This window comes from Haemaphysalis longicornis, unplaced genomic scaffold (genome assembly GCF_048455015.1).
Source record: "Haemaphysalis longicornis isolate Haplotype H1 unplaced genomic scaffold, Haemaphysalis longicornis Haplotype H1 scaffold_71, whole genome shotgun sequence".
Classification (NCBI taxonomy): Eukaryota; Metazoa; Arthropoda; class Arachnida; order Ixodida; family Ixodidae; genus Haemaphysalis; species Haemaphysalis longicornis.
The window spans coordinates 197,578-269,666 of record NW_027526425.1 but is presented as its reverse complement, the minus strand read 5'-3'; the positions used below and the strand labels follow the sequence as shown (position 1 = coordinate 269,666).

The following is a 72,089-nucleotide window of genomic DNA, read 5'->3' as shown; positions in this document are numbered from 1 at the left end:
CCCAGAGACCTATTGTGTTATGCTACGTGAGATACTTCTCCGGGCACTCCCCCGAGACATGGTCCTGAGGTACCACCGGCATTCTAAGACGTCGTCTACTGCTTTATCGTCAACCGGAGTGGAGCGTCAGCACCTACTAACAGACCACAAGAAACAGTTCGACGATTTGATTAACTTCTTTGGAGTCGAACTTGAGTGTCTGGAAGCAGTTACACTGAGCGTGCCTCTGAGAACGAAGTTTAAGGCGAATGTCGAACCAAGGGAACAGCGTCAAACAGCAACGTTCAAACATCGACATTCTGCGGCAGCCCTGTATGCCGCAGCTAACGAGACGCGACAGTGTCTCTTCTGTTCCGGCCTGCATGATACGGGATCTTGCTCGGATAAGAAAACCACAATGGAGCAAAGAAAGTCTCTCCTCGCAAAACACGGACGTTGTTTCCGCTGCCTGACCCATGGACACATCGCTCGACAGTGTAAAAGGAAGATTGTCTGCCCATATTGCAAACGACGGCACGTTCCCTCAATGTGCAACGAAGACCCAGAAGAACCAAAGAAAAACATGTATTTTGCCGGCGCAAGTTACGAACTTGCTGTTCCCTCCAACCAGGCAGGTGACAATTCCGAAGGTGACCTAAGTGACAATTCCGAAGGAGCAGAGCGAAGAACCGGTCACTTGGCCAAGAACGACGACCAGAACTTTTCCCTAGGATGCGGTACCTCAGACGAGAACTTATCAAAGAAAACGGAAAGCCAGCCACTGATGCATTCGGCGTCGTGGGAAGGACCCTCAAGGATCTCTTCTAGGAGCAACTCACCGCACGAACCGAAGAATTTTCCTATGCAGCCACAGCAAATAACCAAGGAAACAAGTCCACAGACCTCTAAAATTAAGATATGTACCTCGAATTCGGCGGAGAATAACCCATTGGGCTGTCTACTACAAACGCACTCCATAGTTACGCGATCGTGTCGATTTGTCTGCAGCCTTCGGAACCGGAGACAAATCCACGGGCTTCCCACGACTGCGCTTCCGACCACTGATACATTTTGGATAACACAGGACTACGGAATCCACGGCTTGAAAGGACCACGTTCCCCAAGACTGCTTTTTCAGGGAGCCGCGCCCACATCGACATTTTCTACGGTGCCAATACAAGGGCCATTCGTCTCGTACTGGACCCCGACAAGAGTGTGCGAAAACGACACTGCTTTGTATCGTGCCGTCGGGTACGCCAGACTATACGCACAGACTGCGCAGGGACTTGCATCATGGCTGCCCTTTCAACGTCTCTGCCCTTTACAAGCATGCTCGCTCCACGCCGTTGGGGGCCGGGAAGATGTAGAATCTCTTTGAATGGGTCACAGCCGCATCGCCATCGACCGCCATAGGCCGGGTGCGGCCAGCCATTATCTGTAGTGAACTTAGGTCAATCTCCCTTGGATGGCATGGTCATGTCTCACACTTCCCGAGCGCACGCATTCTTTCTTCGTCTTCTGTTCCCTTCGACGTTCCATTAAACATAGACCTCGATGGTCGCTCCTCTCCCCCTCGACGCTTGAGTCTTGTCCTTGGGGGTCGACGGATCCCACAATATATATATATATATATATATATATATATATATATATATATATATGTAGCGAATCAGAATAGGAAAGGAGGGGCTCGTAGAATTAACACAGAAATAAGGATTGGCAGTCAAGAAAACCTCGGAAAGCAATGGGGAGGATGTGGTAGGTCATCGATAAAGAATTTGGAAAGAAAGAAAGAACGCGGAGAAAAATCCCACCTGGTGGGCATTTTTTCTCCGCTTTCTTTCTTTCCTTCCAAATTCTTTATCTGGTTCAATGACCTACCACATCCTCCCCTTTGCTTTCCGAGGTTTTCTTGACTGCCAACCCTTATTTCTATATATATATGTATGTATATACATATACATCATGCATTTATAATTTCGCGCACTATGTATTCCTCAGGTATTTCTCGGGCCCTGCAGTAAACTGAATTTAAAAACCTTATTTAGAAAACTTTAATAAATTACTAGCAAATGTTAAGCCTGCATTGCCAATTATTTATCGGCTTATAGCTGTAACTGCGTCCTTGTGAATATATCTCTCCTGTACTTAAAGCTGAAATTCGAAGCAAGGAACCGAAGCGTAAATTATAAACTATAAGTGGCGGAATTATAGTTATGATTGTATTATAAACATATACAGTAATTGCTTAGTTTGCATATTTATTGCTACAAGTTCATTCCGCTATGTTCCGTTGATTCACGTGAAGTGAAAATGCAGAACACACAATTTAAACGCAATAAAATATTTTATGTAGGTATTACTTGGTTAACATAGAGCTAAAAACACGATATGAACCTATAAACCCACCCTTTGAGCTACAAGTGTATGGTAGATGCCTTCCTCCAGCTGTGAACAAAGATAGGCTGATAATAATAAGGATACCAATAATAGTGATAATAAATATTATAATCACAATATTAATAACAATAATAATAACAGTAATAACAGTAACAACCACGACGCATGCTACGAAAACAAACTAAACGCAGGCAGTCAAAAGATAATAAAAAGAATGCAGATAAGCTGAAACTGTTCCATTGGTTATTGTATATGTCGCGTCATATACATTTTGCTGCATACTGTGCATTCACTTGCGCTAAAATGCAAAATACACGATCGAAGCGCATTAAATGAATAAAACACGCATAAACAATGGTGTGTAGCTAATGTAGACATTGCATTATTACCATATGCTCGACCGCGCATTTCTTGCATAATTCAAGAGTTAAAGAAGACAATCACAACGTAATAAGTAAATAGTGCACGTGTATGCTCACTTAAATTATAAAGCTACTGCTGAAACCGCACCCTGCTATCTCGTGCAAGCGTAGAAAAGCAAAACTAGCAGCATGCAGATTGTACCTTTCATCCGCCGGGACCCAAAAGAATTTTATGCGGCCTGCCGGGGAGAATTTTGACACCACTCAGTACAGCACGATCTGTGATGACGGCGCGAATCCATTAATGCGGCTGTTTCGATGAAACGAACTTTACGGTGGTAAAAACGGCCCTCGGAACACCGTGGACAGTATTATACCGGTGGGCGCGACAAGAAACGCCCCTTTTCCGCGGTGGGAAATAGAAAGGCGCGGTTTTCGTTTTCCACTCCGGGTGGCGCTCGTATTTTTGCAATCTCTAACTCCAACTTTTATGTTCCCTTCCATATAAAAACTCGGTACATAATAAATTACCTGGTAATAAATATAAAATACAAGAACAACGTTCATTTATGCCCGTATGTAGTACAGCCCCCAAACGTTAGGATCGCTGCAGTCACAGGACAGAAAAACGGCGGAGTTTCATCCCCCTGACTGAGCGTTGCGACGATCCGGGCGGCCTTTTTGTCCAGGTTGAACGCATGCGCTGTGCAGGACGTCGCGGATTCCAGATAAGTGCGGCATCGCCGAGATGCCACCAGATATGGCCAGTAAAGGTGAGACGGCTGCGTAGATCTGGATGCGCGTGGCCTTTGGGTGTCGGTAGCTGCCGCTTCGTCCACCTTTCATGTCGAAAGACGGCCCTTGAACGGCACACCCACAGTGTCGACCGCGGCAAGGGAAGCGACGCGCACTCCGGGTGGTTCCGAGAGCTGTAGGCAACAAAATCCGTGAACCTGCACCAAAAAGAAGCGGGGAAGATTATCTCGGTTCATTGCGCTGCTGCCGAGCCCACCTCGGCAGCACCGAGTTGGGCTCAGTAGTAATTGAGCACTGCAATCGTCTCCTTCAAACTACCGTTCAGCCCTGTGACATTGAAAGGGCCCATCGCATACGTACATTCTACGGACGCAGGAAAGTTCAGACGAATAATAGTTAAATTCACGCATTTTAAAGGGAAGTACTATATACTGTCACTTAGCAGTAAGCTTAAAGACACCGTTTTCAGCATTTCTCAGGATCTCTCCCCTAGTCCTCGCCTTGCCCGTAAGCGCCTGATTGAATTTGGGGGAACTCAAAACTCGAGTTAGAAGCTACGCCATGAAACACTGACCGTAAACAATGAAACCCACGTATTTGATCATGCTTCAAATACGGTTGTCGAGAAGAGCTCATAGCAGCCAACAAACAAACAACGCGTCTCGTCCTTTCCATCAGTCTTTATCATTTTTGTCAACCAACATACGAAGTGTTATTCTGAAGCGGGATAAGCTATGCGACTTGATAAATTCGTCAATGTCAAATATCGCGCTACAAAGAGAAACGTGGCTTAACTGGTTAATCGATGATACAGAAATATTGCCATGTATCCCTGTCTTTGACATATTTCGCAAGGACAGCGATAACAACTTGCGCGGTGGTGGTGTCCTTGTAGCCACGAAACGGGGCATACGTGGCGTACGCATCAATATTACATCACATTACATCACCCCGTATTTTGATCGGAGTTTGCTATTGCGGTCCAAGTAGTGACAGGTCTTTTGCACGTGTTTCATAAAAATTTGAACCAACTAATAACGGACCACCCAAACAGCCATATATTGTTATTTGGAGAATTAAATGTCCCTAGTATAAATTGGCCTGATACTGCTTCTATGTCATCAACCCCCCTCCGGCGAGTTTATAAACACGTGCGTCACCTTCGGATTGACCCAACTAGTCACTCAGCCTACACGTGTTACCGACCACTCGTCTAACATATTAGATCTTGTCTCAACTTCAGACCCTGAAAACGCCGCCCATATCACCTACCTGCATGGCCTGAGTGATCATTTGGTTGTGCATGCCTCTTTCTCATGCAGTTTACACACAAGTAAAAGTACGAGAAAAACACTTACGTTGAACCAAAAACGGGATTACGACCGTATGAACCGGGACGTATCAACGTACTTCGGAAACTTTGCAGCCAGCTTTTCGCAGCGCTCACTTGAATCTAATTGGCTTATTTTTAAATCAGAAATGCAACGCCTAATCCGCCTTTATATTGCTTCTTAAACGATATAAGAACGCCGCAGTTCTCCGTGGTTTATTACATCCCTTAGACGCTTCAAGAACAAAAAAAGCGATTGTTCCGGGCAGTAAAGAATTCTAACACGAGTCAAGCCTGTCAGAAATAATACGCCGCTGCAAGCGATTACAAAACCTCAACCGCCCACGCTAAACAAAGTTTCTTCTCTCTTACCTTACCCTCTATGCTACGCACTGAACCGAAGCGCTTCTGGAAAACGATTAATCCCAGTGCATCTATCTCTGTTTCCCTGTGTGATAGGTGTGGACTCCCTACTCCGGAACATGAAGTACAAGATGCATTAAACGCCGCATTTAGCACCGTTTTTACGCGTGCACCATTGAATGACCTTCCCGCTGTCCCTCCTTATGATAACCCCCCCATGCCGAGTATTATGTTGGAACCACAAGGCATAGTCAAAGTAATTGAATCAGTGAAAAATTCATCGTCTGTGGGTATTGATGGAATAAATTCTAAAGCGCTAAAAACACCAAACACGTGAGCAGCTTGTTTCTGTCACTCATTTTTCAAGTCTATCAACACAGGATCAGTTCCCTATCACTGGCGCAACGGTAAGGTCATCTCAGTCTTTAAAAAAGGTAAATCGCTTGAACCCTAATAATTACCGTCCCATTTAAATTACTAGTGTTTGTTCTAAAATCATGGAGCATATATTGTATTCGCACATTGCCAAATGTTTGGATTCCGTTGATTTCTTCCATCCTAATCAGCATGGTTTCCGTAAAGATCATTCCTGTGACACTCCGCTTACCATGTTCCTTCATAACGCACATTCATGCATAGAGCGCAACATTCCAACTGCAGCAATCTGTATTGATTTTAAAAAAGCATTTCATAAAGTCCAACATAATTGCCTGCTGCTAAAATTGTCTCGCCTTACCTTGGACTCATTAGTTTTGAATTGAATAAGCGCATTTCAAAGTGACCACCAGGAATTTTTCTTCGCCAATTCGCATACATCATCACTCACGCACGTTCTTTTCGGTGTTCCCCAAGAAACCATCGTCGGTCCACTTATTTTTCTCATATGAATGATCTCCCCATAAATCTTACTTCGAGCGTCCGTCTTTTTGCTCACGACAGTGTCATTTACCGCCCTATAAGTAGTAGCTGTGACATATCCGCACTACAAGAAGACTTATTTCGCGTACAGGATTGGTGAAATAACTGGCTGATGTCTTCAAATGTCGAAAAAATTGTGCACGCTTCTTTCCACCGCTGCCGCAATTTTTTGCAGCTCAAGTATACAAATTATAACACTATTGACTCTGCTGACTCGGTTAAATACTTAGGTGTCCCTATATCCCATGACTTAAACTGGTGCTCTCACATTAACAACATAACGAACTCGGCTAGCCGTGCTTTTGGCTACGTACGCCGTAATCTTGGCCTAACCCATCCATCAATAAAATTACTTGCATACGTAACTTTCGTGCGGCCTAAATTAGACTATGCGAACGCTTCCTTCGGTCCTGACCAAACTTATTTGATCAACCCCCTCGAATCTGTCCAAAATCGCGCCGCTGGATTTATTTTGTCTGATTACACCCACTATTCAAGCGTGTCAGCGCTAAAAGCGGAATTTAACCTTCCTACACTTCAATCTCGTCGCAGAATAGCTCAACTGTGTCTTAACCACAAATTCTTCCACTCGCAACAAATTAGAAATCAGTACATCCGACTAGCCCACCATATTTCTCGTGCTAGTCACATCAACGCAGTCTACCCGGAACGTTCCCATACTAATACATTCCAACAGTCATTTTTCATACGCACTTCCCGAGGCTGGAATGATCAACCTACTGCAGTTGCTACTGTCACTGACCAATCCCGATTCAAGCACGCCACTGAAGAAGTGCCCCCATAATAAGTGTACCCATTCTGTTGCTGTCACTACGTTGTTGCAACCCTCCTTTCTAGTACTGTATCAAACCCAACCCTTATATAAAAGTGGCGCCATAATTACTGTGCATCGTCTGTTGCCGTTACCATGTTGTTACCCTTCTTTCAAGTGCCATGTCATGCCCACCCCTCATGTAATGTCCGAATGCGACCTTTGAGGAATCAATCAATCAATAAAAAATAAGTATGATCTGAGCAGTCAGAAACACGGAAAAAACCATTTGTACTTGGAAGTGGAAATGCAGAAGCTACAATAGAAAAAAAATGGGCACAGCTTGCACTAGTGGGGGAAGGCTGGAGAAACAGCAGAGCAGATCATCGAACTAGCTTCTCCCGACAATGGCAACGATTCCTAGGAAAGAGAGGGTGGACGAACCCCAGCAGTGCATAGACGTCTTGGACGACACTCTATAGGAAAACACCTAAAGTATGTACAGTGTTTCATTCAGTAGCAATCGTTGCCATCCCTTTTGGTGTCATCTTGGTGATGATTGTTGGATGTAATGGCGCAAGGCCAACTTCGGCAAAGAGCGCCAAAAGAGTGGTTAAATATGAGAGGTGAGAATGTAAACACTAAAATCAGTAAGCAAGAACAAAAGTAAAATAAAAAAAGACAGTGAGGATGGCTAGTGTAAAAGGCCAGGTTGTGATCATACGTGGTATGAAATTAAGTATAAAAATTTAACTTCTGCTAAATGTTTAAAAACGCGCTTGGCAGAAAATTTAGGATTATTAGAGAGGAAAAACGCTGGATGTAACGGGATGTGTTGTCTGTAAAGTTGGGTGAAGTGTTTGTGTCGTTTGTGTCGAGTGCTTTGCATTGGAGTAGTACGTGGATTACAGAAAGGGCCTCTCCACACCCGCTACACAGGTGTCTTGGAGATCCTGTGAGCAGGTGGGAGTGTGTTATATGAGTGTGGCCTATCCGTAACCTAGCAAGGGCAACTTCAGTGTGTTTGCTGTGTGTGTCGGTCATGTATGGTCCAAGGAGTGGCTTTAGGATGTGTAGTTTGTTGTCTGCCTGTTGATTCCAAAGTGCTTGCCATGTTTCTCGAAGGTGTTGTCTGATGTGTGGCTTGAGGTCAGTGTAGGGTACTGTTGCTATGTCAGGTGTATTTGTATGTGCAGCAGCAGCGGCCATCTGATCCGCGGTCTCATTTTCCGCAATCCCAGAGTGGCCTGGAACCCAACACATTATCACCTCGAGATTTAATGCATACGCTGACATAATGGTTTTATACACTACATTAGGAACATGGTTTTTAGAAAATTTGTTGGATGACAATGCCTGTACAACACTCAGTGAATCGGTGAAAATGATAGACTTGGGTATTTCATGTTGCACTATGTGATTTAAAACAAGCAAAACTCCATGGGCTTCCGCTGTAAAAATGATGGTTTTCGAGTTCAGGGTCTTAGAGACTCTAAAATCGGGTCCGTGCGCCGCACACGACACAGTAAGGGCAGTTTTTGATGCGTCGCTATAAAACTCTCCACATTCATACTTAAACTGCAGGGACAAGAAGTGCTGCCAAATAGCAGTTTGTGGTACCCTGGTTTTATCAATTTTCACGAAGGACAAATCACAACACACCGGTTGAAACTGCCAGCGTGGTAAGACGTCAGTAAAAGATGTGTAAATGTCTGAAAAGGAGATGTCAAATTTGAAGCTTCCTGTCTCACTCTAAGGGAGACAGGAAGCTTCATGAAATACCAAGTCTATCATTTTCACCGATTCACTGAGTGTTGTACAGGCATTGTCATCCAACAAAGGAACGGGCGGGCGATTTGCAAAGAGCGGTGATGTATATGTAAACATTAAAAACAGGTTTAAAAGGATGGTTATTCAATGACGAAATTTTAGAAGCGTAGTCCATGTACGTTCGTTGGTCCTCAAGGCACCACTTATTACACTCAACATATAGACTCTGGGCCGGGCTAGTGCGGAACACACCCGGCGCAGGGCGGAGGCCCAAGTGGAGTACTGGATCAAGAATCTTTAGTGTCGTTTTTGCTGCCAACCCATACACTACACTGCCGTAGTCTAACTGAGACCCGACTAACGCAGTAAAGACCCGGAGCAGCAGTTCTTTGTCTGCCCCATAGCATTGGTGGGAGAGGACCTTGAGAATGTTTAGTGTTTTGAGGCATTTATGTTTAAATGCTTTGATGTGTGGGATGAACGTGAGCTTATCATTAAATATGACACCTAAAAACTTCCGCTCCCGTTTAACAGGAATAGATGAACGGTTAAGAGTAATCTCAGGGTCCGCATTAAGCACGCGCTTACGGGAGAACAGAACACACGTAGTTTTGCCCGGGTTTAGTTTAAAACCGTTAAGGTCCACCCAGCCAGCAAGTTTCTTCAACACCGAGCTGAACTTTACATTCGCAAATTGCAGGTTACCGGATTTAAAAGATATTTGCACATCGTCTACATAGATGGAACAGGAAATGGTTGGTGGCAATGCCTTTCGGAGGGAGTTCATCTTAACTATAAACAATGTGCAGCTTAGAACTCCACCTTGTGGCACACCATTTTCCTGCACAAGTATAGCGGACACGGATGAACCAACCTTAACACGAAATGTTCTCGTAGACATGTAACTAGAAATGGTGTTTACCATGTTACCTGACACACCAAAGGGCTTGAGGTCGCCAAGCATGCCGTATCGCCAGGCTGTGTCGTAAGCCTTTTCAAGATCAAAAAATACCGTAAGGCAGAACTGCTTAGGAACAAATGCATCTTTGATGAAGGATTCCAACGCAACAAGTGGATCGTTGGTAGACCGCCACACCCTGAAGCCTGCCTGGCAGCTCTCGAGAAGACCATTGTACTCAAGGAAGAACACGAGCCTGCGATTTATCATCTTCTCGAGCAGCTTACACAGGCAGCTTGTCAGGGCGATGGGACGATAACTGACGGGAGTGGAAGGGTCCTTCCCTTCCTTCAGGAACGCCACTACTATGGCCTCCCTCCAAGAGTGTGCAATGTGCCCCGAAAGCCATATTTTATTGTATAGGTTTAGGAGTGTTTCAAGAGTGTCTGGGTGTAGGTGTTGTATCATGGTGTATGTTATCTTATCTGACCCTGGAGCTGAAGGTTTACATGTGCTAAGCGCAACCCTAAACTCATAGAGTGTAAATTCAGAATTGTAACCAGATGTTGACCTGTTATTGTCATGTAGGGACTTCTTTTCACAAGCGATTTTATGTTATAGGAAAGCGTTTGTGTAGTGTGCAGAGCTGGACACGTGTTGGAAGTGTTGTGCGAGTGTGTTCGCCTGGTCTTTCAGTGTGTCCCCTGTTGTACTAACCAGGGGCAGGCTGTGTGTCTGTTGTCCGTTTAGTTTTCGTATTCGTGTGCGGACTTTGTGTGTATCTGTGTATGAATTGATGGAAGTGAGGAAGGTGCGCCAACTCTCCCTTTTCGCCTCACGACGCACTCGCTTCCAATAGCATTTGCCCGTTTAAAAGAAATGAGGTTATCTGACGTGGGGTACCGGCGAAGGACACCCCACGCCTTGTTCTGGGCCTCTCGCGCCCGCTTACAGTCCTCATTCCACCACGGCCTCATTTGGTTGCGCGGAGCACCGGGGGCGTGGGGAACGGACTTTTCGGCGGTGTCGAGGATGTGCGCCGTGATGAGTTGGGCTGCTTCTTCCACGTGTAGGTGTTTTATGGATGTGTGGTGTAGTTGAGGTGTTTGTGTGAATGTGCTCCAGTTTGCTTTTGATTCATTAAACCTTTTATGGGAAGATGGGTAGACTGCTCGGGCCTGTACCTATATACGTTATTGAAGTGGGGAAATGGTCACTACCATATGGGTCCGTGCCCACACCCCACTCAAGACATGGAAAGAGAGCTGCGGACCCAATAGCCAAGTGAAGATGCGAGTATGTATTGTGTCCTAAGTTATGGTATGTAGGCTGTTTTTTGTTGAGAAGGCATGCTCCGGAGGATGTAAGAAACTTCTCTATCAGACGACCTCGGGCATCCGTTCTGGAGGAGCCCCAAAGTGAGTTGTGCGCATTAAAGTCGCCTGTTAGTATGTACGGTTCGGGCAGCTGGTCAACCACTGCCTCGAAATCAGAGCTCAGAAGTGCAAAATCAGGAGAGATGTAAATGGAGCATACCGTTATCAACCTATTAAATGTTATTGTGCGGATCGCTACAGCCTCGAGGACAGTGTTTAAAGAGAGAGTGTGGCATGCTAATGATTTCCGGGCGATAATGGCCACACCTCCTAAAGAGTGGGTGCAGCCAACCCTGTCCTTTCTGAATACCATGTACCGATTTAAGAAATTTGTTTGTTTAGAATTGAGGTGGGTTTCGTGGAGACACATGATACTTGGCTGACTGGCATGCAGAATCTCATACTCATCGTCAAGATTTTTAAAGTGGCCTCTGCAGTTCCATTAGATGATGTTTTCTGTTCCCATTATTCCCAATGACTGGAGTGTGTGTGTTCGTGTGTTTTCATGTGTCGTCGTTCGGTGCTGTTACTCTTGGATTGGGCTTTTTAGGCCTTTCTGCTGGCTTGGGCGTCGGAGGCCGCTTCTTGCGGTGCATTGCAGGCAAGAACAGCGTGACGTCCATCTCCTCCTCAGATGTGCGGTGGATGCCCGTCGAACCGGGCCCCCCGGACTTGGCCCCTTTTCGGGAGCCCTTCGTTTGAGCCGCCACCGTCGGGGGCGCCAGAGGTGGCACGGGCGGTGCGGTGGTGGTGGGAGCCGACGCGAGCCCCGTGGTGTCCATTCCCTCGGCACCCTCCAACGCACTGGAGGACGCGGAGGTAAAGGCGGGAGCGGCACAGGTCCCAACAGAGGTGGTTTGCACCACAACCGCTGCTGCCTCAGCAAGCGGCGTGGTGACAGGTTGGGCTGCGTGAGGCAACCCAGCGGGGGGCGGGGGCGGGACCAGGTCAGACTCGCTGAACTGGGTCCCTGCAGACACCAGACGCCGCTCCGCCCCCCGACGAGCCGCGTCAGCGTACCTCCCCAGGGGGAAAGAGGCGAACCTCTTTCGCGCCTCCGGGAAGGTGATCTCACTTACGTTCATGTTGATTATCTTTTTTTCCAGTTGGAATTTTTCACACTTGCGGGAGTACGCTGCATGCGGCCCGCCGCAGTTCACACAAGACAGGGTATCGGATGGACAATGGTCGCTCAGGTGATCATGCGCCGCGCATTTCGCACACGTCGTTCGGCCACGGCAAGAGTTTGTACCATGGCCGAACCGGTGGCACTTAAAACAGCGCCGCGGGTTCGGGATGTACGGACGGATGGAGCAACGGATAAAACTTGCATGTATGTGTTGTGGAAGAACTGCGCGGTCAAAAGTCAAGATAATGTGCTTGGTGGGAATCTCCTTGTCGTCTCTGCGGATAGTGATGCGTCTCACGGCAGTGACGCCCTGATCCTTCAAGCCGGCAAGGAGATCCGCATCCGTTTCCTTCAGGATATCTGTCTCGCATATCACACCCTGCGAGCTGTTGAGGCTCCGATGGGGTGTGACCCTGATGTCGAGATTAGCCAATCTAGTCTGAGCTAGAAGCTTTTCAGGCTGCTGCTTGTCATTTATTTCGATTAGGAGTTCACCAGACCTTTGTTTTTTGGACTTATACGATTTTCCTATTATGGCTTCAAGATACTTGGCGATCAAGAAGACTGACTGAGATGCTAGAGGGTGGGTTGGATTGAGGGACTCCATGACAAGAAATCGAGAGTAATGATCTGGTTCAGGAAATGTCAAAGATGGCAATGAGGGAAACGATACTTCGGTGCGGCCCCTTTTTGGGGGCCGATCACGGTTGGGAAGGGTGGGGGGGCGGTTTGAAAATACCATACGGCATAGTATAAAAGCAGGGAGACGGGGGTACTTTATCCTTTGACCTTACCCTGGTAGTAAAAGAGTTCCCGGAGCTCCCTGCCTGGTAGACAGGCAGGCAGCCCATCGGTCGGAGCTTGAACAAGGCTCCGAGGGCTACCATTTACGGCTTCTACCCTTCACCTTTAAACACCTCGGCACGGTTAGACACGGCTTATGTATGAAAGCTCGGGGTACGCGGTGTCGCTGCTCACCGTCACCATCAATACTCAAGGTGCCCCGTGCGGGGTTGGTGTCGTCTTCCGTCGGCCCAGTCAGGTAGGGCAAATCCTCTTGTAGCGCATCTTGGGCTCCGTATACCACCACTTCTTCATTGGATGGTCTGGTTCGGAAGCTTACTAGAAAACGCAGCGTAAAACGCAAAAAAAACGTACTTCTACACTTCGTTGTGACCTGACAGCCTTAACCAGTCTCATAGAAGACCACCCGGCCCGCTTCCCACATGTTAACTGGCGCCCGGCCTGCGAACAAACCAAATACAATCTGATAATTAAATAATTCGGCCACCTTCGCAATTGAGACGCGAAGGTTGAGGAAACAGTGTATCTGGTAGTCTTCAGCTTTAACTTGGCTTTTGCTAGGGGCGCCCCACTTTAAAGAAGACGGTTAAAAAGCGAAGCTGTTTTCATTCAAACTAACGTAAATCATACTCCACAATCCACCCTTCTAAATCGCAAAATACAATCTTCCCCAGTCCAAAGCAAAACTCAGGCAAAGTTCCAAGCCAACGTCCACCGCACGAACACAAAGAAAATTTGTAGCGCCCCGCATGCGACGACAGCGCAATCAGATAGATCACGATTGTATAAGGCGAGGCACCCGGTTGCGATTACAACCCCTGGATCCGTTTTTTTTACGTGCGCACTCCTAACAGCTGTTCTTCTGCTCCTTGCCCTCTTGCCACTGTCCCTCACACGCGATGGCCTAGCATTTTCACACTCTCCACTTCGCTGCGCGGAAATTTCTGTTAATCTGTTAACGATCAGCATGGACCGAAAAGGCAACAGCGCTGCTATTAACAGCGTGCTCTCTTCTAAAACTCGTCTTGATGCTTGTCGCTGTAAACCGACACAAATCCTTACGTAACCTTCACCATGTGCAGTGTCACTAGTACGAAAAATTAATTTGCTACACAATGTAAGCTATCCCGACCTAGCCGCTGGTGAAGTTACTCTCTCCCATTACGTGGAGTTTGGTTCCATAACCGCACCTCACCACTCCTAAACCAAGGGGTTGAGGTCCGCGATGTGCTTTACCAATGAACTGCGACGATACCTTCATCTCGGTTACAACGCCGAACTTCCTTCACTTATAAAAATAACGGCACCTACATGCGCCCTCGAAGCTTGGTAACATCACTGTCATTCTAAGCCTAAAAAAAAACTATTTTTGTTGAACATCTTAAGCCAATTTTTCTTACCTCTTGCATGAAGAAAGTTTTTGAACACGTTCGTCCTGCCGTATGAAGTCGCACCACAACTCATCCGGCTCACGAACCCATGCCATGAACACATTCGGGCCTGCCTTATACGTACAAGGCCTAGTTCTCGAATTGTACCGAGAACTCATCCGTCACCCAACCACGTTAGACACGGCCACGACAGTGGCCCTACTTTTTACCAAGGCATTTGACTCCATCACAAAGCGCACTTTCTGACGCTTTGGCGTACACCAATCAGGCCGTGGACGTACCAAATATCCGGCAGTTCTTGAAGGTCCATCCAGCACTCACCCCAGTTTGCAATATCACATCAAATGACATAGACCTACAATTCATTGTCACACCAAAATATTACCACCTATTGCCACTCCTCTACAACTCGGCAATCACGAACATTCTCAAACGGTCGATATTCCTGTCCCTTCATCTCCGATTCAACCTATACGGAAATGTTCACCTTCTAGTTCACGGGAGGCACTCACGACTTCCCAGCAGAAACACACCGAAGTAGCGCTGAAATATTTCCGAAGGACACCTAGACTCACTGGCCTTACCTGCTCGGCCAACAAACCGAAAAAGCTTCTCCTCCCACCAAAACGTCAGCAGAATATTCACGCAGCATTAAATCTTTCCCTGCTCACCTGATACCATTGGAGTGTGCCCTCAGTGGACTTCCTCTCCTCCTAGAGCACAATAGGCTAAGTATCCAATCAATCTCTAAGTTGAAAAGCCCCCAGTAAAAAAATCGGGCTTATCAAAGTACCCACGAACCACACCTACGACCTATGAGTTCAGGGAAGGCGACACTTGCTTCAAGGCTTTGCCAGTGGCCTTATCACGCATTCGATCCCTTGCCGCAACGCTAGCAGGTAATATTGTTCAAATGGGATTTGCTGTACCTAGAAAGCCGTCAGAGTGGCACTGCAAGTTACCTTGCATACCTCCACTGCCAGATTCGAGGATGGTGATTTGGAATGCCACAAGGAGTAAGTACAAGTACGAGCAATCAAACAATCAATAAGTACAAGCAATCAAACGGCCCGTCAAGCTGCTATCCCCAATCAATTGGGCATCGTAGAGATAGTGGCTCTATGAAATCTTGACTGAAAATCCCCGCTCCTCAAACCATCACGCTCACCGTATTGCTGGTCGAATGCCCCAGTATGAACTGTACGCTTGACGCGGGCCGATCACAGAATGAATAGCACTAGAAAAGTATAGCTTGGTCCGCCAAGACACAAAAAACAGACGCAATCAAAGGGCGTCTTTATGATGCATATGCCGTGGCTCTGATTAATAAGCCGACCGGCTTCCCCAACCAGTCAGCTCTGGCTCTGGAAAGGGGAGAAAGGTATCAAACGTGGTTGGCAATCAAAGCCGCAGCATACAGCAGATGGTATAACGTCACTTAGAAAAAACACTGCGAAAAAGCGATACGGCAGGGAGTAAAGACAAACACTGCGCTGAACTGCCAACTGAGGTTTATTTAGAAGAACAGTGAATATATGCTAGAATCAAAAACAAGTAGGAGAGGAGGAAATTCATAGCACCAACACACAAAAAAATGGAAATGGATTGTGGAAAAGACCACGTGTAATGTGCTGATCATGATCCTAGGTATCTTATCTCACTGTCGTACAACTCGATAGAGGGTGTGCTCACGCACCTATCCCCGATGTGTGGATGACGAAAGCGTCGTGAATCTCCCTCGTGCGCTGCTCGCGATACCGCTTCAGGATGACGGTTCGGCCAAATGCTGGTGGGGATAACTTCCATTGCTGGCAATTTCCACAGTGTGCAGCTAGAGTGCTGCCAGTGCCTGTCCGTATCGTGTTTGCGTGCTCCCTGAGCCGGTCATTAATGCATCGGCCAGTATGCCCGACATAGAATTGGCCACGCGAGAGCTTAATCTTGTACACCACACCTTCTATACACTCCCTGAATCGATTGGCGTGTTTCTTGCTGCATTTTTTGCTGTTTAACGGCCCCGCATTCACCCGGCCGCACATACCGCTAAGTTTTGTAGGCGCCGAAGAAACAACACGCACGCCCGCACGACCATCCGCCTTCTTATTCCGATGGGACACGCTATGGACATACGGTATCACCGCAATTCTTGGGGCCCCTTCTTCCCTTGTACATGGTGTGCGTTGCTCGTGGGTCTGCGAAATCAGTCTCCGCTAGCGCGCTGAGCAGCTCGCGCGGAAAACCTGCATCGTCAGCCTTGCTATCTGGTCCCCAAAGCTGTCCTGCACACTATGAGGGCACGACCTCTCTAAAGCATTCCGCATTGCCGAGAGAGTAATGCCACGCTTCACCGACTTGGAATGGGCTGATGTGCGTGGCAGCAGGCTCTTCTTTGAACGAGGCGCGTATTTCCAGCAAACATGATCATGGCTAAAGTGCAGCACTAGATTAAGAAACCTAAGGCTGTTTTCTGATGGGAACTCATACGTTAAGGTGAAGTCGCGAAGGGTGCTCTCGAAGGTCGGGACTATGTCGCATGACAGCACTCGTGACTCGCCTAGTTTGGGACGAAATAAGATTAGCAAGTCGTCCACGTATCGAAATACACGTACAATGTTAGTTTCATCCAGGCTGTTCAAGAGGGCTCGGTCATACCGTGCCAGCAGGAGATCACTTAACACGGGTGCCAGGCACGACCCGATACACACACCTGACTTCTGAACGTAACGTTCACCAGAATGCTCCACCAAAGAGGACGCAGGTAAAAGTGAAGCAGCTCCATAAAGCCACTGGCGCTGGTCCCGCAAGCGTTCTGGAAGCGGACGGCGGAATGCTTTAGAGACGTCGTGCCCTCATAGTGTGCAGGACAGCTTTGGGAACCAGATAGCAAGGCTGACCAATGCAGGTGTTCCGCGCGAGCTGCTCAGCCCGCTAGCGGAGATTTTGATTTCGCAGACCCACGAGCAACGCACACCATGCACAAGGGAAGAAGGAGCCCCAAGAATTGCGGTGATTCCGTATGTCCATAGCGTGTCCCATCGGATTAAGAAGGCGGGTGGTCGCGCGGGCGTGCCTGTTGTTTTTTCGTGCCTACAAAACTTAGCGGTATGTGCGGCTAAGTGAATGCGGGGCGGGTAAACAGCAAAAAATGCAGCAAGAAACAAGCCAATCGATTCAGGGAGTATATAGAAAGTGTAGTGTACAAGATTTAGCTCTCGTGTGGCAAAAGCTATGTCGGGCAAACTGGCCGCTGCATTAATGACCGGCTCAGGATGCACGCAAACACGATACGGACAGGCACTGGCAGCAATCTAGCTGCACACTGTGCAAAGTGCCAGCAATGCAATATATCCCCACCAGCATTTGACCGCAGCGTCATCCCGAGCAACGCACGAGGGAGATTCACGAGGCTTTTTTCATCCACACATTGGGAGATAGGTGCGTGAGCACACCCTCTATCGAGTTGTACGACAGATAGATAAGATACCTAGGACCATGATCAACGCATTACACGTGGCTGCTTTCATTTCCACAATCAACTTCCATTTTTTGTGTGTTTGTGTTATAGATTTCCTTCTCTCATCCTTTTTTTGATTCTAGTATATATTCAATGTTCTTCTAAATAAACCTCATTTGGCAGTTCAGCGCAGTGTTTGTCTTTACTCCCTGTCGTATCGTTTTTTGGCGTTGTTTTTTCTAAGTGGCATCATTCACCAACTAGCCCGTCTCAGTTCACTTGTGCAGTTCGGTATAACGTAATCAAGAGGGAAATAAAGAGTTGAGTAATTCAACGACTGACGATGATGTTGACTCAGGACAAGGGTTATTAGATTACCTAAACAAAACAAACGCAAAAGGACAGTATGCCAGACGTATGGGGCTGTTAGTGGGTGTAAAGGTGTCACTCTGTGCTCATACCCAGCCCCAGCGGGGAGATTTTTTATTTTAACAAAACTTCAACTTTCTGAGCTTTGTTAGTTTATTTATGGGGCGTGTCGGCATGAACTTTGCCGTCTATAGTTGGACAGGTCGACAGAAAAGCAGGGGCCAAGAGGCTGCATGGCTGAAATTGGTGATGCCTTCCCAAGCCTGTCTGCTTTTTTCATAGAGATACCCTGTCGAGGTGTGGTTCCCCATCTGCCTTTACGGACACCCTTTTCGGGTGCTGTCTCCAGGGGTCCTAAGACTACCATCAGTGCTTTTACGCTTTGTCAAATCTAGTACGCCGAACGTCCATGCTGGCAGAAAAGCCATTTTGTTCAGATAAAGATGGTTAAGACGTGAAGTCAAAATTTGTCAAAAATGTTAAAAAACCGGCGCTCGAAAATTGCGACGCAAAATTGCCCTCCAGTCAACGTGCAAGGCAAACGCAAGTGCCACCAATCCAAATGAAATCCTGAAATGTCATGATAGCGCCGTCAGACAAATGTTGGCTTTATATTACGAGGAAACCAGGTCGTAATCTGTCCACAGGAAACCTTTTTCTTCTTGTCATAATTGTAAGTCCTATGTGGAGTTCTTGTTTATTGGGATTGGGCCACTCAGCCCTAGGACGGCGCGCACCAACTTGTGAAAGCTCAAAATATTTGAGCGGCACCGGTATCGTATTGTCTTCATCGGCTCGGACTGAACACGCATAAGCGGGACTGTTCCGTTACGGGTTGGATTGTTTTTTTTTCGGCCTTGTGTGTGGTATGTTTGCTGGCGGGTCAATCAGAACTTCAGGAACTGATGACATCTCTTAACGAAATATGGATAGCCACCTCACATCACCTGAACGGTGACGCCGGTACGCTCGCTGCCCAAACCCGTATTATTCGAGGAGCCTGGGTTTCCCACCTGCGTCTCCCAGGCTACCTTTTTGAACATCCAACACTCGGGTCAGTCTGCTTAGCAGATGCTCTGTATGTTCGGGTGCGTTGAGAGTTTGTGGCGAGTTACCGCATTTTGTTTATACATTGTAACTTCTTTTTGTAAATACCTTATCCCTATAGCGAGTTATACCGTATCTAATCATTCGTGTCTTGCTGCCGTGCATCATCACCGATAAAAACCCTTCCGGCTCCCGGCACCCACCTCTGGTGGGACAACAGATCCTCCGCCGAACTTGCAGGGCTCTCAGATGAACCTCCTTGGCTGACGGCGGTCCCAGCACGTACACCTTGTTGGAGGAGGTTGAAGCAAACTTTACTGTAATTATCATCATCACCGTCATCCTCATTAGCCTATTTGTTCCACTGCAGAACGAAATCATTTCCAAATGACCTTCACCCCCTCCTCTCCGGCGCTTTCCAAGTAGATTCCTTCCCTCCAAATTTTCGTTTTCCGTCCCGTCATCCAGTAAACGCCTTCCCCTTCTTATGGACAAATCTCTCCTCACCACTCAGGCACCCTGGTAATCCGCGGGGCTGTCCCTTCTTGTAACTACATGGCGAGCTGAAACCCGTTTGTTTTTCTTGATTTCAACAGCGATACCTCAAACTCGAGTTGGTTCTGTGATCAGGAGGCTCGTGCATTTTCCTTGAGGGTTACCCCTATCATCCCTTTTTTCTATAGCTTGTTCGGCCGACCTATAGCTTGCGTTTAATTGTTTAAGCAATGCGCCCACTTTCTGCTCCTAACCTCATCACCTGCAGCACGCATTGGTGGTACACTATTATTTGAATTACAAAGGTAGCTTACGTTTTATTATTCGGGAGTGCTTGCCCAGTGCACTCTAGCCCACAGTAGGTCTGAACCGGATTTCTTTCTCATGGTTTCAATCAGCACTGACAACTCGTCCAATGCAAACTGTTCTACTTGCTCTGGCATACCGTTTCGTTTTCTGAACAATGCCATTTTACCAAGCTTATTTATCATAAATTTCGAAATATTTATGCTTATTTGTATCCCCATGGCGAAGCCTTCTGAAGATATTTCCGCACGAACGTTTTCCTGGTGGACTGCCGGCTAAAAAACTAAGTCAATGCCGTCTGCAAACCTCAAATTCCCCACGTATTCTCCATCTAGCCATATTCCCGCGCTGTCTAGTCAAGCTTCCTGAATACCCTCTACAAACCGGCTCTGAACATTTTCGGAAAAATGATATTCCCGTGTCGCACCACTTTTCTGAAATTTAATTTGCGCTTGCTTTTGTTGTGAAACACTCCCCAACCCCGTACAGCTATAATATGCGTCGTGTAGGGGTATTCTGTAGGTCTCCACCATTCCCATGTCTGTTCAATGCTTCAAGCACTGCTGCAGTGTTTATTGAATGAAACGGTTTTATAGGCTATCAGTGCCCTGAAAATGGAATATTATATTCCACGGATTTTTGTATTACATGGTTTATGACGGTGATGGGGCGTATTGTAAAAGATTTCTTTTAAAAGCCATCCTGTTTCTGAGGTGGTTGTAAACTTAAGCTGAAGGTTAGGTGGTTGATATGATGTTGCTGAACAATTTGTATACAAGTTCGACAGGGCTGATTGGACAGCAATTATTTTGCTACAGTTAAACCTCGCTCATACGTCCCCCGGATTTACGACGACCCGCTTCTTATGGCAGATCACCGTGCTATCGCAAAACTTCCCAAATAGAAACAATGCATTACAAACCCCGATCGTATGTCACGCGGATACACGCGGGCCGCTTCTTACGAGGGACCCTGGATTGGCTAAGCCAGCATTTTTCCCATATTTTAAGCCGCTTCTCAGCCTCGTCCCGACCTTTATTATCCCCCGTTTTACGCTGCTTGATCTGCAAAGGTCTGCAGGGGGGCCAGAAAACTTGCTGAATAGACGCAAGCAAGGAGGCGGGTACTCGTGAGCGGAAGTTAAAGGAGCCATGAAGAGAAAATGCAAGTTGGTTTTATTCGAAAGATTTCGTGTTTTATAGTGCCCCCAGCGCTTGTCCGGATACAAACGGGGCTTTATTCACTGAGAAATTAAACAATTTAGGGTAAAATTTTGATTTTCCCGCTCAATCGTGCGTTTTCGTGGTCCCAAGTGACATCACGGGAACCGACCGCTCTGCGGCCTAGAATACCTTCATTCACGCATCCGCCGTACAGGGTAGAGACACGTAACGCTGGCGCCGCCATGTTCGGTTGCTCGCTCGCCACCGAAGCAAGTCATTGTGTCAAAACCGCGCTAAAATTATCGCCGCAACGCGGTTTACTGAAGAAGTTTGAATCATATTGTCTGTTTCGCGTTGCTAGGTCTCGTGGGAAACGAAAAGAATAACGCGTTGAGCCCGTTGGCCCAATTGCGGCGGCACGGGACCGTTCAAAGGTTGTCTCCACCCTGTAGCGGTGTTGGTTTGTTCCCGCGTTTCTTTACGTTCCGTAACCTAGATGGCGCCACCATACCGTGGCAAGCGTTTGGTTTGTTTTTGCCCGCATTTAAACCTGGCTTGTTTTTGTTCTGGGAGAAAATATTCGTTCCCTGAAACAGTGCTCGCTCGACAAATGGGGTCACGTAAGACACCGTTGCTTGCGTCAATCGGCCAGTGTCGTCTGAGACAACCCCAAGCCCCATAGTGCTGTGCAGCTAAACCAAAGCATGCTGTGCGCAGTACGAACAGCAGAACGCATCAGTACTTCTATGTTTACATGTGCTTTCGTAACTTCCACTGTTTGTCCCATCATTCCTATTGCTTTGTAAAAAATGTGCCCTAAATTTAAGCGCAAATCGCTCGTTCGTCTAGTTTGTAAGCTCTACCTAATTTGCGTCTGCTTCTGCCAGCCTCCGCCAATCGCAGAGCTTAGCCCATGTGACATTACAGGTTCTGTGGCGGGAAATGAGCTAGTGGGTCGCATGACCATTCCCGTTTTTCCTAATTATGTAGCTTATTTGAGCGAAGTTTACGTTAAAAGTGGTGTCAGTATGATTCTAACGAGACAATCTTTTGAATGAACCAAACTTGTGTTTTCTCTTCATGGCTCCTTTAAACTGGACGTCCCCACGTGGCAGCAGTATGACAATGCGCCAACCGCGAGAAGTCAAAGTTCAGATGAAAGCGGACCCTGAATTTGAAGCTCCCGTCCAGCCGACGATGAATGCGAGAACACATACGACTCAACCTGATGGCGATGACCGAAGAGCCGCTTTCCCCGCCCACTTTATCCAAGTTTCGTCCTTTCACGATGCTCTCTCTCCCTATATCTCTGCTCCCCGCTTATCACCATCTTTCAGAGCCGCGTTGTTAGTCACTTATTTCTTTGCTATAGTACCTCAATTCACGGGCTTCCGCCGCAATGGTGAAAATACGTATACGGCGGCACCGCCATTTTGGGTCACTCGCTGGCAGCCGCAGCAAGTCACTGTAGCAATACGGCGCTATAATTTTTGCTGTTACATGGTTTACTCGCGCAGTTTGAATAATCCTATCTATTTCGCATTTCTGGATATTGTGGGAAACTAAAATAGCTATGTGTTGAGCACTCTCACCCAATAGCGACGGCATGGGACAGTTCAAAGGGTTTCTCCATCATGTACCGCAATGCCGTTTTTTCCTTCTCCGCTTTGTTCTATCGTTCGTTTCGCTTTGCCTTGGCAGTTTTACATTCGCTTTTTCGTCTCTTTATTTGCTAAACCACGTCGATCTTATCTCGCGCGTGCAAGGCGTGGAGCTGGCGGAATATAAATAGTGCCGGACGGCATGGGGGTCGCGGAGAATACGGCGCTTGGCTGGCTATGGCTGGCGGGCTATCGGACGCCATGGACTGAAGGGGAACGTAACATGAAGTTGCTTTTTTTCAAACTTGGGATTTCCACTAAAGGTTCGCAACTCACGAGAACGCGCTAAACAGGGTAGTTTAAATAAGTTCTTACGCCACTTGTCGCGGGAGACCGTCTACTACGCCGGCACGTACCCACACCCCCGGTCGTATGACACCCCGTTCATACGACGCTTTCTCGCGGTCCCTTGGAAGTCGTACGTACTATTATCGGAGTTTCACTGTATTTGGTATCTCCCGCTTTCTGAATCAATAGTATGTCGGCGTATTTCCAAGCGGGGCAAGGTTACAGTTCGTATGCATTTGAAGATAGGTCCACAAGATTTTGCATTTCACTGTTTCCTGCTTACTTTTTAAGATCTATTCTTATGCCTCCGTCTCTTGCATCTTTTCCTGTTTTCATGCCCTTCAGAACCTTTTCTTGTTTATCGTAGGTTACTAGCGGGACCTCGCTAGCTAAGCTTCTAGGCTCAGTAGTTTCTTTGCTCTAACATCGCTGTCGTAAAGTCGGCGGGATACTGTTCCGCTACTTTAATTACCTCGTCCACGTTTTACGTAATGTTACCCTGAACGTCTCTGAGTGCGCACAATCTGTCTTTGCAGGTAACTAAGTTCTTCATCACTTTCAGGCATGGTCCGCTCTCCAGAGTTCCCTCGATTCTTGCGGATTAAGGATCCCACACTTTGATCCCTGTATTCTTTTGTGAGGTCATTGGGAGCACAGAATATGTCTGCTAGTCAGCACCATGACGCCTTTTTCCGTGTTTATAACTTGGCGAAATCCTATATTATCCCAGCAAATGCCTGAGAGATCCTTAAGAGTACAGCTATTATTCCACGCCGGACAGATATGGCGCGTTAAACGTTGCCAGGCTGAGGGTGCAAAGGGGGTTCGGCCGAACCCCGGAATTCTTAGCACCCTCTGCTGTATAGCTGGCCTAAACGCCGCCATGGTCATGTGCTCTACATCTACTGGGGACTGAGGGCCGAGGATTGGGTTGGTCAATCATGGGAGGTCGGGCGCAACTACCAAACCAAGGTTATCAGATCCTCCTCTCGGGAGGGAGTGCTGTTTGTGTCCCTAAGAGCCTTCCTAATCGGTTCATGAATAGACAAAAAGATGCACTAGATTCTCTGAAAATCTGGGTTCTCTGAAAATCTGGAAAACCTCTCTATAGCAGACCATCTCCCATGAGCGTTTCTTATGAACACATCAATTCATAGCTTCTCACGCGTAGCTACAACACATAAGAAGGACTAAAGAAGAGACAACAGCAGTCGGCGCCTGCTTACTGTGTTTAGTGCATAATGTTAATATTCCCAGGTGTATGCACCTTACTGCGGCGAAAAATGTCTGGGACTAGAACTTGTGCGCACAAGTGATCAAATGCGAATTTTCGATTCGTTTAATAGAAGCGCATTTCAGAATTTCAAAGATATAAACCAGGAACAGCTGGTTCAATTGCATGCATTTATTCAAGCTTTGGCATATTTATTGAAAATAAAATTATCTAATTTATTCAACCTAATGACTTTTCTAGAATCTAATTAGTTCTTTACAGTTTACCGGCAAGGTGTACGTAACAAATATTCTTTTGAATCCGAATCACTAACCTTTTGAAAAGATCTTTGTTCCTTGGATCTTTCAAGAGTAATTGATTATATTCATTGATTTCTCGATGGCATTCCACTGCGTTACTTAAAATCTTTGACTCTGTAACCTTAGCGAACCTAGCAATGACCCTAATATTCTAGGGCGGATGAGTTTTTTTTTTGCAGAATAGCTACGAATAGGTAACTGTAAACGACAAGAAATACAATCACAGTCCTCTATCTTTGGTGTTCCTCAGACATCAGTCTTGGAGCCCCTTCCCGTCCTAATCCATATTAATTATCTTTATGATAGCACAACCCCGTTTATACCAATTGTCGCTGAAGGTTGTATCCTATACACAAAAAATATCTCAACCATCCGATCATTGTACGCTTTAAACTAATCTTATTTCCGCTTGGCGGCACACCTGCACTACCGAAACTAAACTTCGGCAAGTGCACCTGCATGAAGGTAACACCAACATCCAAGACCACCACCAGAAAAAGTTACTCCCTTAATGAATCTCATTTTTACTTCGTAACCACCTGTAAATACTTAGGAGTTCACGTTTCTGTTAGCCTTTCATGATATGCTCACGCGAATATACTACTAGAACTGCGAACCTCGTGATGGCCTTTCAGTGAAGTAACTTTTCCGCATCTCCCACTTCATTAAAGCAGCAACTCTACAAAACCTTTGTTCTTTAAGGAATTCAATACGCCTCATCTGCATGAGATCTGAATTCCGCTAACAATGTCTCCTCCCTTAAATTCAAAGAAACCTGGTCCCCTTGTTTTATTGTTTATAATTAAAACCGTATATAGAAACGAAAACAAAAACACAAGTCCCGAATGTTTTATGCCGTCGCAAGATACCGCGCTGAAGCGTTTTTCAGCAAATATTTTAGATCAAGGAAACCATTGAACGCTCCACTTTTTAGTTCCCACGTACGCGTCATCACGCACTGACCATCCCAAAAGTGTTTGGGAGAAAAACTGCTGAACGAACAGCTATGTTAACTTGTTTATCTTAACTTCTTCATTATCTTAACTCTTAACTTGCCTGTTTCAAGAACCGCTGTTTGCAGTCATTTTCTGTCGCCCTCCTGCTATTTAAACTTAGTTGTTTTAGTTTTTCTGTGTAAATCTCGTCTATAACTGCTCACGGCCCTGAAAGCAAATAAATGAAATGAAATAAAAATGAAAAGCAAAGCCGCTCAAGCATCACCAAGTGCAGGTTGCAGTCAGTGGTAATTGGTGTATGAGCAATTATCAGCACAAGTGACTGCAGATGCCTTGCAGCAAGTGCTGTAACGGGTAACGTTTATTACACGCAAATTAGATATGAATGATTATGAATGCAGATAAATATAAATACTAGTTACTTTTCAATTAGTAGGCAAAAAATATTTACGCATTGTGTACGTGTCCGCATTTGTGCCTAACTATAACTCTTACTTGTGACCTTTATGAGGTTGCGCTGGCACAAGAAACACTTTCTTTCAGATAAACAAGAACAACTCAAACGTATAAACTGAAAGTATGCTGGGCGCGGCAATTATAGCCACCATACTGTTCACGCTGCTTCTTACTCCAAACTGCATTTTGGAGAGCAGTGTTGCTTCTAGTGACTATTCAGGTAAGTATCACCACTATACCATTTTGGCAAAACAGAACCGTGGCAGCTACCTGCCCTATAGGCGTGCCGAGAGGGATGCTACGAGGGACATTTAAGCCGACGGTATTTCAGCAGAACCATTATCGGTACTGCTACACGTCTAGTCTTATGTTTAGAACATGTTCGGCGTTTGTGAATTGTAAGGTTTAATTACATTTTGCAAATAAGATCAACTCATCTCATGATGAGTTCCCACGTTGCAGTTTCGAAAACCAATCAGTTGCTCAAGATATCCGCATAGTAAAAATTAAGCTAAGGCATGTTGCAAGTTAATTTACTGTAAAACAAAACAAGACAATTTTGTTATATTCATCGCAACTTGATGGTACAGGCACAACACAGAGATTTATTTTTGAGTTAAGCTAGAAGCAGGTGGACTCCTGTTCCCCAAAAGATGTTTGTTTAGCACTATGAAGTAACACAGCCCAAAATAAAACAAATTTACGTGTGCTGCATGTTTTGAAATACGCAGCTCTATCAATTTCTTATGCCTTGCCCAAGGCCAACTGCTAAGTCATCCTCTGAGTATTGAAGTGTTCCCATGTTCGATCCGCTGGACTTGAGAGCAGTTAACATGTTTGGAGGACACTTAAAGATACCATATAAGCAAAGTATTCCTTACCAAAATAATAAAACTTTGTGTTTTGGTTTGAACATCATCATACGCGAACTTCTAATTTGACTTATAAATTGGAATAAAGCGGCTCTGAAATAGCAAGCCTATAACCTCGACAAAATTATGTAACAAGTTTATGGGGCACAGGTGGTTACCATCTAACAAGCGGCCAGTTCGAGAAAACTATAATCCTAATTTTCTAACTGATCGGAGACTTACTGGTAATCACTGTTACTTCGCCCAGCTTGGGTAGATTTATCGTAACATATTACCTAATGCATACACAGCCTGCGTAGAGAAAACATTTAGTGATTCATACACTTTCCCCCCTTAAGAGACTCCGTGCGAGTGCACGCACTCAGCCATTCGGTTTGTCAACCGGTCGGTTCGCAAGCACGAAAAGCTCTCTGTCAATATTGGTAATGTAAGGTGTTCTGTTTCAGGCCCCCAAAACTTCTTTTGCACCCAAAAAAACACCTTGCTATGACGTGATATTTAGAAAATATTGAAGTAGCTTTTAAATTTTAAGTTTTCCACAAAAGAATGCCTGAATTACGCAGAGATGAACTCCTCAATCCGTCAAGCGAATGCAATAGACAATGCGTTAGGGCGTTGATTGGAACTCCGAAAGAATGACGTTACAAGATTTCAGCAATGCTTGAATTCCGTGGAAACCAGTATCCAGTTCACTGTTGAACAAGGAGAAAATGGATGCCTGCCCTTTCTTGACGTTCTCGTGAGGCGCACAGATAATGGACTCGCCTTTTCTGTGCACAGGAAGGCGACCTACACAGGCCAGTACCTTAACTTAGGCTCCCGCCACCCCGTTGGCCACAAGACATCTGTTGTTTCCTGCTTGGCAACCCGCGCCAAGAGCATTTGCACCGGGGAGAAGCAACTAGATAGAGAACTAAAGAAGATTCAACAAGAACTATCTCAGAACGGGTACCCGCGGAAATTCATCAAGCTAATCGAAAAGCGAATTTTGCATACTGCCAAAGATGCACCGAGGCGAACATTCCACTCCAGTGCGGCAATCCCTTACGTCGCCGGCGTCAGCGAAGCCCTTTCCAGGGTATTTTCCAATTATGACTTGCGGGTTGCCCACGTGCCCTCCGCAAAACTTCGTGGCAAGCTAGTGAACATGAAGGACAAGCTCCCGAAAGAAAAGTACCTGGTGTCATTTACAAGATCCCGTGTGGCGACTGCGACTGCGAATACGTTGGTGAAACTGAAAAGTTCCCGAGACGCCTCAAGGAACACCAGCGTGACGTAAACAAAAAGAACGTCACTCCGAATGCTCTCGCAGAACATGCGGAAGCCCTTAATCACCAAATTGACTGTGACAGTGCCACAATCATCGCCAAAGAAAGAAACGCAACAACGAGGCTCCTCGTTGAATCACTTTTTATTCAAACGACATGAGATACCATCAACCGGACAGAGGTCAATATGCTCGGTATCTACGCACGATCATTACGACGTATCTTGACAGCATAAAAACCGTGACATCTTGCCTCGCCTCATTGTGAACAAGAATTCCGTAGGGGATCCGAAACGTCAATTTTATTCTTTTGACTTGGTCAGTGACCGCAATTTTATTATGAACTTACCACCTGACCAGACAGACTTCCGTCGAACCCTGGACTACGTTATTAGTCTGTGTATTGTTTCGAGCTCCTCACGTGGCCGAAGCCCACGCGAAAGCATGGACGACACCGGGCGCTCCTATCCAGACGCACACATATGTGCTCTCGCACTGAGTTTTCTTGTAGCGTTTTTTTCTCACTTTTCTTCTTTTTATGCCACACGGACTACTTCATTTTAGAGGCACAGTATTTCGCCCTCTCGGAACTAGACTCGAATTATCTTTTTTGATATCGAGTAAACTGGATTTAAATCGAAGTTTCAAGAAACAATCTCACCGAAAGATAAATGCCAGCAGGGCAGATGCCTCAGATGAAATTCGCCCAGATTCGCCTGTGTATGTCCATTTGTCGACTGCCTCGTTGCTACTTCGTAAGCTTTCTGTTCTTAGCGGAGTACAAAAAAAAAAACATTTTTCCGTGCGTTGTCCTCGGCTAGGTGACAATATGCCTGCCACCGCATTTGCAGGAAGGTGATTACTTCTACCCGCTTGGCTGCCAGGGTTGCCGGGGTAGGTTAAGAATGCCTTGTGGTCAGTTACCAGCTGAGGCGAAGTAGCCGCTGCTTCATCTTCCGCTGGGGCTGGGCTACCGTCGCTTGGCTGATGGTGCCGCTTTCCAACAAACGTTTCAATGGGAAGGAAGCTCACCAGCTCAAGGGAGTTGGAGGTGATGGTCGGGCCAGGCAAGGCATATCGACTTGCCTGGCCCGAACCACAGTGACACCATTCCTGCTTGGCGTTGGCAGGTGATTCAGTTTAAACAGGTGACTCAGTTTAATCTACCCACCATTTTTTGGCTTTGAAGCTTCCGGCGTTGCGAAGCTGTAATACATAAACAGCGGTACAAATTCAAAGCGTGGACGCCGGTATGTGGAACAGCACTCACTTGTTGTCTTGCGTGCATAGGCGTGCTGGGAAGTGTAGCTATCAGCTCGAGGGAAGATTTATGGTTTATGGGTAAGATTTGCCGTGGCGTGGACCACGCCGATTTTTTCATGTTTGAAGCATTTGCCGACCCTGAAACGGTCGTGGTGTCGAATCTTCTTTCGGAACAGGAGTGGGCAAGCATTTGCTCACAGGACAAGGTGGTTCTCACAGCAGTTCTACAATTCATTAAGTTTTAAGATAATTTGTCCGTTGGCAGTGTGCTGCACCGGAACACTGTGCCGGCACCTTACACGTCTAAGCTATTCAGTACTTATGATGAGTACACAGTTACGTTCACACGAATTTCTGAGGACGTTTTCCAGCATCCAAGTTGTGAAGGAGTAAACGTTCCTACCGGCACCTAGAACCTAGGATAGCAAAGGCCAAGCCAGAGAACCACTGCGCCTACCCCATCTGATGACCGGCGGTGAATACCTCACGCTTCTGTTGAACGTTTTACCGCCGAGTCTATTTGAAATGTTTGTCCTTGGATGTCGACACGTGCGTAGCACGGGTTAATTCTCGTGATTGCGAACCGAACCGGGGCGTGGGGATGTTGGTCACGGTCCCAATAAATACTGCACCTAAAGTGCTTTCCTCCGCAGGGGGGGACGGGAGATGGCGGAGTTGAAAATGACCGACGAACTTCTGAGCGGAAAGAGCAATACCTATTTCCCTGTCCAGGGCGGTAACGCCGTTAGCAAGCCACGTCACTCTTCAATATCTTTGCAGCTGCCAAGCAGTGCGACCGGCTTCATTCAGGCGCCAGAAACAGCTATTGAAGAGAAAGTACAGTTTAAAACCGTGGAATTACTGCCCACGCTCGCAAATAGCATGTTCTTCCGCACTCAAATGATGGCGTCGCGAAAACTGATTTAATAGGCTGCATAGCTATAATTAACTGTAGAACACCGTGATTCCTCTTGAGCGAATCATTTACCCAGCATGTGTACCACGCTTTGTAACACATGTGTACGCCCTTGAGTATTACTAAAGCGAACGCTTCGCGTTATATGGTGTAACGGTCTTGTTTGAGCACTAAAACGAATTTAACTTATGAATGCTGTGCTCTTTAATAGAAAATGAACTCGTCGTGCAAGTTGTATTTCATTATTGAAGGAGATCATGTAATACCCGATGTGTCTGGCAACAGAACGTATTCTCAGTAATATAGCCAACACCTTGTAGCGCCACCATCATCATCTTCTAAGCGCCATTATCATCATCAACAGATTGGCCAGCTGGCACAGAACACACTCGGCACTCGGCACACCTCGGGAACGGCACCTGCGTTCTACGCGCCTCGTCGTGTTCATGGCACAGCCAACGCAACCACAATAAACGTGCGCTCGGCCGCACCGCCTCATCGGCCGCCTACAATTTGGTGACCCGACAAGCGGCTTCGCCATGGCTTCGAGACGCTGCTTCCCCAGACACAACGCGGACGACGGCAAGCGAAGAACGTTCCCCGCCCTACCCGACCTTCCCTTACTGATTCCGTTCGACGCCACCTCAAACCACGCTGCATGGTTCGTCATCTTGGAAAGCCATTTTTACGTAAATGACATCTGCTCCCCGGAAATCAGGTACCTCTTGACACTACAGAAGCTACCTGCTGACCTCATTGAGCAGATCCAGCTGCCGACCCCAGGCCCCAGTGCGTATGACAACTTAAAAAACACTGTCCTCAACCACTACGGCATGAACACCCGGCAGACGACAATCCCGACAGAACGTGGTGCCGTTACCACCATCAGTCCTTCTCCGACACCGCCCACGGCCTATGTACCCGAACCCTCACAAGGTGACGGGTCTGCGATCATGGGCGCGTATCTCGAGCTCCCAGCCGCACCTTCCACGAGAGGACTGGAGGCCAACGACATCACGGGCGCCCACCAACTACCGCCTGCTTTGTCCACTACTATCACACCACAAGAAGGGGACGGTGATCCGCAGAGCACCGAGGCGGCGACCTCCCTCCCTCCACGGTTGACGCCACCCCCATCTAAGCCCACTGTGAGCCCTTCCCTGACACTACTCCACAACGTGTGCTCCGCAACGCAGCCACCTGAAGGGCATATACGACAGGTACAGTGCGCCACCGACGAGACTCCCATCGACGCACCAACCATCTGCCGTAGTGACATTACGTGTTCCATCTTGGTGGATGCGCAGGAGCAGCGTGACTCCTCCAAGGAAGCACCTGGGCTAGTAGGCTCTCAACGAGCAAAGATGGACACCCTCCAACAACCTGTGACCAAAACGTTGACAGGGCAGGCAGACCAGAACAAAGAAGACGCAGTCAGCCTCCGAACCACCCACCGCGTACACTCTTGCCTGTTGTTTCGCTTGCGGTAGCCGCGTCTTCTGCTTCTAGCCGTCAACGCCGCATTAGACCACACAAACGTCATGCACCTTGCGACCTTCTTGTCGCTCCCCGTCAACTCGCTCCTTTCATGACAGTGCGGGAGTCAGAAGATCAGCGGAGACAACTTTTTGCCCGCCCCCTGCCACAGCAACGCGTTCGAGTTCCAAATGCATTCACCACCCTTCTGGGTGCCTCATGGGCCTTCGCACATAAGTAACGTCGCTTCGAGCTATCACGACGGTCAATGGCCCATGGTTCGCTCATTCGTAGACGATCGCGGCGGCGACTGCGTCACTCCATCCGCACATGCTGCCGTGGTCTGTGGAACAACAGAGGTGGCAGCAGAACGGAGCCGCCCTATTGCCGCAAGCTATCTGCAACCGTTTGTCTGGACCACCTTGTAGCCCGGAGAGTGCGCTCGAGCTTTGTGGCACAGCACTCTCTCCTCTGAGCGCTGCTAGCAGTTTCCGCCCCGCAGGACGCTCGTTTCCGCCTAAGGCCTCTGCGCCACTCCCAGGCAAGGCCCCCCGAGGAAAATTCACACACCGGACGCTACCTCACCGACGACCAGGACCGTGCCGTTAGTCGACCCCAGCCACTCGACCATGGACTGCCCACGGACTCTCCCTGACAACGGAAAAATTGTACATACCTGTACATAGTGCATAGGGCATTTTCGTGCATTGTCATTTAAATTTGTCACTTTATCGCGCTTCACGCTAGGGGGGAGCCCTGTAGTGCCACCATCATCATCTTCTAAAGCGCCATTATCATCATCAACAGATTGGCCAGCTGGCACAGAACACACTCGGCACACCTCGGGAACGGCACCCGCGTTCTACGCGCCTTGTCGTGTTCATGGCACAGCCAACGCAACCAGAATAAACGTGGACTCGGCCGCACCGCCTCATCGGCCGCCTACAACCTATTGCTTTTCTTATATTTTTTACTCGCGTCAAAGCATTTGAGGACACCACAAAATCCGTAATATGTATCCTCGGACCAGGTTTCTATATGCAACTTCGAAGCATTTGGAGCCGTCATCAACTTTTGATTCTCGTATGCCATGTTCGTGTTGACCCGTTTTTAACACAAGCTACCTGAGATCTAACGCTTGCATATCGTTGGTTAACTTGCCTCAACATACCATTCCGTCTCTTCGTCTTATCGTGAAGTTCGTTCCTGTGTGCTTTGGCTGAGAAGATTTACGCTTACTTTTGAACAATTCTAAACGCATACTTGCCCAGTTCGAGAAATTTTAACTGAAAAGTGTTTCCTCGACATAACTCGTACATTAATAAGGAAGCGTTTCTTTTATTATTTCGGTGCTTACGCCACAACGCTAATGAAGATGGCATTTGAAACATTTGAAACATATGGAACACAAAGATACCGCAGATAGTCTTCGAGCAGTTTATTAAGCAGAAAAACCTGACGTATCCGCTGATATTTCGGTAACGTGTTCAAAACCAAAGGTTCATACAGCCTTGGTTGCACACCAAAAATTGTATTATGGCTCCTGGTATATATTTACGGTAAGGGTTGCCCCTCAAATAAGAACTACCTATTCTGACTTTTCACTGGTTGCTGCACATTACGTGGTGGGGGCTTCGGTGTTCTAAACAGCTCGTAAACATGTTTGTTGAGCTCTATTCCGCGCGAATATTTCTTTTTTTCAATAACTCATTTCTTTAATGTATTTCAGAGCATTCTCCCACACCCAAACCCGGGAAAACAGGTATGGCAGTATTTTTAGCATTTCGCTCATGTGCTGCGTGTAATCGCAGATAACATTGCTAAAATTTGTAGGTGTTATAGAACTTGGTGGAGCATTTCAAGCTCCGTCAAGTCAGCAAGGGGTCAGCAAATAACAAATGTTAAATGCATGACCGAAGGAACTCGTGCCTGCTAGAATCTCCTAACCCAGTGCGACCTTATATTGACCAGGCGTCGATAATGTTTTTATAAGCTACTCTGCCAACAACACCTGCCCTGGTGCGTCCAAGGGTTACGTGCCTTGCGCCTTCAGACAGCTCCCGGATGGTCGGTTTGTGGGGTCCTTGCTGTCTTGATCGCCAACTTCGTCATCAGAGTATCTTTGCTGCCGTTGCTGCTTATCAGCATGCCCAGCACGCGGATCTCCGGAAGAACGGCAATTCTCTGTCTTGTCATAGTGATCACAACCACGCGATCGTAATTCTCTCGGGGGAACCGAGGTCGTCCGGCGTTGCGAGGCGAGTACACCAGGAACTTAGCCTTGGATGGCAAGCACAGCAGGCCCCTTCCGTCAAGCCGCTTCTTGGTAGCCGATACTGCTCTTTGCAGCGTCCTTTCGATACTGGCGTCCGTACCGCTGGTCGTCCACACCTTAATATCGTCAGCATGGATGGTATGCCGGATGCCATTGACGCCCGCCACCGTATCGGGGACCCGGATCATGATGATGTTAAACAGCAGCGGTCAGATAACAAGACCCCTGGGGCGTGCCCACGCTGCCGATATCCTGTTCTGGTAGCTCGATCTCCCCTGCATGTAGCTCGATCTTTCGCCCCGACAGGAAGTCGTTGATATGTTCATAACTTCTCTCGCCCATGTTGAGCTAGGTCACCTGCGCCAGGATTGCCCAGTGCTTGACCCGATAAAAGCCACTCTGCAAGTCCAATCCCAGGATCACCCTGCTGTCCTTCGTCTCGTTCTCAATCATCTCTTGTTTCAGTTGTAACAACGCGATTCGCGCGCTCAGGCCCTTCCAAAACCAGATCATCAAGTCAGGACACAGCCTCTCTTGCTCTAGGTATTTTGCCTGCGGTTCGCCAAGACGGGCTTGAGGGTCTTCCGTATGCACGACGTCTGCGAGATGGGCACATGTTCTCGGTTCCTTGTGGCCTACCTTTTTTGGGAGCAATACCCTCTTCGCCGTCTTCCATTGGATCGCTAGCTTGTCACTTCGCCAGCACACGTTGTAGTATTTCATAGGCGACTGAATTGACGGTTCGTCCAAATTTTCTAGGGTCTCGTTTGAGACCCCGTGTGGTCCCGCTGCCGATCTGGTGGGTGTTCAGCTACCGCAGAGCGGTCTTTACCTCGGCCGTCATGATGTCCCGATCTTCTTTCTCGTTCGCGACCCCGTATGCTGGGTGCTGCTCCTCCACCGCTTTTGTAGATCCTTGGCACTCTTAAACAGCTCGTCACTGCAGAGGCTCGTTTCGGCCTCGTGCATGACCCCAGCCATGCGATTCTACTAGAACTATTTGGTCTTGGTCTTGCCCAATGAATGCCGGATCAACGACCAGGCCATGCCTTGAGGCAAGCTAGCATAGATATGGTTACACACCTAGTCCCACTGCTGTCTGCAGAGCAACGCGCTGCGCCTCAAAATCACTCGGTTCACTTCCGCCACCTTTTTCAGCAACTTCTTGCTCAACTTCTGCTTCTTTCACCGCTCCTTGATCGATTGCTTTGCCTTAATCAAATGCGCCAGCTTGCTGTCGACTCTCGGGATGCCATCGTAAGTCTCGGTCAACTTTGTAGCTCGCTTGAGCTCCTTCTTGATGCCCGCCGTCCTCTCTTCGATGTTAACAATGTCTTTTACTGCAGCCTGGTTATCTCGCCTCTGGTTGCGAAAAGCGTCCGAGTCGGACAACTGGTGCTTGATCTTTCGGCCCCCGTCGCCGACCAGCTTGATCTCCAAGATGTAGTAGTCGCTACCCACGTCCTCCTCGTTGTTACGCCATCACAGCTATCCCGCGTTCTTGATGAAGGTCAGGCCCAGTGTGGCGTACAGTTGTGTCGAGGAGCCGCTCGTCCACGTGGGTTGCTTGGGGTTAGTGATAAAGATGAACCCCCCGTCTGTTGCATCGTACATCAGGTCTTTGCCATCGGCTGTATCATATTTGTAACCCCATTCTTTATGGGAGGCATTGAAGTCGCCCGCCCTCAGCCATGTCTCTCGGCCTGGTTGCTCGCCGCTCTCATTAAGGGCCTTGAACTTCTGACTGTAGTCTTTCGGTTACTGTGACGTTCACCGGGAACGCGACGCGCTACAGCCTTAACCTGGCGCGATCTCGACACGCACTTGCTCTTCTTGCCTTTGCTTAGTCTATACTCAATTGCGCTTAAGCCCTTCTTTACCAGGGTATCCACCCCTGCACGACCGGACGTGTCAGCGTTGGCTCTGTACCCCGGCAAGGTCGGGTCCTTTACCACCACTTCTTGTAACATGATGGTGTCTGACTTCATCGCCGCATCCCGCACATTCTGCTGGAGCGACGCTCTCTTCTTGTTAAGGCTTTGACAATTCCACTGCCAGATCGTGAGCCACGTTGTCGTCGCCCCCAATTTTACTCTGCAATGAGACCGTCTTGGCATGGTTGCTGCTCTGCTGGTTGCTGCACTCGTTCTTCTAGATACGGGTGGTTGGCGAACTGCGCCGCAAGCACCGGGCTTCTTACCATGGGCTTTACATTTTCTCAACAATCTGGACCCTTGCGCTCAAGTTGTGTGTCATACCTCCCGTTGCAGTAATCGTTTCCTCAATTTTGTCGAACCTTTGCTCTGTTGCCCTCGCCTTCTGCCCGTTCACCGTCGTCAAGTCATCGACCGTGGTAATTACTTTCTGGAGCTGGGCTTCGAGGTTGACCTTTGTTGACTTGCGTGGCTTCTTTCGGGGAGCCTCGAATGCCTCTTCTTCCTATTCGTCCTTGGGGACCTCCATCGGCAGCTGTTGTGATGCCGCAACTTTTTCCTGATGCTGCTATGCTTTTCCCTGCTGTTGTACCTGATTCTGCTGCGCCTGAACCGCCACCTCTGCATCCGCTGGCCTTGTCTGCCCTTGATGCCATTGCTGCTGCCCTTGCGAATGTAGATACCCCAGACTTCTTTCCACCTCTGGCGGCCTCTTGGCCAGCATCTCGATGGTCGCCCTTTGCTTTTTGTTAGTTGCTCTTAGTGGCTCGTTGGCCCTCCGTTATTGCTCGTAACGCTGGTAGTTACTCTTCTTTTTGTGTGCGTTCGCTGCTGTTCTTCCGTTGCCCGTTGCCCTGTGCAGCGGCCACCCAGCTCACCCCCGCCCGAAGCTACCCAGGCTGCTGATGGCCGCCTTTGTTACCGCGAATAGACAAGCGTGACACATTGCGGGACATTGACCGCAGGTGCTGTGATTCATCCGCGATGCACGCCGTCCGTGGCTCACGTCATGTGTCGTCACGCCACCTGCGCTTCCAAGCTAAGGGCAGGAACCCGGTGAAGACGTCCACTGCCGCTCCTACCTCCCTATCAGAAAACCCAGCGGTGCTGGAGCTGCGCTTCTAGTGTTTGCCTTATCATGGGACTACCTAACGCTAAAATATGCCGGACGCGGAAACTCTGCAGTGCACCGGATGCGGAAACGCTGCACCGCACCGGACGTTGGAACGCGCTGGACGCTGAAACGCGTGTATCCGGCGCACGCTTGAACACAACGCTGGAACACGCCGGAGATGTTCGCGCTGGCTTTTTTTTCTTTAATAGCCGTGTAATTGTAAACCGCATAGCTGTTAGCAGGAAATGCAGAAGTCCTTCCCTTACGAAAACCTAAATAACACTAAAAGTTTAGCCAGACTCCTTTGGGCACCCTTCAGCTGATTTCGCCCTGCTGACTGCACTTTTCCATCATTGAGTTCTGTCAATAACGTTCAATCGGTTCGTGGAAGCAAACTTAGTTTCCCGGATAGAAAAAAAAATATTAAACGAGCATCCACAATACCCGTTGGAACGGTGGTTTCCTATATTCCTTAAGGCCATTAAAACGCAAGTAAACAAATATTTCTTGAACCTGTTTTATTAAGAAAGCAAAACGTGAGATACCATGAGAGAATTAAAACAGAAAGTCATTCCTTAGCTGGATTCCGTGCGTTGGTGAACCTTGATCCGTTGACAATGCATCCGTACAGCAAGGCCTGGAAGAGTATCCTGCTGCGAAAAGCGCACGTGTCTGTGGTGCGGCACTATCTCGGGAAGTACGCGCGCATGATACTTGCCAAAATCACACAGGGGTCGCTGCAGTTTCAGTCGATTGTCGAAGCACATCGCACGTATTCGAAATCACGTTGCCTGCGAGATGCGTTGTATTCACTGGCGTCAAAGTACCAATATTCCCTGGCACCACGGTTTGTCGTCGCTAGAGGAGTCCTCATTTCGATATGCTTGGAAGCCGGACCAGTGTTCTTGCTTTTATTGCTGCTTCAGATGTTGCTGTTGACACTCTCCGGAGACATAAGACACACACTTTTGCAAAAACGTTACGCGTAACTTGAAGTAGGCACAGCACAGATGTGAAGTGTGGACGAGCCACTCATCTGCGCAGCCACCGAAAAATTTTAACTGAAAGACGGAAAGCAGGAGGGAACAAAGTGTTCCCCCGCAGATCACGAGAACTTGTCCCGCGACCCCTCTTTACCCTTCTCATTTCTTCGTATTGTGGGCTCCCTTGCCCCGCGACTGCGGTCGCGCGACAGGCCTTCCGCAGCGTCCGTATCGATGTTCTCCGGGACTTCATTCCGAACGGTCGGGCTACAGCGACGGGGCGTGTTCTCTTTCTTCCTGTGTTTATTATTTTCTTTAACACGTCTAGTTAGTGCAATGGTGTCACTGGTCCCCTTGTTTAAAGAGGATAGTCTTTCTTAGGCTACTTCAACCCAGAAATCTTGGTCTGTCTGTCTATCTGTCTGTCTTTCTGTCTGTCTGTCTGTCTGTCTGTCTGTCTGTCTGCGACTCGATTCAGCCACCCGGCAAAAGTAAAACAGTGCATGCGCAATAGCCTTATATAGTCATAGCTAAATCTACCCGTTTAAGTCCGGTGTAATGTTCATACTTGTCAACATTGTTGAAGAAGAACAAGACATTACGCAACTATAAGCGAACCAATTATTACAGAAGTGATATTGGCAGTTTTCCTTCATAAAAAATCATACATGCTTGATTTTCGCGAAATGAAATACTTCATCAACTGCAGAAAAAAATTGACTCCGCCGTCGCCTGCTTTCGCCCGCGCCACTATAGCTTCTGGCGCCATTTTAAGAAATCAACCGGCAACGGTACCGAAGGTTCCACTAGGTAGGTTTTACGTTCTGCTTGCAACGCACGTGGAGTAGGGAAACGCGATTCTATAAACGTTGAAGTAGGGCGCCTCGATTCACGCGCGTCTTCGCCGTACGGCAGCGTTGGCATCGAGACAGCCAGCCTAGAGCAGTGGAACGCGGTAAATTTAAAATGATTTAAGCAAACCTTTGCCGTATTTACCTTGGGAGGAGCGCGAAGCTAGAGGAACGACATGAGAGGTGAGCGGGAAAGCGAAGGGAGGCATTTATTTGGCAAAATTCGATGAACACTATCGTCTTTTGTCGACATTTGCAACGAAAGGAGCAGATACGCAGCCATTTTTTTTTCTTTTCATAGAAGTTGCGGCAACTGGTTAGTTAGTTCTAAAACCTTATTTTAACAAATCAAACTTGATTGGTCGTATGGTTTGCGTTAAAATAAAAAAAGTTGCTCGCTAGAAACAAAAACAACAGCAGGCAGAATGAGATAAAGGGGCTCTCAAAGACACCCAAAAATACATATCAAAATGTGAACTGCAATAATTCCACAACACCTTCAAAAAGCACGTCTTGTGTGTCCTTTATGTGTCCATTTTGCCGACGGGCTACCCTTATTGCATGATTCTTTTATCAAAGATTTACAACGGTACAATATATGCAACCAGAAGTGCCCAGAACAACCCCAGGAATTTGTGAAGTCTTTATTTACCCATTTCTTTGGTTAGCGCGCTATACATAGACGTTCCAACATTACCTTTATTTGCAAAAAATTGCGTTGTTAATTGCAAATTTGTAGCGAAGGTTTTTCAAGCGGGTCCGGAATGCGAATAGAAGCTATACAACAACCTTTTACTACGACAGACGCATGCTATGCAATTGAAGCAGATGATCGTCACTCGTACGGAGAATTCATTTCGTGAAGCGTCCGCTAAAAGTTGAGTTTTGCAGCACAGCACGGGCCGCAAAGACTAATTTTCGGAGCATCTGCGTTGATCGCGGAGTTCAAATATAACCAGTCGACCACGTAACCGGTGCGCGGCCTTCCCGTCTCCAGCCCAGCAGCGGCGCCATGAGACCATACTATCCCGTTCGTGCTAACCCGTTCGCCCTGGCTGAAGTCCAGTCCCCAGAGGCAACGTCCTCCTGTTATTCGATGCTTTCCAGCAACCTCCCGGCGCTGCTGTCTTCCATCTCGGCATTTTCCAATGTTTTAAATTCTCTCTAGCGTATTTCTTCGATATCCTAATGCTGGAAAATGCGGTCCTCGCGTTGCTGTCGTCCAGCTCGGCGTTTTGCAGTGTTTTCCATTTTCTCCATTGTATTACATCGCTCTCCAAATGCTGGAAAACGCGTGGTTTTCCGACAGGGCTTTGTTTCTGTTCGTAGTTTCTTCGTTCCCAACGTATTTTTTTACTAAGTGCGGAATCCTGTATCTTGATTTACATGCGCGGCCGCCCGTTGGGTGACCCTCTCCACACAACTTGCACTTGCGTATACAGGTACGGTCTTCCCTTGGGTTTTTGACACCACAGACGAGGCAAACCTTTACGCTTGGAGTCGGGCATACGTCGCCGCGGTGTCCAACTGTGCCACAGCACCTGCTTACGTCAATTTGCTTTCTGTACAGGCTACACTGTAAAGCATAGACCCGTACCTCACAAATCTTGGAACCTTCTCGCTTTCTAAAGTGGCCGTAACCGTGCTCAACGTACTAATGCGCTTGGTTCTTAGTGCAATAGGTTGTACTTGGTCGCTTTTCTTTCTGTTGTTGCAGTAGGTGTTCCTCTCGCTTAAGTTTCCGCTCTCGCCTCTTTTCCTCTAGTAAAAGTCTCTTCTATTCCTGCTGAAGCTTTTCTCGCGTGCGCTCAGCCTCTGCAGCTCGAGGTTTACCAGTATTTCATTTATCGATTGATTGTAGAGTTTAACGCGCCGACGCAACGCAGGTGATGAGGTGCGCCGTAGTGGAGGGCTCCGGTATAGTTTTGACCACCTGGGGATTTTTAGCGTGCGCGGAAACATGGTACACACGGGGTTTTTGCTTTTCGCCGACATCAGAAAAGCGGCCGCCGAGGCCGGGAATTGAACCCGCGACCTCGTGCTCAGTAGCGCAACGCATCAGCCAGGTATTTCTTTATTCATAAGCCCAAAGGCGAGTATAGCCTTTATTATTTCAGGCTTTTCAGCGCGTCCGAAATAGCCAGTCTCAACTCTTTTGCAAGCTCGAACAATTGTAGTTGTGTCAATGCTTTTAAATTCTTGGAGCCTTAGTAGTACTTTCCCACTGTACCAAAGCGGACCTGTGCGAATACCCCCGAGTCAAAGACACACAACCCTCCGTGTACCATCTCAAGCCTGGTTAAATTCAATAAACAAAAAGAACCGCAGGCACTATTGACCGCCGTGAATTCTCCGAAGCCCGAGCCGCATTGACGTCTGCGATGTTGGATCCCGCACCGCTGGCAGCAGTTTTGTCACATTGGGGAAGGCGTCCCCGGACCGGTATCCATCGCTACCATCATGTAGCAGTAACGTGGTGTGCTAGCGGTGAGCCGAAGCATCTGTCTCGGTGTTGACGACAAAAAGCCGAAGGCAGACTAACCTGTTTACTGTATAGAAAGGGACGAACATTGCTTATACAGGGACAGCACCATTCCGGGTGAGCTTACAGCATGACGCGAACGGAAAAACAGCAGGATCCGATGCTGCAGGCGGAGTGAAAATGCGCTCGCAGGAAACGCATATTTATAACCCGAATCACTAACGGCGAAATATCTTTGCGTGTGGCTCGAATGCAGCACAGACAAGCACGAACAAATTGTACGGTCTCATAGTAGCGGCCGTACTACGGCGCGTGTCGAGCCTTCTAGATGAGATCTTGGTGAGCGGCGTCCGTGAGAACAAGCACGTCTCTGTACGCAAAACAGTGTGTTTTGTATTTTGCAACTGCCGTGACGTGAGTTACCACCGGTGTGGCCCGCTCGGCTACCGCTTTTTGCATCTTCTCCGACGATGGCGGGTTCTACCGCAGAGCACAGAAAAACGACACCACACTACTCAAAACATGCAGTCCGTGCGCAGAGGGTAGCGGTGCACTTAGTTGGCCAGGCTAGGCTCCCGGTGTTTTGGCCAGGCTAGGCCCGAGGAAGAAGAGCGTTAGGCAGGTGTAATAGGCGCATTGTTCGCTAATTACCGGTTGTCACGGGAAGCTTTCTGCTTAAAGTTTCCAGAAGCACTGAATCGCTCAGATAAACGTTACACAGAGTTGGCGTTCAAGCTGGCAAGTTGATTGATTGAGTGCATCAACTTTATTCAAGACAGCAAGCGCGATGTTAGGGCGCCCGCCAGGTGAATGGCGTCCTCAGTCCAGGATGCCTTGGAGGTGACCTGCTCGCGTTGCCCTCTGTACCAGCATGCGCTGGGTAGAGGGGTCGGAGCTGTCTTGAAAACCTAATGAAAGAAGCTGGAGCATATGAGGACAAGGTAAAAATGTTTGAGGACACTTGCAAGAACAGTTTTGTAGTGCACTCCTAAATAAATTGAAGGAAGGAGTTCTAGATAGCCTGATGTAAAAACAGTACAATAATTAGACAAGCTTGCCGAAGAGTATGCTGGGAAACAGCGTTTTCCTAAGAGAAAAAAGCGCGTATGTATCAGGCGTTCCTCATGGAGCCGAAGTTCTTTCGAAGGTCAGAACAGAAAGGCAGCCGCTTAGTAAGCAAGGAATTAAACGAGCTATGAAAGAGTAAGTCGTTTGATGCGCGGAAGGCGATCGTGTATTATGAATGTCAGAACCTAGGACACATAGACACTGGGTGCCGGCTTCCACAGGTGCCCCTTCGCACTTCGTTGGTTAGCACAACGGAGATATTTTTTGCCCGTAACTTCATAATATCGAGTTAAAGCAAAGGAATGCAAAGTCTTGCTTTCTACGCGTATACAGCATATGACATACTGCACTCGTCATAGTTCAGGACATCGATTTCACAGCAATGTTGTGTGCCTACGGCGGGCCTTGGAAAAAACTAGCTTTGGCTTAGCTCGGCTATGCCAGAATATACGTAGCGCGAGCTATGGTTCAACCGGTTATTCTTAGGTTTCCTGGCTCTCTAGGGTTAGCTGATTATCGAGCTTAATGCTGCTAAAGAGATTGCCAAGCCAATTCAATCCTGTCCAATCCAGTCCAGTCCAGTCCACTCGCAGTGGCGGCGGCTCCGGCGCGCGAGCTGTGCGCCATGAGACGCACTGCTCCTCGCGCATGCACAGCACGTCTCTTTAGCAGCCCCGTGAAACTGCTCAACATCGGCCAGTGTAGCTCTCGCTACAAAAATATGCGCCAATCCATCGTTTGAAAGTGGTTCGAAAGCGATGCTGTAAGCGACACTTACAACGATTACCCGTACGACGTTCCTTGAATTCACACGCGTATTTCTACAACGCGTAAAGCCAGAGACAAGTGAATGGTACTTAGCCACACGCTTTATTACTCCAGTTTTTTTGTAAGTTTCAAGTTTTACAGGATCTATGAATGGTGGTTAGTTCAGCTGTATTGGTAAAGCACATGAGTAGAAACTCGTTTTATAAAATGGAAGGAAACTCAAACCCACTGTTACACGATCACACCTGTCCGTCTCTGCCGCAGGCGATGAAGGGGACGAGATCCCCACAGAGACAGAGGAGCAGTGAGTTGTCATGCCTAAGTATGAGCGTTATTTAAATTTTAACAAACTCCTAGCGCATCCGCAAGGTGCACACATGGCCTCTACACGTGTCGTGGGCAGAGCGCACAGCGGCGCGAGAGGTCGCGTGATGCTATCACGTTGCATTCAGTAAGAACGCCAGGGGTGAAGCCGCAGCTGTTCTCAGAGACTACACCGTCTCTGAGGGGAACTAAAGGAACTAAACTCTGAGGGGAACTAAAAAGCAGAAAGCAAGTTTTAAGAACGTTAATAGATAACTTGTTGCGGAGACACCATCGCTCGAGGGAAAACAGGTCAGCTTGGAGCAATTGGGGTAAGGTACACATGTTTTGATGGGAGTTAAAGATGGTTGTGTCGTCAGCATACAGTACGCATTGTGAAGAGGTTAAACAGCGAGGAAGATCATTATTGTAAATTAAAAAGAGCAGTGGACCCAAGATTGAGCCCATTGTTCAATAAACATTTGTAACTACAAGAAGGTTGCGCCATTCCTGACACCATAATAATTCATAGTAGGGCAAGAAATTATGCGTAATGTTGTATTAACGTCTGAGCCCTACTTTAGTGATCTAAACGATGAACTTACGTACTGAATCATGCAGAAGGACGATATATTTTATTAGTTTTCAACCATAATGGTCATGTTCTTAGAATGGCGTGTTGGTAAACTACAGACCTTGAATATGCAAGATTTGTGGGAAAACGGCAACCATGAAAATCGTATGCTATTCGTAACAAAATTATTCCCAAGTAACTGGCTCGGAATGTAGAAGCTCCCAAATGTAGGAAAGTTCTGCCTTACTTTTACCTTCTTGCCTTGCCAAGGTGACTGTGTGCTGAATGGCACAAAGCTTGCCAACAGGGCCAAACGCGGCACTGAATTCCCATGTGGGATATGGTGGTGCGACCATGAACATCTCCATTTCAACAAGTAAGTACAGCCTTGTAAACGTTGTAGGCACAATTTGGCAGAACGATCTGGTCATTAGGCTTGGCTTGAATGAGCTCATTTCGCTATTGCCCAAAAACCAATAGTTCTAAATAATTTAACGGTTACAAATCTGGGGATGTTGCCGGATACAATCTTTCCCATTTACGTGCCGTGAATTTGGACACACGAAAAGAACACAACCGCTTAAAAACAAACATAAGGTTAAAGATACGCAAGATGTGTAAATACGGAAGAAATACCACTTATACAGAACCCTACAATTTTATCTCAAAAGATTTAGGATGCATACTTATGTTCATAAGAAGTTCACCACCTGGGATGAATGAAGGGTAAAAATTAGTATGTTAAGGGCTTGGACGAGGCGGCCAGTAGCGAAGCATGAGCTGAAAGGAGTAAAGCTGCCCCAGCAACCCAAAATTATTGATTTAACGCAGTGAAGCCACACTTATTCAATTTAGGTGCACTTTTTGATGGCTAAGTTAGCAAAAATTAAACTTCCCCTAAACACACGACAGAACAAGAAAATCACTGAGACCAACGTGGAGGAGTTTCTTAAGCATTATTGCTAAACATGCACGTCAAATACTGTCACGCAGAGTACAACACGTGTTCGCGCCTATTCTGTGCCCTCTTGGTCCCAGAACACGCACGAACTTACGACTCAACTCGACGTAATTCAACATAGCAATCGCTAGTACTGATACCAAGTGCCTAAGAGTTGAAGCACGCCTTTTCTTCTTTCTCAAGGTTACATGCGGTACTCTCATAACTACGCCCTTTTTTCTTTCATAGCTTTGAAAATGTTTGAGTGACCTGGTTCTTGTGTTGATTGGCATAGAGAATCACCCATAGCACGAAGTTTGGTGAACAAGAAGGCACATGTCGTTTAAAATTGCCCCCATGAACTTATTTTAGTGAGCAGAGATGCCCTTTTAGAAATCATACAAAAACTCTGGCTTGTCTCCACGTAAGAGTCTGTAAGACAGGGTTGGTTCTGTCGTAAACAACCGACACGGCAGTCAAATATAAGGTACACTACTTTTTTGGGCCGCTGGTAGCCGTGCATTTTCCCGTATACAATCTACCCATCCTTCCCAGCTCGTTTGGCACCAATTAAACACCACACGCAACCACACTTATTTTGGGTGCCCTCTCGGAACTTTTTTGTATGCACCTTGACCTTCATCTATTTCTGCGGTCCCCATTCATTTTTCGTTATTTTCGTGAGAGGGTAACGGCATTTGCGACCGACACGGTATTCGAAACGGAGAGCCTTTTTCCAGAAAATTAGAGGGTAATGAATCGTACTGTTAGACGCTGCCTTTTTCTTACAGCTATTCTGTTATTGCCCAGAAATGACAGAGAAAAACCGCGGCAATGAGTTTGGTGACAAAGCCCCAGGCCATGTGGAACAGCTGTCTGCAAAAAAATACCTCCAGGTCAATGTTTCACCAATAGCGGAGTATATACTGCAGGTGCACGGACAGTAATGTATGTCACCAACGAAGAAGCGCCACCACACGTTCCACTCCAACAAATAACGCGCCGTTCTTGAGCATTCGCGAGTAACTCGTGAATGTTAATGCACATGACTAAAGTTACCCTAAGCTGCGACGGGCATTGCGCTACCTACTTTAAATTGACCGGGACTGGTGGCAAAATCATATGCACTACAGCTACCGATGTACCGGCAGGTGGTTTACCTGCATACATGCATACATACATGCATACATGCATGCATACATACATGCATGCATACATACATGCATGCATACATGCATGCATGTATGCATACATACATACATACATACATACATACATACATACATACATACATACATACATACATACATACATACATACATACATATATACCTACCTACCTACCTACCTACCTACCTACCTACCTACCTACCTACATACATACATACATACATACATACATACATACATACATACATACATACATACATACATACATACATACATACATACATACATACATGCATGTATGCCTACAATCCATATATCTAAGTTTTACCTCCAGAAAAAAATACAGAAATGGATGGTCTCTTCGGCAAAAAGCAAGTCATCGAGTTTGAGTAGCCCAAGACACCAAATTAAGTCAGAAAGAAAAAAGGAAGAAATGCGTTCAGCACTTCCAACTCAACAATACAACCTCAGTACGCAATGACAATGCACCAGAATTTCGAGAAATAAATCTTCCAAAGAAATAAATAAATAGAAATACACTCGTATTACTCGGTACCACTAGTTCAAAACATCCGTACAAAACAAAAAAAAACGTCTAACTGCAGCCTCACTTCAGTAAATAGTAAAAATCAACTAAACCTCGAAATTTCTGCAAAGAAGCAAACATATCATTGCTAAACAAAAACATAAAACACGCACTGCTTGATCTCAATAACGGAACCCACAACGACACTTTACAACACCTTACAATGCACATTGCTATTTATAAGTGCCCCTAGTGTAAGGTCCACTCATGAGGACAGTGGCCAGGCGCCCCTGCCTCACGTGTGAAAAGATGAATGCCGCCGCTTGGTCTCGCCGCACAGCACTGCCGACACTACGGTGTGGTCGCCGTCAGTTCGCTGCGGCGCTTTTGGGAGACGGCTTGTCCGGATGGAAAAATGCCGCGGAAATACTCCTCTTTACGAATGCAGACGGCCGCCAAGTTCCGAGGATCGTTGGCGTAGCGGACAAAGAAAGGGGCAATTGTCGTCGGACCGAACGGCACCGGCGGCTTTTCCGCGAGATCCCTGTGTTGCGCGCCGGCCTAGGAACGGCCGCTTTTCGGTAGCCGCCGCTTTTCACCTGCACCCTTCGGAAGCACGTGTTTTCCCAGCAGTGTGCTTGCTCGCCCGCGCGCAGGCTTTTGATCCGAAGTTGGGGGCGTCTAATTGAATGTTCGGCAAGTGCTGAGTGACAGCTATCTACGTGAATTTGGGCCCTCCCTTACGAGTGTACGAAAGCTAGAGGGGCGTTCCCGAGCAAGAGTAATACCGAGATGTTATAAGGCCGAACTTGGCCGTTAACCAGTGTTCTTGCCTGCGCTCTCAGATAGGCAGTTTCCGGCGAGGCAGAAGTGTAGGGTCCGGCGTAAGGATAGGGTCGAGTTCAATGCAGAGAAATGATGAATGTTCGGACGGAAAAAGGGTGTGAGATCCAAGGATTATGGCGGGGAGAATGCTGGTCTGCCTATTGGAAGTCCTGAAAATCAGGAAGTTAGTTTTTTTGTGGGTTAACAACTATATAATTGTCGCTACACCAGTTAACGACGTTATTGAGCACAGTATTCAAATTGGAGGTGAGAGCAGTTATCGATTGATTGCATAAAGATATTGTGGTATCTTCGGCATATACGACACAATGAAAGGAATGAAGTAATTTTGGAAGGTTATTCATATACAAAGCAAAGAGAAGCGCACCCAAAATGGACACTGGGGTACACTTTGGTTAAATGTTCTGGTTTCAGAGACGGTGTCAGCCACATATGCTGTGTACTGCCTGTTGAGCAAAAAACTTTTTAATAGTGTTAGAGGTGGCCGTGTTGAATCTCCCGCTGGCTATGCGCCAGTCATCATCGTCATCATGTCGATTCCCCCAGTCATTAAATCTGTCATCCGCACTAATAGGGCAGTCATGGCCCAGGTCTGCCTTACGTTATTCTTCCGCTACATCTTGGTGCCTGAGACCCGGGAAGACGACCGGATGCGACAAAGGAGACCACCGACGTCCCCTCCGGCTTGAGGTTAGCAGAACCCCTCTCCTTTGACTGATGTTAACGCTGCTCAGGCCCGCCCTATGCTAGAGGTCAGCATGGCTGGCCCTGACCATCTACCGACGACTGACCGAATGCGTGCCAAGGATAAGCTGCGCCGTAGGCAACGCATACTTCGCGGCGCTAGTGTGGGACATCTGAAGGTAGCGACGAATCTTCTGGATGCCACCTCAGCGTCTCCGCAGGACCTGCAAGAGGCCATTGACCAGCTGTAGAGTAAGGACACCATACTTTTTGAGGTGGAGCAAGAAATCATCGATCTTCTTGATTCTGAAGAAGTGGGACATGGTTAGGTCGACGCATTGGCGTACCCAGGACATGTATGCATTGCCCTCAACCAGCTGCGCTCCCCCTTGAAGTCTACAAAGGCTTCGGGCCTCGGACATGAGACCGACGTCACTTTCGCCCATTCAGATGACCGTCCTCAACGCGGCTCACGCAGATCGGCCTCGGCAGTTGTCTTGCCTAGGCTACAAGTTTCTGCTTGTCATGGTGATCCACGTGGGCCCTAGTCGACGCTAGGCAGCGTGAGCACTGTAAACCGTGTGGAGCTCAGCTTGCTGGCGCATCAGACAGATGTCTTGACGTTCACGTCTCCGACGAGGATCGAACGAAACAAAGGCAGATGCGACCGCTTTGCGCCCACCATGACGTCCGCTACCTCGTCTGAGGCTAGCGTGAGGCCAGAAGATCCTTTCGAGACCTACTGCTTTATGACGGTGGCGCAAGAACCCGTTCCATACATCGCAACAGGGGATGCGGAGAAGAGCTTATTCCCCCAAACAGAACAAGCGAACACAATCAAGACTAATTTGTCCGTAAACGCCTTGCAAGTCTCTGCGCAGGAACGAGCCATCGTTACAGCTCAGGACTCAGCCTTACAAAATGCCGAAGGTGAGGCTCATAGCAAAAACCGGCAAGTGAAAGCCGGCTACGAGGTGGCATCAGGCGTTCCAACACAAGAAGGGTGTGAAGAAGGTGAGGCTACGCCTGCCGCAGACAAGGAAAGCTCGGTTGCTTCCGCCCAAGCAGTACACGATAAACGTGAGGCAAAGGACGTGAACCACAACGTCGAAGTGTCACCGTACGTGTTCGAGGACATCTTCGTTGCAGAATTCATGAACAGAAAGCCTTTACTTGAAGATTTGAAAACCCGCGGTAAGCAGAAGACCGGCCTCAGAGCCCCGCTAGACTCGCTGCACAAGGGATACCGCAAAAGCGAAAGTTCGAGAGTTGCCCATAACCTTCAGCAAAATAGTTGCGTCACTGAAGGACTGCAGAAGTTTCAAAGAGCTTGGAGCGCCAGTTTCGTTGGTGACCGCTTTGCTTGGCGGCCCTTGGTTGTTCTGAAAGCGGCAAGACAGCGCAAGCACCGCTGGAATTGGAAGAGAAGAGAGATTTCCAGCAGCTTTCTCTGTATTGACTGGGATCAAAAAGCAACATTTCGGATTGTGGGCATATATTGGTCATCGTCGCACGAATTCTGTTGCGGGCGGGGGTGTGAGGCGTGGTCAGTCGTGTAAGCAATGTAACCCCAGATTATGGTGCCCGTGTCTGATGACTGATGAAACCCTAGCGGGCTTTATCCTCCCACTGCCTCACTCCACTCGCAAGACACCTGATCAGAGGTATCATTCCGTCAATAAAAACAACGCCATCTCACTTCGCTCGACTAGGAAAGTGCGTAACGTGGTTAGAACGACGCGTAAATGATCTGCGCACTCAAGATGAAACCGCGACGCAGCGTAGGCATGTCCGAAAGGCACCAGGAGTGGCGCATCAGCTCGTAACGCAACGAAGTGTCCAGGCAGCCACTCGAGCTATCGAACGTCGTAGGGATCTCTCTGCACGAGCGTCATCCCATAGGGAGCGTGTTAGTAGAGTACGCAGCAAAGGGATTGAGACACGGTGCCAGCTCAAGTCCTCAACAGAGTTCGGTTTGCGCTGCAACGATTGTGCCGGAACATTGAAGGACGCCATGGTACTCCTTAATAGCAGACGTGAACGTTGCGCGTGCGGAAGTGTGTTGAATCTCCCGCGGGCTATGCCCGAGTCGTCATCGTCATCTTGCCGATTTCCCCTGTCATTAAATCTGTCATCCGCGCTAATAGGGCAGCCATGGCCCTGGTCTGCCTTGCGTCGTTCTTCCGCTACAGGCCCTGTTACCCCACATGCTTGTATTTTTTGGAACAAAACAGCGTGGTTAATCGTATCAAATGCTTTACTGAAATCTGATTGATTGATTGATTGTAGGGTTTAACGCGCCGACGTAACGCAGGCGATGAGGCGCGCCGTAGTGGAGGGCTCCGGATTAATTTTGACCACCTGGGGATCTTTAACGTGCGCCGAAATCTCGTACACACGGGAGTTTTTGCTTTTCGCCTCCATCAGAAAAGCGGCCGCCGCGGCCGGGAATCGAACCCGCGACCTCGTGCTCAGCAGCGCAACGCCTTAGCCACTGAGCCACCGCGGCGGGTCTTTACTGAAATCTAAACAAACTGAATCCACAAAACATCCAGGTGTCGATTGATTTTTTATATAGTCTGTTATGGATAGTAAGGTTAGGTTAGTAGAACGCCCCGATCGGGAACTAAATTGGCAATCACTCAGAAGATTAACTTTACATAAATAGGTGTTGAGGCGCTTAGCAAATAACTGCTCAATTAATTTACTAATGGTGGGGAGAATAGAGATGGGCGAAAAGTAGAAATTAACAGCCAGTTGCCTTTTTTAAAGATGTCTGTGAACTTTGCTTTTTTTAGGGACACTGGTTTAGGGACACTGGTAAAAAACACTGGTTTTTAAGGTAAGGTTGATTATGTTACTGAGCGTGTCGGAAATGAGATGACCAACCAATTTTAAATGGCGTATGGAAATCTTACCTAGGCCAGCACTTGTATTTTTTTAGAGAAGAAAGCGTCGCACAAACTTCGTTTGCTGTAACAGGTGAAAAAAAAAGACTGGCTAGCAAGCTGGATGTTATGACGCTCATTTATATCCTGACGAGTGTGTGTGTAACAAGAGGGAAAGTAATAACTGAAAGTATTAGCAATAAGAAGGAATTGATGCAAGGTTATGCCATTATGGATAATTTTGCATGTAGGAGTGTTAGTTGTGTATGTGTCAAGAAAGTTGTTCAGTAGATCCCACTGTTTTCAGGATTGTTTTTATGTTCAGTGAATTTGGATTCATAGTACCGCTTTTTTGCCTGTTTAAATAAAATGTTTATCAGAGAACAGTACTTTTTATAACGCAGCACAAGCTTCGAATAAAGGATTGCCTTTTTTGTTTTCTCTAAAAGTTATCTTTTTTATGATACTTTCTAAAAGCCCACTAGTCATCAAGGGTTATCCGGGTGTTCGTATTTCTTTTTACTTGTGATCGTGTTGGTGCCTAAAGATACCGCTCTTAAAAATAACAAAGAAAACTGCTGCAGAGCTTCCTCAGCATCACACAGAGAATCAACTATCAACCAGTCAGTTTCTGTGATGGCTTCAACAAACTTGTCAGAATCGAATATGGAAGTGTATTGCATAGTGTTTCTACATAGCGCTTCAGTGTCAAAGGTAAGAAAAATAGGAAAATGATCAGTTACGTAAACGTCCACCACGGCAGGCACAAGAGGAGGCGTTCTATTACATAATGCGTGATCTATGAGCATGCGCTATACCTGTGATGTGCATCTAGGGGGGCATTAATCAAGGCTTCAAGACCAAACCCTGAAAAGCAATCAGTGTAAGCAGTGTTCAAGTTGGAATCAGTATTTAACAAGTTAATATTGATGTATCCTACTAATATAACGTCCTTATTTTCAATAGTTAATTTGTTGAGGATAACATCAAGGCCAAGCAGAAAATCTGGAAGGGATGATGAAGGCGAACGATAGATGCAACCAAGAATGAAGCTTTTATTGTTATGTGATACGAAGGAACGCTGCACTTCGACCCAGACTGATTCGCAGAGGCTGATACTTGGCGAAAGATCATCTATGCGCATGCACAAGACGTCACGCGAGATAAAAACAGCTGTTTCCTTGTGGCTGTCTGTTGAACGATGGCAGTACTCGGTTTGGTATGAGGAAAAAGCGTGCAGGTTACCATCAGAATTTAAAAGCCACGTTTCGTAAATGCAAATAAATGTGAACTTGTGATTAATTGAGGCGATAAAGCTATTCATGGTGTCAAAGAGTTTCCGAAGGCTCCGGGCATTAAAGTGGAACAGTGACCAATTGTGGTTAGAAAGGAGGAATTTCGCTTGATTTGGGGGCAGCAAAGGCATTTGTTACTAAGTGAGTTGGCATGGATCAGAAGGAATGGGATTAGGCACGCATTAGGTGAACACGCGCAGGTCGCTCTCTGTGGCTGTTTTGTTTGCCTTTTCCCATGCCATCCAAGGCAGTTTTGAATTGTCTAAAATACATGGATACAACAACCTTGCTGTCTTCCGTTTTGCGGCCTTTGATATGGCAGTTATCGGTCCACAAGAATCACCAGCCAAATTCCTTCTTGAGGTCCAGTGCCTTAGAGAAAAGTTTCTTGTTTTCGAAAGTGAGGTGCTCGTTGACAAAAACAGGGGCCTGGGTTGCACCAGAGAAGCCGATGTGGTCGTCTTTATTCTAGCTTTCCGCGCCTTTCGAACAAAGTCGTTTTTCTTTTCACGCCATACGAACCGTGAGATAATGTTTTTTTCATTCTTGCTTTTCGACATAGTTGGGACGCCGTGGATAACATCAATTTTGCAAGGCTCGACAGGGCACTCAATAGTCTTCGACGCAGTCTTCGCTTTCGGTTACAGGAATTATCTTAATCTCGATGTTGTTGAGTCTCGAGTATTGCTCGAGCTCCGCCACCCTTTTTTGTAGAGCTGTGTTGTGTGCCACAAGCTGTTTGTTTGACGCTATTAGTTCTCTCTGCTTCGAATTCATCTCGTCCTATTCCTTGCTTACGAAATCCACACTTTCTCCAAGTTTCACTGGTCCCGCAAGACCTAGCGTTTCCAACTTAGCCTTAACCTTCAAGGTAAGATCCTCGACCATACCCTCAAGTTGCTGATCGAGTAGGGAATCAAGATCTCAATTTTCTTAGCGAGTTGCGCTGTTGTAGGCATGGTTGGGACCACCGAGCGCATAGAAAACAAAAGGACGCTGGGCAGCAGTTGCGGCAAGACTAATACCAGAGAACATATGTAGCAAGAGACCAACCTGCGGGTAGAGCAGACAGAACTTAGGAAATGGTCCTTGTTGTCACAACTGCTGCGGCCAAGTGAAGCTGGCGGTGCCTTGCGAGTTCCTTTTGAGCACCCTTGGTGATGGCGACGAGTCGACGGCGCAGACGCAGCAGCCTGCATACGGCGCGGGCACAGCAGGGTTTCTTGGGGGCCAACGCTTGACGCACACACGCAAACATGCGGTGCAGGCGCGCGTGCATTTGACCACGGTGGCGAGTGATAACTCAGGAACTCGGGGGTGTTGAACCGGCGACCGAACTGCTGGTAGAGTAGCCAGCACTTAGGACATGGTCCTTGTGGCCGCACCTGCAGCTGCCAAGTGCAGTTTGGTTTGCAGGGCGGGTAAACGAAATGTATAAACCCCATACAGACAGCTGACTCCTAGAGAAACGCTACATATTTCGCAGTGCTTGCCACGAATGGGACTACATTTTGTAATTTAGTGATTTCCAATTCGGCTGTGTTTTAAGAGGTATTACAGAAGGCAAAAGTAGCAACAGGTTCTAATAAAAAGGAATTGTAAAAGTCCCTTCAGCTTTCACGCAGTTCTATTCAGCTGACTAGTTTAAATCGGTATAAATGGGAATCACTAAGCTCGCATAAGGCATTGTTTCGGTGACTGCGCTTGAGTCGCGTGGAGGTGTAGCCCTAAGCTAGCACATCTGGATGGCTAGGTTCCGCTGTCTCCCCCTTCGAAAGACGCGCCTCTCCGTTTTCGCTCTCCCGACTCACGGCCGGGCAACAGCGGCGGCGTCCGCCGCTCTAGCCCGGCTGCGGTCGACGCTGCTGCGGCGCTCGGAACGCCGCCCCCGCGAATTCCATGTAACGGCTGGCAGAATCTCTGGATTCGCACTTTGTTGAGCCACGTGTATGAATTCACGTGGCGTCACATGGGCAATTGTTGTGGGTGTCGTTTAAAGCTTTGCTGCCCAACTACCTTTACAGCGTGGCTTGGAGCCAATTTTAAATGCATAGCATTTCTTTAACTCGCACTGTCACCCGTCGTCCCTCGGCGTTGTCCGCTCTCAACAACAGGTGCGGGCGCGCATGCGCGTGCTCCGGCTCTGAAAGAAGCGTTGCAGCAGCAGGTGCTACCTCCTCTCCCTCTACTGCGCGCGCTAAGGCAGCGGCGAAGCGTCTGCGTCGAGCGGCCGATCCCGAGCGTCGAGAACGAGAGGACGCCGCCAGTCGTCACCGTAGAGCTGCGGATCCATCGAATCGAGAGCGAGACACGGCTTCCAAACGTCAGCGGCGAGCGGCGGACCCCGCGTTACGAGAAGGAGATGCCGCGGTCGGCCTTGTTGACGTAGTCCACGACGTACACCGCGCACGCGTAGTGGTCGAGGATGATCTGCAGGTCCATGTTGGAGTCGAGAACCCTTCCGATCCACGGGTTGAACGCGTTCACGCGCTTCTCGGCGGGGGTCCTCGCGTGAAGCACGCACGGACGCGACGCACCAGCCCCCAGAATCTCCGAGTACTCCTCCCCGGACCGCACGTCGAAGGCCCGCAGGAACTCGTCCAAGCTCGCAGACTACCCGTGCTCCAACGCCTCGTGCATTTTGTCGTACTTGGCCTTCAAGCGCCGTCGACGCACCCGTACGACAACAACTACAACTACCACCGCCAACTACCACAACCTACGCCACGTGACCACCCCCAATTCTCTGGATTTACTCGTGTCCCTCGCGCGGGGGCATGCGACGGGGGCACTTTTTTTTATTTCCCCTCGTATAGCTGTGGAGTTGTGTACAGTAAGAAGCTCCCGTCTGCTGTCAATAAAAATCTTCAAAAAATGCGCGCCGGTGAAGCCAGTTCATTGAAACCATCCCGACATAAATTGTACGGAGCTGGTCTTGGTCTGGTCCAACTACTACATAACCATGAGAACTATTATCTGAGCAGGTGTCAAAACTAATTATCAGTCACCTTTCTCTAACAGCATAAATCCACGGCATATAAAAGGCGAGGGCAGCCCTAAGAGGTGGCTTTACGGGTATGAGAACACAAGAAGATTGAATAGAACTGAACATACCTTCATTATATCGGATGTGAATGGCTGTGTCGAAGGATGAAAAACAGAATAAGTTGTATGGAGAGAAAGGAGTGCTAAGTAAGGGGCAGGAGGGGTGACGAGTGCCGCCTTTTGACGATATTTGCATTGGAGCGGGTAAATCACGGACACTAATTCACTGACTTATGATTGTGATAAAAATTAATTTCCATTTTTTACAGCAAGAATCGTCAGCAAGAGCACATTTAATGTATCCAAGGCTAGAGAAGACAATATGAACATTGTAAAAGACCTCTTAATGCCTCAAAATATTTAAAAACCCAAGATGTTGGTTTGATTGAAGTCTTGAAAGCGCTTCTTGCGCGTTTGTACGGGATACACATAAAAGGAAATATCTGTTGGATATCTTCACGCGGCCGTGAAATAATAAGAAATTGTTCAGAAATGAATTTTCTTGTTACCTTCGTTAAGAGAGATATTTCCCAAAATTCAGCTTTAGTGGCCCCTACGCCATGGCAACAATGTACTCCATCAACTTGAAGTAAATAGGTACAAAAGCTTCAGCTGGACTTCAGAATCTCAGTGGAACATGTCTCTTAAATATTATTGTGCAACAAGAGCGAACTTCTACTTCGCTCATAAATCGACTTAACGTATTTTCAAGGCAGAAGTTCTATAGTGGTATAAAATCAAGCATCTATGTCGCACAGAATACAGAAAACGGCTGCCATTGGGCATTCAAAATTACCTACTGCCCAAACGATATCAAGCAAGTCAATAAATGCTCACAATTTAAGGCCCATTTAGGAACAAAGATTTCAATATCAGTATCACTGATTCAGCTGATGAAAATAAGCGGCAAATTTTGCGCTGGTGCCATAAAAACCAGGGGCCTCCGGAGAACGACACAGGCATGAAGACTATTGGTTTTCCTTGCTATGGGGGAGGAAAAATAAGCAAGTCAGCATCTATCCCTCTATGTTCCATTCCAAAATATAAAGCACCTAACTCGTATTTCCGCTAACACTTATTTGCCAAGCCAAAGGCAGAAACACGGAGCGCCACTTTACTGACTACCCTGCTGAATCTTAACTGTTTCAAAGCATAGGTAAACAGCGCATACTGTTAAGTGCGTGACAACTGCACCCATTGCAAAAAATTGCAATATATTGTACTGATGGTTAGTACAAAGTCACTGCTATTAGCAATGCAACACCTAAATTAAAATATACATATTAGGCGAACTGATTACGTGTTTCCATCCTGTTTTACTTTGCAGATGTAGACCTGGGAGACCCGACTGCATTCTCGCCGCACCGGGAAAAGGTGCTTATCCTCGGTGCTGTCAAGGACTTCTGTGGTGCGGCAGCCTTCGGCCGCGAACTCTACTATCAGTTTGGGTTTTTCGACCCTACTTCTGGTTCTTTTAACCATGTTTTTTGTCTAGACCGTAATTAAAGCTCCGATAAGCATATGATTCGCATTTTCAGTTGCGATATTTTAGTTATAAGAAAGCAAAATTAATACATCTTCGCCGAGATTTCACTTCCATTTCTGCTTCATTATAACCGCTGTAAAACAATGAGAAGATAAACTATTGGAGAAGAAAAGCCTTCCTGAGAAGCGTTTCCAGAGATTTCGTACTATTTGGTCGTCCCTGTCCTTGTACTAGAGGGAATATTTTAAAACGGTGGCTTTCAGCCAGATAAACAGGTTGTTTTTCTGGGGAACGTGTCTCAAGCATACCTACTCTCTTAATACATTTCCTCAAAGGCTCATCAAACGTGTCAAACCGGAACCCAACGCACCTGAGAACGAGACCCAAACTCGGATTTTCGCCGGTACTGAACACAAACCCTGAACAGTTATTTTTAAACCAGCTAAAACCCAAGCGAACCGGCACTGAACCGAGAAAAAAATGATGGCTGCCGGTTTCGTACACAAATGGTTAGGCATTTATAGTTGATGACGCGTGGTTAATGCAATTTGGGGTTTCCCTCGTATACGCTTCATCAACTTTGAATCTCTCGCATACTTTTCCCGTCAGGAGCTCTGTTTCAGAAGGCCCGGGATAGCTCTCTCCAGAGTTTCTAGCTGATTGATAAAACAAAGTCGTCATAGTAGCATGCGATAAACCTCGAGCGAAGCCCTTGCAATCTCTCAGACCAGTATTATTCAGCGCGCTCAATATAGTGATATTCGGCACCTGGTTAAGGACACTCACGTTGAAAACGCACGGCCAGTGCAAACTTCTGCGCGCAACGCCGTTCAGAATCAAATTGTAATATGCACTCCGTTGTGTAAAGCGGTTGATTGACCGTACAACCGATATTGTTGTACGGTCAACCTCCAAGGTCGGGGGTCATCCGCAGCTACATCGCCATCGCGAGCAGGGCGCGTGAAAGGGGAGCGCAAGGAGTGTGCTAGAACTGATCTTGAAATAAACTGGTGCTAACGCAGAGCTTCTGGGTCTGCCTCCTGCTTGCGGCTTACACCTGCGACCGCCCTTAAAACATGGTGTCAGAAGCTGAGTGAGAGCATCGCAAGAAACCCAGCATGCAAGGACCACTGTAAAGTGGACAACGCCCACCAAGCCGTGATGGACCACCGCAACACCACGCCGAGTTAGAGCTTGGCGGCCTTCGCCTGAGATCCAGGGGAGCGACTGCAGAGCCACGGAAAACAGAGGCCACATCGACGAACCGAAACGCCTTCAGTTGCTTTTCCAAGTATGACGTCGTTCATAATTCAGCCCCCCGATCCATTTTGCTTTTCTTCACCCAACGAGTGGCCCACATAGCGCTGGAGGTTTGAACGCTACTACACGACGTCAGGCTTAAGCGCGAAGCCTGAAGAACACCAAGTAGATGCCTTGATCTACATCATGGGGGACAAGGCTGGGGACATCTTCAACCAACGCCGCCTGTGTAATCATTGCCTAACGCGTGAGCAAAACAGTTGCCAAACAACCATTCTCCTGTTGCTCTTTCCTACCCTTCCCCACTCTGTAGCCTTCCTGCGTGCTTTCATGTCCGCCGGCGGTGACGCGTCTCTGAAACTATGCAAAATAGCTAAAAATTTGTTTAGCGTTCCCCATGCGGCGTTCCTACGCCTTCTTGTTAGGACCATGCCCTGTTTATCTTGGTCCTTTGCTGATAAAACCACCTTTGCCTCCGAGCAAAATCATTTGTGCAGCCGCAGGCTGATGCCGGCTTTGCGCGCTTATCTACTTGGATCACGGGCCCTGAAATTTTCTGAGTGGGCATACCCCCCTCCTTCCCTTCCGCATTTCAGTCTTGTTGTGCCCCCGCTGTTCGCACTCCTCATCGGAACGCACTTTTAAAATTGAGGACTGTACTGTAGAAGCGTCCGGACACCATGGAGGAACCGTAAGCTGCTCATCCTTTTGTTTTCTATAATCTTCTGAAATTATCAAGAACGTGATATTTTTCGAAAGTAATGGCAGAAGTGAGCGCCTGAGCAAAACATGTGCACGCAATTTAATCTTTCCTAAATCCTACAGAGAGAAACACATCAGTAAAATAATGGCTGCACCATCAGAAAATATCGTTTTTTTTCGTATTTTTCTACCCCACAATAAATACTTTACTATTTCAGCTCCGCCTCGGTCGGTTACTTTTGGAAAAATGCCGCAAGTATGAGCGAGCGACACGTTGAACGAGATCGCCAGTGCGCCGCCGAAACTATCGCCCCATCGCGGCTAAGATGTAAGCGAAACGGCTCTTGAAACCCCGCAGGCAAGCTGACAGGCACACATCGCAGAAGTGGGTGCAGCGTTCGTGACTCGCGAGCTGTGACGTAAGGCGAGATGTCCGCCGGCGCGCGCCACATATCGGATCAGTGTCTAAACTTAGCGTCCCTACCCTTCCCATTGAAAAGCGCGCGACGCGTTAGGCAATGTTTATACAGGCGGCGTTGCTTCAACACATTTCAGCTCACCCCTACTGAAGCAAAGAAATTTAGCGTAGTGATGGACCGCTTCGAGAAATATTTCATTCCTCACCTCAATGTGATGTACGAGTGAGCCCGCTTCAGCACGCGGTCTAAGAAGAAGGGGAGTCTGCCGAAGACTTCGCGACGTCACTTCACATACTACCAGCGTTGTAAGTACAGCAGCCTGCAGGATCAGCTGGTTCGTGACCGTTTAGTCGTGAGTATTCGCGACAAGAAGTTGTCTGCCAGACTACAGCTTGACCCTGACCTAACGCTTTATAAAGCCCTAGAATCAGTACGCCAGCTCGAGACAGTCAGGCAACAGCAAGTGGAGCTTCACCCCTACCTGGCAGCCGTCAACATGGTAGGCTCTAGAGGTCATGCACAACGGTAAGACACATTTAAACCACTTTCTAACTCTAGTCATGGAAGGCCCGCGACTAAAACGTCTGAGGGCCCCAGTACTTGCCCTTGGTGTGGTAGAGGCTCGCACTCATAATCTACCTGCCAGCAAAGGACGCAAAATGCAACTCCTGTCCCGAAAGCGACACTTTTCATCCGTATGCCTCTCCAAACGGTTTAACATTGTTCAATGCACCAATCTGGAAGTCGACTGTGCGTTTCTTGGCACCGGAAGTTCACCTGGCATCCACAAATGGGAAGCTACCATCATGATGCAAGGACAACCTTTGAGTTTTAAAATCGCATGAGTGCAGATGAATCTGTACTCTCCCCAGGAGCCTGCGGGCGATTTCAACGTTGTCCAATTTTGGTCAAGTCTCAACGAAAACTCTACGGGCCAAATGGATGGTCGTTGTCTGTATGGGCAGTAACACGACGGCTGGTGGCGTTCCGAGATCAACAGACCACCGAAGATGTCTACGTTCTCGACGAAGTGCGCTACCCTCTCCTCGGGAAACCGGCAATTGAAAAGCTCCGGCTCATCTCTTGCCTCAACTCTATCAGCCACGCGGTGAACCCTAAAAAGGAGTTCCCGTCACTTATCACTGGCCTGGCACTCTTCGAGGAAAGTGCGTCATTCGCCTTCAAGGTGGAGCCACGTCGTTTCCACTGTTCTCACCACGACGCATTCCAATTCCCGTTTACGAGAAGACCAAAAGGGAACTGGAACGGATGGCACAAACAGGCGTCATTTCTCGAGTGGACGAACCAACACAGTGGTGCGCTCTAATGGTGCCGGTCTGAAGCCCACACAAGCCATACGTGTGTGTGCGGACTTCACAGAGCTCAACCGCTTCGTGCTAAGGGAATGGCACCCACTTGCTTCTCTTGAGCATATTTTAGGACTTCTCTCTGGAGAAAGAATTTTTTCAAAGCTCAATGCCAATTCTGGTTTCTGGCAGATTAGCTCGCTGAATCAAGCAGGAAGCTAACGACTTTTGTCCCACCAATTGCTAGGCTTCGCTTCAATTGCCTCCCATTTGGCATTGCCTCATCCCCAGAGATAATTCATACAGATGAACACGATCTTGGATGGAATACCACGGGTCTTTTGTCCCATGGATGACATTCTCGTTTGGGGAGCTACCACAGAGGAGCACAACGAAGCCCTTCGTACTGTTCTACGACGCCCCGCCCGAGCGGGAGTCACGCTCAATGAGGCCAAGTCCATGTTCAACGTCTGAGAGCTCATATTCATGGGGAGCAAAATTGGCCAGGAAGGCATCCGACCGGAGGAGGCCAAAATCAAGGCTATTACAGAGATGCCATTCCCGACGAACAGGACAGAGTTGCAAAGAGTACTAGGTATGGTAACATACCTAGCTCGGTTTGTTCCCAGCTCGGCGAAAGTGTTATAGCCTCTCACTCTGCTCCATTTCAAGAAAAAAGAGTTTGCCTGAAATTCATGTCAACCAACTGCTTTCGATAAGTGGAAAAAGCTTCTAAAAACAAGTCCAGTCCTCGCTGTCTATGACCCTGCCAAGAAAACAGTAGTAACAGCGGATGCTTCTTCATTAGGACTTGGAGCCGTTTTTCGTAAAGGACAGGCTAATGGAAACTATGCAGTCATTGCGTACGCTTTTCGCCTGTTGACGGACACAGAAAGACGCTACGCGCAGATGGAGAATGAAGCTCCAGCGCTCGTCTGGGATTGCTCGAAGCTCTCCGACTACCTCTTCGGTAAACCGACCACAAGCCGCTCATTCCAATATTTACCGCCAAAGCATTGGATGGTCTCACACCAAGGCTGCAGCGTCTGGGGATGCGCATAGTGCGCTACTCCTACGACATAGCCTACGCGCCAGAGAAAGAACTTTTGGCTGCAGACGCACTGTCACGTGCACCGCTCACGGCTACAGGTCCCTGGGATCTAGCTAAAGAAGTCGAAACCTTAGTCCGTTTGTGACATAAAGCGTGCTCATCAAAGCGCCATGCCTACAATGGCTGAAGGACAGTCACTAGGAATAGAGCTTTTACATACAACTAAGGAGGATTTGCAGCAAACAATGGCCCCCTAGAAGATGCCTGTGTCCGGACGTCAAGCAGTTCTTCCAGTTCCGTCAAGAGCTGTTTTATGAAGGTGACCTTCTTTGGTATGGGACCAGAGTTACAGTTCCTCATTCATGCCGACCAGCTATCCTGCGGCTACTGCATGAGGGACATTTGGGAATCACGAAGGCGATGGCAAATGCAAGAGACAGTATGGTGGCCCGGAGTTAATACGCGACATCGGAGGCGCCGTTACGCGTGACAGAAATGTGCCGAAACCACGCTCAACAGGAAAATGCCGCTCAAACCAACACCATTTCCAGAAAGGCCATGGCAGCGGGTAGCAATCGACATTTACTTCGAACATAACAAGTGGTAGCTAATGATTACAGACTACTACTCCAGGTACCCGGAGGCCGCACGTCTTGGTCAGCTATGGGCAGCGACGATGATAACCCACTGCAAGACAATCTTTACTCGCCATGAAATGCCCGAAGTTGTTGTCTCAATGGATCTCAGTTCTCCACGGTGTCCACGTCAGAATTCGCCCCCTTTGCTCGTGAGTACGGGTTTCAACACGTCACTTCAAGTCCTCACTGCCCTCAGAGTAATGGAATAGCAGAATCAGCCGTGAAAATCACTAAGGCATAAACTTCGAAGACAAGAGACGTCTACGCCACACTTCTGGCTTACATGACGACACCGCTTCGAAACGGCTACAGCCCGGCCCAGCTGTTAATGGGACGCCGCTGGCGTGCTAAGCCTCTCATGGCGCCCAAACTCCTAGTTCCTGAGCTGACAGATTTTCGCGCTGTCCAAAAGTTCGAATTAGAGGACAAGGAACGCCATCGAAAAGCGTACGATCAACGCCACGGCACGCGGAACCTGCCCGACATTTTAGATGGAGAAGACGTCTGGATCGTAAACCATAAGAAAAGTATACTTTGGTACATTCTGCACCCGAGTTCTCATCATACAGCGTCGACACGAAAGATGGAGCTATGCGCAGGAGTCGAACACACTCTGCACCGCTCCCTCAAGCTGAGCATGGCTCAACCCATGAAGCTCAAGGAGCTGCACTATGAGATGGAACCATTGGGGAGGAAGGTGTAACGACGTGCCAAGAATCATCGAATAGGCATAACCGCTATGGACGCTGTGCAATTCGACTGAAGACGTATAGGGCCTGAACCTCCCTCGACCGAAGAAGTATACGGCTTGAACTTCCTTTACTCGTTTACTTCGAAGGGAGATGTTGAACCTTCAAGCTCGCGCGGCGTCCGCAGCTACATCGCCATCGCGGGTAGGGCGCGTGAAAGGAGAGCGCGAGGAGTTTGCTAGAACTGATCTTGAAATAAACTGGTGCTGACGCGGAGCTCCTGGGTCTGCTTCCTGCTTGCGGCGTACACCTGCGACCGTTCTTACAAGAGGTATTTATTTTAAAACAGCAGCCTCGCTGCAGCCTCTTAAAAGTGGCGCGGGGTGGCTACGATCATCTCAGTGTTCTATTGTTCCACAGACTTGTGTTTCTTCGATGTGTGAGGGCAGCTCCAGTGGAGCTTTTGCACAAGCCCAGACCAAGCAAGCCAAGGAGTCCCTTTCAGGGAAGGGAACGCGACCTTCTTCCGAATCTGTCAAACTTGGCAGACTTTGTTTACCGTCAGGCGTAGTACTAGAAAGTGCACCAATTGTTTTAACATTGACGAGTGCGTTATAGACGCTGAAATAGTGTCATCCGTCATAGAAAGTGTTTTCCTGCGTACGAAGACGACTGCCGTGGGATAATCATGGTGCGTGTAGCTTCCCATTGCTTCGGATGAGAGTGAACTCTTTGTTCTGACCGAACACACCCCGGACTAGCAGTAGCATTGTCTGACGGTGGCTTGGGGGCTTTGTTCGGTCATTGTAGGAGCGGGCCAATCGAGTCAAGGAATTCATCGCGAAGGGGCGAGGACACGTGCAATCGGCAAACGACGATGGCTCAGAATCCGAACAAGAGTGGAAACAGGGCTCCTCGAGTACAGGAGAGCACACTCATTTACCAGGGGAACTGCCGGGGTATCAGGCAAAAAGACGCCGAACTGTTTATACACATCGAATGGCTCGATCAGAAGCCGGACGTGGTGGCGCTGCAGAAGACGCACGGACGAACCCGACTGCCGGGATACGTTACATACACGGACCCGACGGAGAAGGGCACGGAGATCCCAGTACGCAACAACATCGCGGCCACGCAGCACATAACGCCACAGAACGGCTGCGAGCACACGCTGATCGAAATTCACACACGGACAATTGGCAACGGGAAGAATCTATTCGTCATGAGCGCGTACTGCAGACCGTCGCAGCGCCAGTACGACTTTGACAAAACGGTGGGGCAGGCGGAGAGGTTGGCGGGGAACAGGCCGCTCCTGATCCTTGGTGACTTCAACGCTCCCCACACGCTATGGGGATACAAATACGAATCCAAACGAGGAAAAGCTCTGGTCAGAATTATGGGAATGGCAGAATTCGAGTCCCGGGTGTCCACTAGAAGAGGGAACAGCGTCAACCGTGACACGACGCCCGATCTCACGTGGCTGAAGGGTAACCTGAACGCGACGTGGTGGGACAAAGGCACGGACCTCGGATCCGACCACACCATAATCGGCATAGAAATCAAAGGATAGCGGTTTCGGGCTACGCTCGGCAGTGCCCGAATCACGGACTGGGACAAGCTCCGCAAGTACACAGACGAGGAACCCCTCGACGAGGAAAACGGTTCTGAATACCAACGACGGAGACGGCCGCAAGCTCGTCATAGACCTGACAGCGCGTTACCTCAAGACCGATAGGGGTAAGTTCCAGATCCCCGAGACGTACGACGGCCCGGCGAACGACAAACTCGACGAGCCGTTCACGATGGCGGAACTCTGGAATGCCATCGATGATAGCAACAGACGCAGTGCTCCTGGCGGAGACACGATCACTTACACGTTGCTCGCCAATATGAGCGACGAGGCGGCCAAGAGGCTCCTGGGCCACGCCAACAGGACCTGAAAAACTTTGCTGCTGCCCATGGAATGGAAAGATGTGCAAGTGCGGTTCATCCCCAAGCCGGGCAAAGCCCTCACAATCGAGAACATGCGACCCATCTCCCTCACGTCATGCGTAGGGAAGGTAGTGGAGCGCATGAAGCTCCGTAGACTCCAAACCTACCTAGAAGAGACCAACCAAATGCCCGAAACGATGTACGGCTTCCGGCAGCACCTCGGCACGCATGACGTCCTGGTGCAACTGCAGGAGCTCGTGATGAAGAAATCCACTCGGAGTTCGCCGCGCGGGATACTTGCCCTCGACTTAAAGGGGGCATTTGACAACGTGTCCCACGCGGGCGTTCTCGGTAACCTCATGAAGACGGGATGTGGCCAATGCACGTCCGGCTACGTTAAGGATTTCCTGAGCAAGCGCATGGCGGTCATACACATTGGAGGAGAGACGTCGGACACGATAGAACTGGGAGACTGCGGCATCCCACAGGGTTCTGTCCTGTCGCCCCTGCTATTCAACCTGGCCCTCCTCCCGCTGCCAAGTCTACGCAAACAGATCGACGGCGTCGACCACGCGTTCTACGCCGACGACATTACGGTGTGGACGAGTCGCGCGGGATCCGAAGCCTGGACAGAGGAGGTCCTGCAGAGGGCGGCAACGACGGTCCACGAATACGCCAAGACCTGCGGGTTGTGCTGCGCACCCCAGAAGTCGGAGCTCCTCATCGTGCAGCCCAGAAGACGCAAGAACGATGCCGAGCCGAATGTGGTCGTTACCATCGACGACTTAGACGTCAAGCCCACGCAGCAGCTGCGCATCCTCGGTCTCTTGCTACAACGAGACGGCAAGGCGACAGCGGCCATAGCTAAGATCAAGATGGCCTCCGAACAGGTCACCGGAATGATCCGACGCGTTCCGAACCGGAACAGAGGACTTAAAGAAGACGACGCCTTCTGCCTGGTCAGAGCGTTCATCGTGTCTCGCATCACCTACTCGGCCCCGTATCTCCAGCTAACGAAGGCGAACAGGAACACGCTAGACACCATCGTAAAGAAAGCCACCAAGACGGCTATGGGCCTGCCCCAGTACTCGTCTACGTACAAGCTGCTGGACATGGGGGTACATGAGATGGTTGATGAGCTCATAGAGGCTCATCGTTCCAACCAGAGAGTGCGTTGAGCCAGACTGAGCACGGCCGAGCAGTCCTCCGGAAGATTGGTTGGCCCATTGAACCACAGATACCCAAGCACCCTCTACCTCCGCCGTGGAGGGAAGCGCTCAAGACCAAGCCCCTGCCGCGCAATATGCAGGCCGGCAAGAACGACGAGAGGCGTGCCGCGCGGGCACAGGCACTCGCCCGACAGCTGGAAGCAGACTCCCGGGTCCTCTACCTGGACGCCTCACTACCCCGGCACAGCAGCAAAGCAGTGGCCGCCGTCACTACCATCGACAAGCTGGTGACCAGCGCGTCGCTACGGACGACAGATGCAAGCCAAGCAGAAGAGGTGGCCATCGCTCTCGCCCTCACGCACGAAGACGTGCATACGATCGTCACAGATTTCAAGACGGCTTACGGCAACTACCGCAAGGGGATCGTCTCCTACGCGGCCCTAGCAATTCTCGCAAAGCGCAGCCCACCGGGACGAGACGTAGAGCTCGTGCGGATTCCGGCACACTCGACAGTGGAAGGCAACGCCCTCGCCGACCACTACGCCCGCGAACTAGCAGACCGGGCCGGGGAGGAGTCGGAGCTACCGCACCCAGTTACGAGCTACCGCGAGATTACCACGCTGTACAGGAGCGCCAGGTGCAGGCTTCCCGTGCCGCACCAGCAACTCGACCGCAAGCAACAAACAATAGTGCGCCGCGCACAAGCGGGGTCACTGGCGCACCCAGCTTTATTGAACAAGATGTTCCCTGCAGAACACGACCCCATCTGCCCGTTCTGCAAAAAGACGGAAGGCACCCTGCCGCACATACTGGCGGAGTGTAATGAGCTCAAGAATCCCCTACCTTCCCTCCCCCTTCCCCTTCCGCCCCTACCCGATCGATGGGAGATCTTGATGTCCAGCCCCAACCTGTCGACGCAGCAAGAGCTGTCGTTCAGGGGCCAGGAGCTATTGGACTCATATGGGACTCGTGAATAGGGTTCCAACCCGTCTGACGCCTGCGAGCGTCACCTGAAATGGGCTCAGCGAAAGTTGTTTCTCTCTCTCTCTCTTCCTGCTAAAATTGGTTGGGGGAGCATCAAATCCAACTGACTTCCTGTCCGCGACGTTACCCCGCAGGGGAATTCGACACCATGGTTGAGTGGCGCTATCGTCACTACGCCCAGCCCATGACTAGGCTGGCAGTGTTGGGCACGAGAACTTGCAAGAAACTCGGAATGGATACTGCAGGACTGTGTTAAACTCGTGACGTTCATGATGGCGGCTGCTGCGGTCTGGTTCATTGTTCCCGGTCACCGTAGTAGGCGCATTTGTAGCAGGGAACAGCCTTTTCTTTAGCCTAGAAGGAATTTCGAGCTCGTTTTCGTCTCTCGAAAAATACTGTGTATTGCTTGTGCAGTGACATGGCGACCGTCCCACGGTTGCGACTACTTCATGGCGACTTTGGCTCCATGACCGCCCAAAAGCGTTTTTTGTGTGCTGCGGTCTTACGAGACGGGTAGCTCTCACGGCAGCGTTAGTAACGGCCGCATCAACGACGGCCACCAGTCGACGATCAGCAGGTATGTGCGCAATACGATCACTGCAGGCGAGTTTCTCTAACCTCCCTTTTTTTAATGGTTCGCCGGGCCAGCCATGCGGAATTTCTACCATGTCTCTACCTTGCGCAGACGAAACCTGCGCTTCAGTTATTGTCTCCTCCCTAAACGCTTTCTGACCACGCGTTACATGACCATTTATCGTGAGCGTGGCACACAGTTCTGTTTAATGGGCTGTGTGCCGAATCCTTCACGTGGAAATTTTACTGGCAGGATAGCATACAATTAATGGGTCGTATCTGGTATAGGAGACGATCTTTACTCATTTAAGTTAGTTTTCTCTAGGGTCGTCTTCGTCTGCATGACGCTCAGAATGAAAAGCGAATGGAGGGGAAAGTTGAGACGTAAAGTAACCGCGTGACGCCAGGAGGAGGACGAGCGGGACCGCAGAGAGGCGGACGGAAAAGGGGATTGAAGGGATTGGATTCAGTAAAAAACCAATGACAACGAAAGTGGTGAAGAGCAAAGCGAAATAGACACATAAAATTTAAGAAGTAGATGTCGTTGTACTTATTCATTTTCTGCGTAGCATATGCCCACTTGTGCGATTTGCCCGCAACTGCCTGCTTTGAGCAGCTAATGTGCCCATTTCTCCAAATACACAAAACCGTAAATTGGAAAAGTAAAAGCTGTAGAATAGTGTGAGCCGCATGACACCTCAACATAATACCGCGTGAATAGGATAGGTGCACAGCAACCGCAACGCCCCTATTCTAGCAAGGCTTTTCGGCGTGCCACTGTTCTTGGTGACTTGGTTTACGAAGAAATGAAAGAGAAGAAACTGACGAAAGCACGGTATACAAGAAGGGGGGAAACAACATCTTTACTCGCCGGCTAAAAGGTCACGGTGGCTCTCACTCCCTCGCTAGGAGGGGGGTGCCGGCCGCGACTGCTGGCGTGTGATCGCCGCCAGCGCAAACTGCGCGGCGGCTTTCTGTACTTCCTTGTCCGTCTCGCGCACCGCACGTGCGAGATGGGGCGGTAGTATATTCGTTCCCGCTTCCGCGTCGTTGCACTCCCACATCATGTGGGTCATGGTCGCCCTCGCGGCCCCGCACACCGCACACTGGTCCGTGATGTATCGTTCGGGCGTGACATGCACGGCCCACACCGGGGTCCACGTCGCTCCCACTTGGAGTTGTCGGAGGAGCGCCGCCTCCTGCCGGGTGAGGTCCGGGTGCGGCGCAGGGTAGCGTTTACAAGAAAAGAGGCCGGAGGAAGAAATTCGTGCCAAAAGGCAAATAAAAGGAAGCGGAAATAAGAAGCAGTTATTAAGTGTCATAACTCAAGAAGTGTCATCAAATTTCATACCTCAAATAAGAACTCAAGAAGCAGTTACTAAGTGTCACCAGACTTCCCTCAATGCACGGAAGCAGACAGAATTGCCCTAGAACATTTGGTATCGAAGAGCGGACTAGGGGTTTCAATAACATAATACCAAGCAGCAATTATTCGGATATTGCGAGTTTCCCTAGTCCACTTTATTGATTTGCTATTCGGCCATATTAACGTTTTACAGCAAAGGAGTATACCTCAACCTGGAACGGTTTCATAACTGCCGGCATAAACGCCACGGCGCCAAGACCAAAGACGCCGAGCGCGTGCGTCAGGCTAATTAAGCATACAAAACCGAGCTCAGAATTAGTTTGAGAAAACCACAAGACAAACTCTGAGACCGCAGTACGCATAATAAGGCACCCCTCAACAACTCGAGTTCCTCGTGCAGATTATGTTTCAAATTATCTTTGCAGATTATGTTTGCAAACAATATGCTCCTCGTACAAATTATGTTTGCAAATTTTTTTTGAGACATAGGCAAGACAGGTTTCACTAAATTGAACAATTCTTTCCCCGGACGACAAGCACATACGTCAGGCTAGGCAGGACCCAGCATTTCCCGCCAGAGAACAGAAGCGTAGTGTCAGTAGATAAGGTATAAGAATCTCGCTGTCAAGGCACGCAAGTCACCTGGGGGCGGCCATTTTTTGTTCATCAGTGTTAGGAGATTGCCGTACATATATATGTCCTCACTCTTAACTTGGACCGCGTTGATTGTTAGCAACACTACCAAAGGTTCAGCAAAACGGCATCTTTGGACACACTTCTTCTAATGAAATGCTGTTAGATGGGTTATTTATGATTGCGCGACGTCAGTCGTGCGTAGCAACACAGATGGGAGGACAAGGTAATCTTACCAGAGTTTACCACTGCAACGCATAAACAACAAATAGGCGCTCCCGATAACCGTCGCAGTGTAAACAAAAGTCATGTAATATGAACTGACGGATGATGATGGAAGCGGCACGGATTAATAGGCGAAAAGAGTGCAGGTACGCCGTACCCTTATCTGGTGACACCAACCAAGCGCAACCGGGAACCGCACCGAGACGACGAGACAACACTTCATACCCTCCTCCATCACGATTTGTAGTTATTACAACAGCTTTGCTGGACATCCAGTTTTCTGGGGCGGGATGGCTAGCAATTTTTTTTTGCATTGTCTGCAACCGAAGGTAGAAACTGCTTCTTAGGACGAAAATATCCAAACAAAAGGCACAAATGCACGCATGAAATAAAAAATAAATTAACTCCGAAGTGAAATACAGAATAATAAAATAAAAGTGATATAAAAAACGTGATTTTGTTTGCTTTCACCCTCCGTGCCACACCCCCCCACCCCGGCAGCCGCTTTTCTGATGGAGGTGAAAAGCAAGAACGCCTGTGATCGAGATCTCGGGGCACGTCAAAGATCCCCAGGTGGTCAAAATTAATCCGAAGCCCTCCACTACGGTGCGCCTCATCACTTGTCAAGCGCCGGCGCGTTAAACCCCATTTGCAATTAATCAATTGCTTGCTCCCCGTAGTCACCAGTGCAAGAGGGTAACCAGAGAGTTTACTGAAAAATTCCGCCACGCCCTGGCTGCGCCTCAGTGAAACGTGGTTCTCTAGAATGGGTACTTCACTTCAATAATCAGCAAATAGCCTGCATCGCATTTTAAATAATTTCACCTCAGCTTCTAAATAATACCACTATGTTACGTCGGCGTCGCCAGAGCTCGTGTCTCCCGAGTTTTGCTTAATATCGCGCCATTTCTAATAGCGCCCAAGATGAATCAAAACAGCGCCATCTCCTAATATTAAAGGTGGAACGACATGTTGCTGCTCTTTAGACGAGCACGATGCCTGACTGGGCAAAAGAAATATCCCTTTTCCGCAGCCAGCTGGAGGCATAATAGACCGTTTCACCCTTGCTCTCTCTAACACTACAAAGGGGAAATCAGGCCGCAAGGTTTTAGCGCGCACTGAGCACCGGCCAAGGCTTAACGTCTAAGTGCTCGTACTTCTAGCACCTCAAAAGTATCAATCATTTGCTGGATGGTACGGAATCGAAGAACACGGGCGGTATTGTATTTTGTCAAAAACGGCAACAAGCCCCGGCTTATGGCATTAGAGTTGCACAACATGCGGGGTTTTGCCTAACGAATACCTAACCATCCAAATCCGTGTTATGCTATGTTCAGACTACCGACGCAAAGGGCAGATTGAGATCTATGGACATAAAAAAACGGCGTGTCCGGCGTTTCGGTTGGCTGACACGTCAACTGACATCAATCTTTCAAGATATTACGACAGTTTGCCGGGTTCTGACTGTTGGTGCAACTGATGTCATATCTTAAAAGACCGAAGTCAGTTCACGTGTCACTCAAGCGAACTGCCTCACACGCCGTTTTTTTACGCCAATAGCTCAAGCTGGCCTTTCGCGTCGGTAGTCTGAATATGGCATTAGGTGTATTTTACGTGTTTTGACGCACTTATCAATAGCTTTTCAGCCAGTTTAAATATTTAATTTCTGTTTACGTGTAAAATTATCCACATTAATGCCCAAAAAACCACTTTCAAGTGTTTGTCATGGCAAGCATCAAAAAAGGTATAGGTGTTTGCGAAGTGAAACTGGCAAAGAGCAAAGAATTGAAATGAACAGCCCGATCACCATGATCAGCCCACCGATTGAAATTTCTACAGTACGTCCCTATTACGGCGAAGGAAATCAAGTGAGCTTTATTTTTCACTGCGCCCAATTAGCCACGCTGCCACGTATAAAAACCTGTGGTCACGTCTGTGCTGGCTTCGCTAACATATCTTCCAAAGATTAAGCTAAAGGGTACCACTATTACGTAAATACCACTGTCCTCTTTCCATCCCAGCCTTTATGTTAACATTCTTTTGAATTATGGGCTACTAATCTTTTTCCCCATATAATCCCTCGCGCCCTTCCCATCCATCACCGTAACTCATATAATGACCACAGTAGAAAAGAATGCA

General features: G+C 48.2%; 2 protein-coding genes across 2 annotated transcripts; both read left to right on the top strand.

The window, feature by feature from the left end:
• Window positions 1–26,061: 26,061 nt before the first annotated feature.
• On the top strand, window positions 26,062–57,739 carry LOC144148018 (uncharacterized). The gene is made up of 4 exons (XM_077679619.1): window positions 26,062–26,196; window positions 33,500–33,532; window positions 44,393–44,498; window positions 56,844–57,739. The coding sequence occupies exons 1-4, from the start codon at window positions 26,100–26,102 to the stop codon at window positions 56,992–56,994; spliced, it is 387 nt and encodes a 128-aa protein (XP_077535745.1). The 5' UTR covers window positions 26,062–26,099; the 3' UTR covers window positions 56,995–57,739.
• Window positions 57,740–65,197: 7,458 nt separating this feature from the next.
• Window positions 65,198–67,623, top strand: LOC144148011 (uncharacterized). The gene is made up of 2 exons (XM_077679615.1): window positions 65,198–65,489; window positions 67,568–67,623. Exons 1-2 carry the CDS (start codon window positions 65,198–65,200, stop codon window positions 67,621–67,623), a joined length of 348 nt encoding a protein of 115 aa, XP_077535741.1.
• The last annotated feature ends 4,466 nt before the right edge of the window (window positions 67,624–72,089 follow it).

Bases quoted from the DNA above. Each gene is read 5' to 3' on its own strand.
- LOC144148011 (XM_077679615.1), top strand. From the start codon at position 65,198: ATGTACGGCTTCCGGCAGCACCTCGGCACGCATGACGTCCTGGTGCAA. The intron at 65,490-67,567 runs GTTCTGTCCTGT...TTGCTTGTGCAG, and splicing joins AGACTGCGGCATCCCACAGG to TGACATGGCGACCGTCCCAC.
- LOC144148018 (XM_077679619.1), top strand. From the start codon at position 26,100: ATGCTGGGCGCGGCAATTATAGCCACCATACTGTTCACGCTGCTTCTT. The intron at 26,197-33,499 runs GTAAGTATCACC...AATGTATTTCAG, and splicing joins TGCTTCTAGTGACTATTCAG to AGCATTCTCCCACACCCAAA. The intron at 33,533-44,392 runs GTATGGCAGTAT...TGCCTTGCCAAG, and splicing joins ACCCAAACCCGGGAAAACAG to GTGACTGTGTGCTGAATGGC.